Genomic DNA, 68,290 nt, shown 5'->3' with positions numbered 1-68,290 from the left:
ACACAGTCCCTCAATAAAATGGCACATTGACATTTAACTATCAATACACAGGTAAGGATCCAAGTTACAAATCAGATTTGCAAATGTGACTATTCAGCACTAATCTTTCTGATCCAGGATATTTTTGTTAAAGGAAGATATAGTTGTTAAGGGAGGAAACAAGGTTTTTCCAAAACGTTGGTGCTACAACGGCAAAGTCTTTGTCACCTTATTAAAATTCTTGTTCGAGGGATATTTTTGTTTTTATTGATTTGTTTTTGCAACACAGCAAGAGCCCGATAGAATGTACACCCTTCCTTGGACGGGCAAAAGGCTAGTCTCACGATAAGCTCTGTGGAAACCAGGACCACCTGGCTACGAACTACCGCTCTCTGCCTTTACACTCGTGGCATTAAATGTTGTTCCATGGGAGAGGCCAATGCTCCCTCCAGTTTTGCTAGAATGACCTACCCAGCCATACTGTCAATGTTCTGCAGTAGTGCATGCTGGCATTTTAACGAGACGTTTGGTTTCAGGGCCCACACGGTTACTTCGATTGTGGGGATGAGCTTAATGCCACATGCATTATTAAAGAGGTCCCTCGTATCCGAGCAAACCCACCGGGGATGTTGTCGCTGTCCATGGAGGTCGGATGAGGAGTCTTAAGCCGATCATAGCATTCTTGTCGGGGACAGATTTAGGCATCAAGGCATTTCCAAACTGCCCTGACTGGGACGCAATAACCAAGGTGCAAAAGGATGGACTGGGGAAGGCGTACAACCAAAGTCAACAAACTTGGGCCCCATACCGAGCCGGAGAATTAAAAAAAACCCTCTGTGGACTCCCGGCGAGATCAGAGTGCGGCACTCGAAGCCGGACCTGGATCGCTTACCGCAACAACCCTCAACAGGAGTGTGAGAGTGTGTCTGACGTGACCTCTCTCCAAGCCCTCGTCAAGCGGTCCTGGCCACCCGAGCTCTCAGCGCAATCACTGCTCAGCACAGTCAGCCGAAAACGTAGAACCGCCGACTCGTACTACAGACATTTTAATGTTTAACGCAACACAAATAAACACAACACCAAAACAATCACAAAGCAGTCAACTTACTCGTGTCACTCGAAAAATCACCCAACCGCACAATAGAGTATTGACTCTGGTGGCTCTTCCAAGCCGAGGACAGGAAAGGCTTGCAGCCTCAGGTACCTGGGCTGTGATGCAAGAGCAACTTGTCACCTGAGACCCCTGGAGCTAAACTCAGGAGCAGCGTGCAGCCTCAAACTCCCGTGCCCCGTACTCGACGGTACTATAATATTTCTAGTTTCAGAATATGTAAACTTCACGACACCATTGCTGTGAAGCAGAGGGTGGAAAGCAGAGGGTCACTGGGTGCGAAAAGCTGTAGATATTCTCTAATGAGCTGGAAGAATTGATTTATTTGCCAAATGTAAAAAAAACAACTTGGAGCATAAGCAGAGCCTGTGGACGACCGGGGGGGGGGGGGGCATCCAGGGGTAAGACGATCGCTGTTTGCTTCCGTCTACCACGTGATCTGCTGTTCGGCCTTTCAATCTCAACTTTTCAACAATACTTTTATGAGCTACATATAAATCAGTGAAACGCATACAGTTGTTCATTAATTCAATTTATTCAGGATGTCTAACAAGAGTATAACATATCTTATGTCGATCCATCGCTTTGTGGACATTTAAACAGTTGACACAGAGTTTAACACGTAGGCTTTCGCGACCAATATCATCCATAATATAGGTTTTTGGGTTGACACAAATATTGCAAAACCTCTCAATTATTCATCTCCACACACCACTGCCCAACGCCTAAGCGCAGATCGTTAAATAACACTGACAACGATTTGCCATAAGGATATTGCGCTGTGATTGCACATTTTTTCATTCATACACAATATGACGAGTTCTAGTGCATGCTTATCAGATACAAACAACAATATATCTTTAGGATATTATTTACCAGCATCAAAGTATGGCAATAAGACAGGTGTTAAGATGTTCAATCATCAAACAGATACCTTTTTAAAGGAATAAAGTCTGCATTAACCACACGTACTTGTGGCAACAGATGCAAACAAACACGCTCTGATAAATAAATGTATTGTCTTTGAGACAGCATTATTTAAGTCCTTGTCTCACCAGTGTCAGACCAGAGAACGCCGAAAGGCGAACAGTACAAATTCAAATTCCATTGTCAAGGTGTGCCTCTGCGGATGTGTATGCTTTAACTTAGCTATTTCAATGCTAAATTCTATGCTAATTCCTTTAACAAGGGGTGCCTCTGCGGATGTGTATGCTTTAACTTTTAACATAGCTATTCCTGTGACCAGTCACAAGCTAACCATTCAGCCATTTCAATGCTAAATTATATGCTAATTCCTTTGTCAAGGCGCTTTGTTCCTCTCACACAGCTTAAAGGCCGTGATCTGAACGTGGCTCTTTCACTCCAGCGCTGTCCTACCAGACAGTCTCGTCCCTTCACCTGATGAAGGCCGCTTGTGTTGTGGCCGAAACGTCGTGAGAATATTATTGTGTTATTTTATTTTATCAATTTATTATTTTATTCTCATTCTACGTGACTTTACCGAAAGAACCAAAGAAGAGTACAAATGTACTCTTTGGTTCTTCCGGTAAAATCACGTAGAAAGAAAAATGTAATTAATTTTTCTTTCTTTCTACGTGACTTTACCGAAAGAACCAAAGAGTAATTTCTGCAGTCACGGAAGCTCCAAATCAATACAAATGTAGTGACGTAAATGGAGTCGCTATGGCGGTTAATGCCAGCTACTGTCACAAGAGGGTAACGGTGCGTCTTAAGCCTCTCTGGCACCAGAGTAGGTATGGCATGGTTCTGGTGACAGTCAGAGAGAGGGCAAGTAGGGACGTGACAGTCTGGATGAACCCAAAAGTGCACGTGACCGGGACAGGGTATCGAGGGAGCCCAAATGGTGGCTTGAGGGACACGTGATGCTCAGTCGAGAACCGAAGGCAGAGCGAGGCCACGCTCGGGAGCATAAAAGCGAAGTCCCGAGAGCAATCGCGGCTGTCTTCTGGAATCAACCCGCCGGGCGACGTCTCTTCGATTTTCGGTCGTCACGTTCGGCATCGTGGGTCAGGCAGTATGTTACTGTATGTTACTGACTGACCCGGTTATGTAGTTACCCTGTTGGGGTCTAGTTAACCTTTTGTGGTGTTAAGTAGTGGCCATGTTAGGTTCGTGTAATAAATGTGTTGCCTCCAAGTTCAAGTTTGTGCCTCCGTGAAGAACACTACACAAAGAAAATGCAATTATCAGAGCACTTATAGCTTGGGTTAAGCAGATATATCATGGGACCAAAAGGTGTCTGTCTATTTGGTGTTTGAACATCTTAACACCTGTTATATTGTCAGAAACCTATTTTTTTCAATATTTCCCAGTGCCAGATGCCGGCCAGCGCGCATTATAATCATGATCATGTCGGCTTGTATTGCGAAGCAAAAAAAAGTACTCGGAACCATGCAAGCAGGAAGGCAGCAGCGACGAAATGAGCTGGTTCCAACAATTGGCCAATCTTTTGCGGTCCTCTATATATATATAAAAAAAACATGTTACAGGCAAATTCCTGAGTGTTTATGTGTCGGAGGAAACCAGAGTACCCAGAGAAAAACCACACGTGCAAGCGGAAACACTCTATTCCACCTCGACGCCCATGGAAAGGGGGTTCCACAACGTGCATGTGATCTGCCAACCGTCACTACTGCCTGCCTCCATAGTACTGGATTGCAGGCTACGTGCCACTACCGCCACCCGTGGCGTTCGAATTGGCTCCCTTGTTCCAAGTCTCTGGCCTATGTATCATTGTCTCACGTGCCATTGTCCCAGGTCCCATTGTCCCTACTTCCTTTGTTGTTAGTTTATTCGTGGATTGTTTTCTTTTATTTTCCACCTTTCCAGGCCTGTCTCTGAGCAGGTGAAGAACAGGCCTCTCTCCACGCTGCTAAGCTAGTACCTTGTATGTTGCCCCACGCCAGCAAGGCTTCTTCTCCAGCTGCAGAAAAAAGACAAAGATCCCCCATATCACCTTTAAAAGACTGTTGGGACAATTGCTTTTAGCGAGCACCTGTGAAAGCCAGCGTGACACATGGGGGGTGGGGGGTGTGCCAAGCACAACGCCTGACTGCCTTTGGCTCCCCAGTGTTCATGTTTTTCACATTTGCCCCGACTGGCAGCCTAAGGCCCACTTGCAGGCGAGTGCCGAGTCTCCTTGTGCCTCACAGTGAGGTGAGAAACAAGATCCTCATAGCCGAGCCGATGGTTGAGTGTCATGATGCATTATCTTGGGCTAATGGTAGCGTCTCGTTGGCAAGTGTAGTTAGGGTTGGTGTGTGGTTGGCTTTTGTGGTTGGTGGTAAGGATAGAGTCTGTTTGGCTTGTGTGGTTAGAGTGGCTAGTTTGTTATCATTCTGAGTAGCGCTATGGCCAGCGATTTGTTAACAGGCAGATTGGATGATATGAACACAGTAGCGGTGGTGAGATGTTAACTACCTTGCCTGGTATACATATCGTGGGTTCGATCCCGACCCTGACGCCCGTATATTTAGAGTTTGTATCTTCTCCCCTTGGTTGCGTGGATTTTTATCTCTGGTTTTCCCTCCACATTTAGAAACATGCGTTTTGAGTATTTGGTTGCTATACATTTCCACATAGGAGCACTCCCTTTAAGAGTGTGCTCCTAATCTCAGCTCGTTACCTGTTTAAAAGACACCTGGTAGCCAGAAATCTTTCTGATTGAGAGGGGGTCAAATACTTATTTCCCTAATTAAAATGCAAATCAATTTATAAAATTTTTGACATGCGTTTTTCTGGATTTTTGTTGTTATTCTGTCTCCCACTGTTCAAACAAACCTACCATTAAAATTATAGACTGATCATTTCTTTGTCAGTGGGCAAATGTACAAAATCAGCAGGGGATCAAATACTTTTTTCCCTCACTGTAAGGGACAGATGGAAAAATTGATTGTCAGAGCATTGTGAGGTATGCGGTGCTGTAATCTTTTTTTCTCACGCCAATGATGGCAAAAGCTCTAGAGCCCCTCTAGAGGGTATTTGTCGACTCCTCTACAATGGCCGACCGGGACATTTACACCTGCAGCATCTCCCTCCGATAGCCCCACCCACTACTCCAGTAACCCCACCCACTGCTAAGGTAGCTCCGCGCTTTTTCCACATCATGCCTCGGCCATAAGGCCAGGCCATTTTTAAAGAGGGACAAAAACTAGTGTTTCACAAGAGCTTTTTGTGAAACATCGGTCAGCCTTTCTGAAACCACTGGGAGTCCTGGCCAAACCAGGGCATTTTGTGGCTTTACCATAACTTCCCAACACTATATTCATATTCTTGGTTCTTTCGGTAAAGTCACGTTGAAAAGAAACAATAAAACAAAATTCTCACGATGTTTCGACTGCAACACAAGCAGTCATCATCAGGTGTGAAAACCAACGGCAAGAACATTTGAAAGAAGTGGCGGTTTGTATTTATTTATTTTTAAACGTTAGCACCACAGATAGCGATTTGACAGTTTGTTTAAATGGACGAGTCCATCTATGTTCGGAAAAGAGGAGGGGGGAGACGAAAAAATTAATGTATGCTGTCTGAAAGCCACCGTAAGCGTGAACAATCAATTAAGACCCGAAATGGTTTATCAACTCCTTCCAATGATTGCTAAGCCAGAATCCATCTTCTCGGTTGAAATTGTCTCTGTGTTTGTATATGTGGATAGCCTCATGAACGAATCTCTCATGGTAGCCAGATGGCTTGCAAAGAACCTCTGTCTTGGAGAAGTCAATGTCATGTGAGCCTATTGAATTATAACAGTGATCTGCCACGGCCGAGGTGTTGGTCCTACCGTGTTTAAGGTCTGCTTTGTGTTCACGAATGCGGTCCGAGACATGTCGTTTGGTTTCTCCAATGTAACTACTACCACAGAGGTAACTTAGTTTGTAGACACCAGGGTACTGTATGTCCAGAATCACATCTTTTACAGATGGAAGCAGATCACGAATTTTATGCAATGTGTTGAGACGGACCTGGATCTTGTGTTTATTCAAGATTTTGGAGATCTTTTTTGTGATCCCCGCAATGTAGGGTAAAGTGATGGTTTTGAAAGGCTCCTCAAGAGGGTCCTTCTTCATGGTTTGAGTGATAGCTTTGTGGATTGTATAGTCAGAGTAACCATTAGCCTTAAGAGCTTGGTGTACGTGCTTGAGTTCACTGCCTATGTGTTCCTGGTCGGATATGCAACACTAGTATGGTCCCAACTTTCAATTTTCTATTGACCAGTACTGGCCTGGCCTCCTTAACCAACCATAACACTAACGTACTTACACTATCACAAGCCCAGTCACCTTGCCAACCCAAAATTCTAACCCTGACTCTACCGCTCCCTTTCCGCTGGGGGGCGTAAAATCCATTCGAGTGCCACGACTCTCAGGAAAATGTGGAGCTGGCACAGCCCAATGCAAGTAGCGTGGAGCACAGTGAGTCAGGATTCTGCTCAAACCTGACAGGCACACACAACGGCCTTAGCACAACATTTTATTTCAGCTGTCAAATGCAATTTCGGATTGTCATCGTTTCCCCCAGTAGGTGGAGCGAAACGTGGGACATCGTGTTCAAACAATGCATGGCATGAGCCGAAAACGCACCAGAGAGATAGAGACAAACTATGAAACCCTACACGGCAGTATAACATTTTGCTTTCATGTTTTCTGTATTCCTCCCAATTGAATGCTGATTGTGCTGTCAGCACAAGATTGCCACCTAACCCAGACATGTTTCCCAGTCAGTCTACATCCATCAGAGTTGTGCACAGACTCTGTGCTAAATGTTAACAAATTGGCACAGGATCTCGCTACAAATTAATTCCTAGCTCCCAAACAGATTTTGCTTACACTTGTTTAGAAAGGAAGGCCCCATTGAGTCTCATGAGTTTTTTTTTTCAGGAGGGTCTCGCCAAGCTTTTGCAGTAGGGGTGATGATTGCTATGTATAATCCCAACTGAGCACTTTGCAGGCCATTTTTCACAACTGGAAAACTTTGACTATGACAGGGGCACTCAACGGGCTAGTCTTGCGAATGACGCCATGGTTTCTTTAACATCTACTGTTCTGCAGACGGCACGTGACATTTCTATGGTTAATGCAACTGTAGTAATGACCATGGCGGCCGTTGCAACCAAACTGTGAACCTCTGCATCAAACGGCGGAAGTGCAACTGCTAGGCCATGTTGATGCCAAACCAAGGCAGGCGGGAACCCAATATGAACAATGTGTGATGAGACGAAGGATCTCGCAAACCTCGCAGATAGAACCACCACCTGTCCTGGTTTTTTTTGTCAGTTGGGGGCCGTCCATAAATTACGTCACGCACCTAGGGGGAGAGGGGGGGTCAGACATTTGTGACGATGTGTGACGAGGGCGTTGGGGGGTGAGAAATGTGACGTCACATCAAAATGCGCAACTTTAAATAAATATAGACAACACGTTGTACTTAAATTTCGATTTAAAGCTTTCGTGACTGCAGGGATTCATATTCTTGGTTATTTCGGTAAAGTCATGTAGAAAGGAAATAATGATAATTTTATTGTTGAATTTTTATTATTTTATTATTTCCCTTCTATGTGACTTTACCGAAAGAACCAAGAATACGTTCTACTTTTTAAATAAATGTTTTCTTCTGCAACATGAGTGCAGCGGCACATTAAATACGCACTACAATGACAAGAGTTTAAAACGATTTGAAGCATGTTTTTTTTTGGGGGGGCAGAGCTTTGTGACGTCATATTTGAGCGGGGTCTGACTTTTTGTGACTCCGTGTGACGAGGGGGGGGGGGGTAAAAAATCGTCCAAAATCGCGTGACGTCATTTATGGACGGCCCCTTGTGCACGAGCTCAAGACACGGACAGACTGCCCTCTCATGGTGTCTGTTGAAAATGACAGACAGGGATGTCTGTGACGAGGTCTCTAGAAACCGGTAGACGTACCTCTGTGTTTTGTGAGGGGTTGCCTCTCGTCCATCGCAGTATTTTTTTCCAACGAAGGGGCGGAGGTGATGGTAGGGGTGGTGCCTGGAGCAGGGGTGGTGATAGGGGGAGGGGTGTTGGTAGGGGCAGGGGTGGTGGTAGGGGCACTGGTGGTGATAGCAGTGGGGGTGATGCTAGGAGGCTCATGAAGGACGCTGCGGGGCAATGGGTGGGGGTGGTATGCGCAGGAGTGGTGATCAGGTTTCAGAGGTGGTGGTGGGGGCACGGGTGGCGCTAGTGCTGAGGGTGGTGCTAGGGGCAAGGGTGGTGCCAGTGGTGCGGGTGGTGGCCTCTGTGGAGGAGGCTCGTGCAGGACGCTGCTGGGCAGTCGGAGGCAGTTGCCCTCCAACAACAACGGAGGGCAGAGGCACGACGCTCACAACAGCGAGTGGAGCGCCGGGCGACTAAAATACAGCAAGTTGGTACAGTAAGGGGCAGAGCTGGTGAATCTCCAAGTCATCTCAGTCAGCCAACGCATGGCACCTGCTGGGTCTGTTCCGTGACCTGCCAGGGAGCCTTCGACACTTCACGTGTCCTCAAAGTGTACCTGGCCTGGAACAGGCGCTGTGGTGACGTCACCGCCATTTAGTGGCGAATGGCACTTATTTTGTTGTTGTGGGTGGTGGTATGGGCGGGAGTGGTGGTAGGTATGGTAGTGGTACTATAGACGCGGGTGGTGGTAGGGGGGGAGTGGTACTAGGGGAACGAGTGGTGGTATGGGCAAGCGTGGTGCTATGGGCGAGAGTGGTGGTAGGGAGGGGAGCGGTTCTAGGGGCGTGGGCTGTGGTAGGTGTGGGAGTGGTACTAGTTTGCATGGGTGGTGGTAGGGACAGGAGTGGTACTAGGGGCGTGGGTGGTGGTAGGTGTATGAGTGGTACTAGGGGCATGGGTGGTAGGTGTGGGAGTGGTACTAGGGGTACGAGTGGTGGTAGGTGCGGGAGTGGTACTAAGGGTGTGGGTGGTGGTACGGGCGGGAGTGGTGCTAGGTGCGAGGGTGGTGGTAGATGTGGGAGTGGTACTAGGGGTACGAGTGGTGGTATGGGCGGTAGTGGTGCCAGGGGCAGGAGTGGTGGTAGGGACAGGAGTAGTACTAGGTGTGAGGGTGATGGTACGGGCGGGAGTGGTGCTAGGAGCATGGGTGGTAGTAGGGAGAGGAACGGTACTAGGGGTGTGGGTGGTTTTAGGTGTATGAGTGGTACTAGGGGCGTGAGTAGTGGTAGGTGCGGGAGTGGTGCTAGAGGCATGGGTGGTGGTAGGTGCCGGAGTGGTGCTAGGGGCGAGGGTGGTGGTAGGGTGAGGAACGATGCTAGGGGCGTGGGTGGTGGTACGGGCGGGAGTGGTGCTAGGGGTGTGGGTGGTGGTAGGTGTGTGAGTGGTGCTAGAGGCATGGGTGGTGGTAGGTGTGCGAGTGGTACTAGGGGTGTGAGTTGTGGTAAGTGCGGGAGTGGTGCTAGGGGCGTGGGTGGTGGCAGGTGTGGGAGTGGTGCTAGAGGCATGGGTGGTGGTAGGTGTGGGAGTGGTGCTATGGGCGAGGGTGATGGCAGGGAGAGGAATGGTACTAGGGGTGTGGGTGGTGGTAGGTGTGGGAGTGGTACTAGGGGCGTGGGTGGTGGTAGGTGCGGGAGTGGTGCTAGGGGCATGGGTGGTGGTAGGTGCGGGAGTGGTGCTCGAGGCATGGGTGGTGGTAGGTGCGGAAGTGGTGCTAGGGGCATGGGTGGTGGTACCGGCGCGAGTGGTGGTAGTGACAGGAGCGGTACTTGGGGCGTGGGTGGTGGTAGATGTGGAAGTGGTCCTAGGGGCATGGGTGGTGGTAGGGGCAGAGGTGGTGGTAGGTGTATGAGTAGTACTAAGGGCGTGGGTGGTGGCAGGTGTGGGAGTGGTACTAGGGGCGTAGGTGGTGGTATGGGGCGGTGGCAGGTGTGGGAGTGGTACTAGGGGTGTGGGTGGTGGTAGGGGCGGTGGTAGGTGTGGGAGTAGTGCTAGGGGCGTGGGTGGTGGTAGGTGTGGGAGCGGTACTAAGGGCGTAGGTGGTGGTAGAGGCGGAAGTGGTGGTTGGGGCGGGAGTAGTACTTGGGATGCGGGTGGTGGTACGGGCGAGATTGGTTCTAGGGGTGTGGGTAGCGGTCGGTGCGGGAGTGGTACTAGTGGTGTGGGTGGTGGTATGGGCGGAAGTGGTACTACCGGCACGGTTGGTGGTACGGTGGCGGGTGGTGGTAGGGAAGGGGGTGGAGGCTCTTGGTGGGGTGAGCAGGGCCGTCATGTTGGCGTGATGGACGGTGTTCTGAATTTTTTCCATCACCGTTTCTGCTGCGACTAAACACACACAACACCACAAAGAACAAATCACAACTCTCACCACCTTCACCAGTAATACGGCCTCATGAGCAGTGGCCCAACATCGCTGGCTTGGGCCCTTCCCCTCTATTCATAGACTGGGGCCTGGATCCTGTGGGTTCATGACCCTGGTGCAATTGAACCACCTGTGCACTCGAATCTATACCACTTCATACATCTGAACAATATAAAGGGTGCCCATCAAGGTGTAGAGGAGTAGTATGACGACGTGATGTGATGAGCGCTGTGAGGCGCGATGACGTCATGTCACGGGATATACTTAAGGGGGACCCCGTGACGAAAGGAGGGTCGTTGTGGGAGCCCGGGATGGAGAGCGTCTGAAATGAGGTCTCTCCTGCTCGTGACCGGACGGTGTTGGCTGATCCCCCATCCGGGTTCTACAAGTAAGAGAGCCGAAGAGATAGCCAGGGGTAGGGCTCTCAGAAGTCTGTAAGAGTCGGCTAAGGTTACGTGGGGTGCTGCTCTCCTCGGTCGGGCGGTGTTGGCTAAACCCCCGTCCTGACTCGAATGAGAGAGCCCAAGATATAGCCGAGGCTAGGAACAGATAGAGCCTGAGGACCCAGGAAAGGACCGAGTGTAGGGACACCTATTTCTGGTGTAAACCCTTATCACTTGTGTTAATAAACCGGCGCAAGCCCTTACTAAGAGTTCCGGCTTCGAGTCGTTCTGCACCACACAACAAAGAAAACAAGTGCAGGTAAAGGTGCAGCCTTGCAGTTTCAGTGTCTCGATCACACCACTGCTGGCCACTGCTGAGCTCTAGAGATCCCTCTATGGGCAACGGATGGCTATGTGGGAGTCATTCCTGTTTTCAGACCAGGTGCTGAGTCACCTTGTGACCACAGGGACAACTGCCCTTTCCAATGTTGAGATGGGATGTGAATCCAAGTGATCCGAGATGCTCTAGCATGTACGGAACTATTGCAAAATAAATAATTACCATTATTACCACTCTTGCAGATGTCTAGGAAGAGATGAGAGAACGCACATTTTACACACACGACCTGCCCAATGACTGTGGTGTAAACATCAAACTGCTGTTGTGCAGTCAAAAACGACCAGCGTACCGGAGGCTACCGAGGCCTTTATTAGTAATTTATCCTGCATAGTCTCCAGCTTGCAGCCTGTTCCTGCCCCAACCCGACCCCCACTCCCCTAAATGGTATGAGAAACACTGCCAAAACCCCTGACCCCTAACTCCTAAACCTCACATGCTCATAAAAAGCCACCAACCCATAACCCTAACACTTACACTAAACCAGATAACTCTTGCAAACCAAGCACTCTATCTCTATCTCCTAAGTTCATAACCTGGTTGAACAAAATATATTTTAAATATTAACCCTTAACTTTAACCCTAAGCTGCTATCCTGTGACCCTGTGGCAGGCTCGGACCTTGCAGGATGGCGGCTGTCTTGTTCTCGGCCAGCAGCTGCACACGTCTCCTTTCGGCGGGGTCGGTGAGGCCGGCGCCATTCAGCTGCCGCACGAGGAAGTCCCCACCCTGCTCCATCAAGCGGCTCAACGAGTCGGCAAACACCTCACCCAACACCGAGCGGGGCTACGGGGAGATGACAGGGAGAGTCAAGGAAAGAAAGATAGAGAGGGCGGTCAGGGGTCATCGTGAGCAAAGGCCTCTTCTCACAGGACAATATTGGGGTTGGGCCCTGTCTCGGTTTTCCCAGGTCAGTACTTGCATTGAGGTGGCCGTCCTCTTGTGTTTTAAAGTTTCCCCACAGAGGCTGAAAGCGTCAATGCATTGGCTCAAAAAATCCATCTGTCTGCAATGAGGTCACCATAACTCTCATAGAGATGATCCAATGTAAAGGACATTTTAATGTAAAGATGCGTTGCCTTGAGGAACTTGGTCAGAGAAACTGATCATACTGATCAAAAGGTGTCCCAAAACTCAGCGTATAAACCCAGTGCTAATGGAAACACCTTGCTGCTCCAGGAGACGATGTCATGACGTGCAACACCGTGAGATGACATCACAAGAACCCATATATGAATTTACCTCCTTGTTTTTGGTGCGTTTTGTAAAGGTGCCCTTATTGGGCACGCATTGCAAAAAGCCCAATGGCTTGTTTAGTTAAGGACATCTAACAGTCGCATTGGTCACGATACCAGCTAAGCTCACCACAGTTTCCCACAATAACTCCTTGATCCATTCGTGAAGGCACTTACCGCGGAGATGTCCTCTGGGCGCGCCATCTGCACCGACATTGGCAGTTTGGCCACTGGGTCGGGAAACTGCAGCGCCGATAAAAAGCCCAGAAAATCCATTATGGCCACGTCCACGTCATCTGGGCCCGACGAGGTGGTGGTGGTGGGGTTGATGGAGGTGGTGGGGGTGGTGGAGGTAGGGTTGGTAGGGATGGTGGAGGTGGTGGGGTTGGTGCGGATCGTGGAGTTGGTGGAGATGTTGGGGTTAGTGGGCATGGTGGAGGGGGTGGGGATGGTGGAGGTGGTGGAGATGGTGGGGTTGGTGGAGATTATGGGGTTGTTGGGCATGGTGGAGGTGGTAGGGATAGAGAAGGAAGGGTTGATAGGGATGGTGGAGGTGGTGGGGTTGGTCGGGTTAGTGGGGTTGGTGGAGATGGTGGGGTTGCTGGGCATGGTGGAGGTGGTGGGGATGGTGGGGATGGTGGAGGTGGTGGGGTTAGTGGGGTTGTCGGAGATGGTGTGGTTGGGAGGGATAGTGGAGATGGTGGGGTCGTCAGGGATAGTGAAGGTGCTGGGGTTAGTGGAGATCGTGGGGTTGGTGGGCATGGTGGAGGTGGTGGGGATGGTGAAGGTAGGGATGGTGGAGGTGGTGGGAATGGTGGGGATGGTGGGGTTGGTGTAGATGGGGTTGGTGGGTATGGTGGTAATGGAGATGGTGGGATTGGTGTGGTTGGTGGGGTTGGTGGGCATGGCTGAGGTGGTGGGGTTGGTGGGAATGTTGGGGTTGGTGGACGTGGTGGGGATGTTGGGGTTGGTGGGCATGGTGTAGGTGGCGGGTTTGGTGGAGGTGGTTGGGTTGGTGGGGATGGTTGGGTTGGTGGAGATGATGGGGTTTGTGGGCTTAGTGAGGGTGGTGGGGATGGTGGAGATAGTGGGGTTGGTGGGCATTGTGGGGATGGTGGGGTTGGTGGAGATGGTGGGGTTGATGGGCATGGTGGAGGTGGTGGTGTTGGTGGGCATGGTGGAAGTGGTAGGGATGGTGGGGTTGGTGGGGTTGGTGGGGTTGGTGGGGTTAGTGGGGTTGGTGGAGATAGTGGGGTTGGGAGGGATAGTGGAGGTGGTGATGATGGAGGTGGTGGGGTTGGTAGGGATGGTGGGGTTGGTGGAGATGGTGGGGTTGGTAGGGATGGTGGAGGTGGTGATGGTGGAGGTGGGGTTGGTAGGGATGGTGGAGGTGGTGGGGTTGGTAGGGATAGTGAAGGTGGTTGGGCTAGCAGAGATCGTGGGGTTGGTGGGCATGGTGGAGGTGGTGGGGATGGTGAAGGTAGGGATGGTGGAGGTGGTGGGATTGGTGGGGATGGTGAGGTCGGTGTTAATGGGGTTGGTGGGTATGGTGGTAGTGGAGATGGTGGGCTTGGTGGAGATGGTAGGGTTGGTGGGGATGGTGGAGGTGGTGGGGTTGGTGGGGATGATGTGGTTGGTGGGCATGGTGGACGTGGTAGGGTTGGTGGGGATGGTGGGGTTGGTGGTGATGGTGGAGGTGGTAGAGTTGGTTGAGGTGGTGCGGTTGGTGGGGATTGTGGGCTTGGTGGGTATGGTGGAGGTGGTGGGGTTGGTGGGGATGGTGTGGTTGGTGGGCATGGTGGACGTGGTAGGGTTTATGGGGATGGTGGGGTTGGTGGGCATGGTGAAGGTGGTAGAGTTGGTTGAGGTGGTGCGGTTGGTGGGGATTGTGGGCTTGGTGGAGATGGTGGGATTGGTGGGTATGGTGGAGGTGGTGGGGTTGGTGGGGATGGTGTGGTTGGTGGGCATGGTGGATGTGGTAGAGTTCGTGGGGATGGTGGGGTTGGTGAGCATGGTAGAGGTGGTGGGAATGGTGGGAATTGTAGAGGTGGTGGGAATGGTGAATGTGGTGGATATGGTGAGGTTGGTGGGCATGTTGGAGGTGGTGGGGATGTTGGAGGTAGGGTTGGTAGGGATGGTGGAGGTGGTAGGGTTGGTGGGGATGGTTGGGTTGGTAGGCATGGTGGAGGTTGTGGGGTTGGTGGGATAGGTGGGCATGGTGGAGGTGGTAGGGATGATGGAGGTGGTAGGGATGATATAGGTGGCGAGGTTGGTGGATGTGGTGGAGGATGTGGGGTTGGTGGGGACGGAGATTGAGGACATAGTTGACTTGGAGATGTCTCTGATGGCGGATACAATTCCTCCCCTTTCCTCCCGTCTTTCTCCTCTAAAAACTATCCTTTCTCTTCCAGACTTTGAGGGACACTTCACTCTCTGTGTGTGAGTAAGAATGCCAGTGAGTGTGTTAGTTGGTGCATGTGCACGTGTGTGTATATCCATGTTTGTTCGTTCGTGTGAAGTATGTACATGTATGAGTATGCATGTGTGTTTGTGTTGGGGAAGGGTGAGTGATGACAAGAAAGAGGAATTCACTTTGACAACACACACTCCAAGCTGAACAACTTGAACCCTCACTTTGTCTTTCACATGCTACAGCAAAAATGACCCTGCATCCATATTGATGTTTCTGTAACTTAACTTTAATTTTACTCAGAATGTTTTTTTTTAATTTGCCCAAGAAAACTATTGTAACCGGACATTCCGCACCTTCGATTAGCACGGTTGGCTACGTACCGTGTGAACGAAGTTCAACATATATACATACATTTCTTAAAATGTACATTATGTTTGTTCACTTATTCTGTCATGTGGTTATTTTTGCTCTAATTAATATATGCTTCATTGCTGTACTTGTTTGTCTGTTATTGCTTTTTTCATTGTGGTGACCCAGGTCAGGCTTGCAAATGAGACTATACTATCACTTGAGTTCTCACCTGGCTACACATCATCATGTTGAAGCTAACACTAATCCTTACCCTGCCTCTATCTCTGGTTGCCTTACCTTGCTGTTGTATTTTTCTCGTTGGCACCAGAAGGCGGCAAACTGGCAGAATTTGGGGAACACGAGAGACCCTGGGAGGTCTGTACAAATAGGACCTGTGCGACACATACACAATCCCCTGTTAGTGCTCAGTGACTGTTGGGCAGGTGCTGTTAGCGGCAGCGTAGCAGTTGGGGGGAGCGGTAGTGTAGCAGTTAATGTGCTGTGCTACGAACTCAGCAACCCGAGTTCGACTCCCGTTCACAGCCAACAACAGTGGCAATTATCTGAACTGGTCCTGGACCTCCCCTAGGTCGACTCTGCTTCAAATGAGTTCCTGATGCAGATGTAGAGGTGTTAACTACGCACTGTTGCGAAACTTGCATTGCCACCAGGGATTTACCTCTGGGTACAACGGTTGGGGTCAGTCGAGGTGAAACGGATCGTAGCCAGGGTTTGGTACGAACCAATCAGACGGTTCCACGTGGGAATGTATGATTGGTTCTACCTGGCCACGAAGGAGTGTAAGAAGGGTGACCCAACAGAGCTCGGGGAGTTCTCTCCCTACACGAAGACAGAAGACTGGGCTGAAGCCTAGCTAGGACCCTGGACCAGCCTTCCAGCCCTTCTAAGGGCTAAGGCTCGGCATACCCAGTGGTCAGGACCCACCGGGTCAGCGGTGGGTCAGATAGCCTCCCCTAGGTCCTAGCCGGAGGACTCTAGGCTAGGATAGCGGTAGACGTGTGAGTCCCGCCAAGTCTGGAGGCTGTACCTCCCTAGGGTATCGGGTGAGGGGACCGTATAAGCATTGTATGAGGAAATATTACCATAAACAGAGTGTGCCTCCTAAGAAGTCTGCTCGTCCTTACAACACTACACAGTGTATAAACATTTCCACTGGGCGTGGTGCTGGCCACGCACCCCCTCGTGTGCTGTGCTGGCATTCATAGGTGCTCACGACCAGAACATTGCCCAAAAGTCTGTTAAGGCTATACAGGGGATCTTTGTCTTTGTTAGTGAGAGCCTATTAAGGCCAACACGGTGCACGACGGAGTGTTGTAGCCAGCGTCACTCGTGTCCAACCACCTTTATTTCCCTAATCATGAATTATACGCTACGTGAGGTACTTATTTAAGGATGAGTTTGCGTGACTGGATGGGTGACTGGGTGTATGGGTGAATGGGTGGGTAGGTGAGTAGGTGAGTGGATGGGTCTGTAGATAAGTTGGTTGGTATGTGGGCTTGCAGAAGAATGGATGAATGGTGGGTGTGTGGATGAGTATTTGAGCATGTGAATAGGTAGGCAGCATATGTAAATAGATAGGTATGTGAATAGGTTGGTGAACATGTTTGTGAATAGGTAGGTGAGTGGGAGAGTAGATGAGTATGTGAGAAGGTGAGTGGACTGTGCCTCACCTCTCGGGATGATCCCCCTGTTCTCCCTCTGGTCATGCATGCGCACGCGGGGGTCCGTACACCCCCAGTCTGCGTGCTGTTGGCACAGGAACCGTGCCTGACTCCGCGGCCGGAGGACCCGCAGGAAGCGTGGGTACTCCCCGGGGGTGAGGGGCCGTGGCCAGTGGGGGCTCATGGGCCACAAAAAGGCAGCATAACCTGCGCTCACGAAGGAGAACACCAACATCATCGACAGCATCAGCAATAGCAGTAGAAGTAACAACAACAATAAGGTGGATCAAGTGAGGAGCTCTGAGACACTAGAGCTTATATACAGGTTAAGGGGGGGGAAGAGCCAGGATGGGGATGATGATGAGGTGCGGGGGCTAAGTAAATCCGTCTTTTGTTATGCTGCAGGGTTCGGGGGATGCGGTGGTTCACTGCACGAGGGCAATGGAAAAAAGGCTGTGCACTTATGAGGCAGCTAAAGTTTTGACTTGGTTTATTACATCTTTCCAGTGGTTGCTTAATTTAAAACCATCCTCTCGGTTGAAGTTGTGTCTATGTTTGTATATCTGGATGGCTTCATGGACAAATCTTTGGTAATAACCGGGAGGTTTGCATAGTACTTTGGTATCGGAGAAAATAATGTCATGAGAACCCGCTGTGTTGAAACAATGGTCAGCTACGGCCGAAGAATTCGTTCTGCCGTGTTTCAAATCTGATTTGTGTTCGCGAATTCGGTCAGAAATATGTCGTTTCGTCTCCCCAATATAGCAGTCACCGCAGATATAACTCAATTTGTAAACACCGGGGCACTGTAAGTCAGGAATGACATCCTTTACGGATGGGATCAGATCACGGATTTTGTGTACTGTATTGAACCGAACCTGGATCTTGTGTTTGTTTAGAATTTTGGAAATCTTATTGGTAACGCCTGATATGTATGGCAGTGTGATGATTTTGATCGGAGTATCAAGTGGTTGTTTCTGTATGGTGGGAGAAACAGCTTGGCGGATGATACGGTCAGAGTAACCGTTCATCTTGAGGGCTAGATGTACATGTTTTAATTCACTGGTCAGGTGGTGTTGGTCAGAAATGCAATGAGCTCTATGGTATAATGTTTTGATGAGATAATTCTTTTGAGCCGGGTGGTGGTGGGAATCAGGCTTCCAGTAGGAATCTGTGTGGGTGGACTTCCTGTAAACAGAATGTCCCAAGGAGCCATCAGTCCTCCTCTCAAACAGACCATCCAAGAATGGCAGCTTGCCATCTTTCTCCACTTCCATGGTGAATTTGATGGATGCGTGTCTGAAATTGATGTGGTCTAGGAAATGGTTCAAAGCTGGGAGGCCATTTTACTAAATGACGAAAGTGTCATCCACATATCTCTTCCACAGGGAAGGACGAAGGGTGGATGTCTGGATGGCGTCTGATTCAAATTTATCCATGAAAACATTGGCTATCACTGGTGAAAAGGGGGAACCCATAGGGGTACCCGAATTTTGTTTGTAGAAGGTACCATTCCAGGTAAAGTAAGTGTTGGTGAGGCAGTGCCTAACCAGCGCAGGTACCTCAGGGTTCAGTCCATGTTGGACCAAATCTTTAATTATTGTTATGGTATCAGGTACTGGGACCTTGGTCAACAGAGAGACCACATCAAAGCTGACGAGGATATTGTCAGGAGATAGTACAATGTCCTTGACCATAGAAACCAATTGGGTTGAGTTAAGTACTGCTGAGGTGGTCTTGCCAGTGAAGGGAAGCAGAGTATCCGACATAAAACGGGCTAGCTTGTAGGTAGGGGAGTTGATCGTGGACACGATGGGTCATAGTGGGGTACCTTCTTTATGGATCTTGGGAAGACCATAGAATCTGGGAGGTCTTGCAGCGGAGGGTTTTAGGGAGGGACGTTCGATTAGGAAAGTCGAACTAGTGATGATCTTAAAGTATTAAAGCTTTCGTGACTGCATAAAATTACTCATTGTTTTTTTCGGTAAAGTCACGTATGTAGAAATACAATAAAATTATATTAAAACAAAACAATCATGACGTTTCAATCACAACACAAGCGATCTTCATCAGGTGTCAAGAACAAATCATGGAGGTAAATACATATTTTTTGTTGTATTTACCTCCATGATTTGTTCTTGACACCTGATGAAGATCGCTTGTGTTGTGATCGAAACGTCGTGATTGTTTTGTTTTAATATAATTTTATTGTATTTCTACATACGTGACTTTACCGAAAAAAACAATGAGTAGTGATGATCTTGTTGGTTTTTATCCTTAGGCTGTTAGTAGGATCACTTTTAATTTTTGAGTAACTCCCATCATTGAGTAGGTCCTGGATTTTGTTGTTGTACGAGTTTTTGTCCATAATAACCAAAGAGTACGAATCCTTGCAGTCACGAAAGCTTCAAATCTAGAAACAATAAGGTGGTGAGGCAAAGGCACAGTTCATATCTCACTCACCACTGAAGTTGGCTATGGCCAGGAATTGAACTGAACTCGCCGTTCGTCCTTGATACGGACGCGAGTAACACCGGAATTGGCGCTGTGCTGTCTCAAGTTGTCAATGGTGGAGAGCGTTGTCGCATATGGCAGCATAGTGCTGTCGCCGGCCGAGCAGTGATACTCAGTCACACGCCGGGAACTCCTCGCGATAGTTTTTTTCGTGCAACAGTATAGCCCCTACTTGTATGGCAGACGCTTTATGGTACGCTCCGACCATGCAGCTATATAGTGTGCGTTGCGCATTGAACAGCCATCAGGCCAACTTTTGCGTTGGTTGGAGGTCCTCCAGGACTACTCCTTTACGGTTTCCTATCGGAAAGGCACCCAGCATACGAACACGGATGCCCTGTCGCGATTGCCATCGAGCGACAGGTGCGTGTTTTTTTTCCGGCCGACCGAGAACTCGCCCCCCACCCCTTGCGGCGGCGGCGGCTGAGGTGGACACCTCCGATGGAGCCGATGGTCCCGTGGCGCGTGACGCCGTCCTTGGCATAGCCCTCGCGGAGTGGGGGCACTTCCAGGTTGAACACGCCTCCCTGGTTAAGCTGTGCCGCCGCGTCAAGGGAACGGATGGGGGTGGGGTTCGTTGCGGTGTAGCCTCCGTTGTCCTGCGGGATGGGCTGTTGATGTGGTGAGATGGAGGCTTGCGCCGTTACAATATTGTTGTGCCCACCGCCCTACGGGGTAAGATTGTTTGGGCAGTACACGAGCGGCTGTAGCACTTGGGTGTGCACAAAACTCTTGCCACGCTCCAGCTTCACTTCTTCTGGCCGGGCATGGCAGAGGATGTCGCTGATTTGCTGAAGGGATGCGTGCAAGTGTGCGTGGCAGAAAATCCCAGCCAGGCCCTGTTGTCTGCCGTTGCAATCAATTCAGGTCCCCCGCATTAATGAGTTGGTCGCTCTAGATGTCCTTGGTTTGTTTCCCACCACCCCGCGGAGGAATAAATATTTGTTAGTCGGTGTCGAATATTTTTCACGCTGGCTGATGGCCTGGCCACTCTCCAATCAATCAGCGGCGGCCATCACCGATGCGTTCTTTAATGGATACGTATTGGACAAGGGTGCCCCTGAGCGTCTTTTAACCAACCAGGGCAATAATTTCTCCTCCAAATTGCTGCGGGAGGTGTGCGACTTATTGGGAACTGAGAAAATGTGCATGTCTCCATACCACCCCCTGGCGGATGGAATGGTGGAGACTCTGACTTCAATGCTGAGCCACGCGGTCAGCGAGTCACAGCTTGACTGGAACTTGCATGTTCCCGGGGTCCTGGCTGCCTACAGAATGGCTCCACACGCATCCACCGGCTAATTGCCGTTTTTTTTTATGTACGGCAGAGACCGTGACCCCCCAATTGATGTCCAACTATTGGTCGTGCCAAACGAGGCTAAGTCAAAAATCTCGGATGCCATGCGCCTTACCCTTCAAAAGCTTTCAAAAGCGCGCGACGCTGCCAGAGAAAATTCGACATCACGCCAATTGGCTAATGAGTGGCTAAGGGGTCTCCATACTTCCGCCTATGAATGGGTTGCAGGTGACAGAGCCTGGCCACACTGTCCACAGGTGCCGGCGGGGACGTCGTCCAAAATTGGTTAAACCCTGGAGGGGACCGGTAGATGTGATTCGGGTTGTCCGACCGCAGCGTGTTCAGATTCAGTTCGGCTGGTGGAGCTGGTTTGTGCATCCCTCGTGCTTAAAACCCTTCAATCGCCCCGCGTGTATTCATCCCATCTCCACAACGCGGGGGCCAAGTGTCAGATGTGTTGGATAAGCGGGGCTCGGCGAGTGCTGACTGACAGCGACGGCTGGCACCACGCGCTGCATGCTGTGGCAGCCCCTGGAGGATGGGGTGCGAGGGTGCCGGGCACGGAACGGGGATTAAAGGGGGCCATGGCACTCTGGTTTTACTCCGGAGGACACGTAACCGGAGGTATCGACCGGGGGAGCCCCTAAGGGGGGCTGAGGTGAGGTGAAGATCCTCACTCTTTGGTTCTTTCGGTAAAGTCACGTAGGTATAAAATAAAATAAATCACGTTTCGATCGCAACACAAGCAGTCGTCCTCAGGCAGAAAAAAATATAATCCAGCAGTGGAACTCCGACCAGCACCACCTAGCTAGTGAGTTAGAGCTCGTACACCAAGCCCTCAGGATGAACGGATACTCGGACCGTACAATCTGCAAAGCTGCCTCCCCAGCCATGGGGAGACAACCTTCTGAGGATCCAACCACAACCATCACTTTGCCATACATAGCAGGGGTTACGAAGAAGATTTCCAAAATCTTAAACAAACACGTGACTTTACCGAAAGAACCAAAGAGTATGGATTCCTGCAGTCACGAAAGCTTCAAATCAAGAGTGAAGATGCTAATTGAGGTTTGGAGAAGGTGGGCGTGGCTAGGGGCGGAGCGAGCCCCGCCACACAGGCTCTCACCCGGAGGAGCCCTGAGCGGCACCGGCTGCTGTTGTTATCCTGAAGACTCCACGTCCACGTTCCACGTTCTACAGAGTCTCCAGTACGGGGACTCGGACCCGAGTTGGGGTCCGGTTCGCTGTAGCTAGTTACGCGTGGTAGCCTAGATAGCCTGGTGGTCCACCACCATAGCTTACTATCTGGTGAAGGGCCAGTTACCCCTTTGTATTACGTGTTAATGTTAATATCACGTGTTGTCTCCAACTCAATGGCGGAGCCAGGATTTTCAGGTAGGGGGGGCAACCCCTCCAGCAATGAAAAATGATAGAGGAGTTGTTAGTAAGGACTTGTCCCTTGCTTTTTATTGGACGCGTGTGCGGCGATGGCGCAGCCATCGATCGAGGGTCGATTTCGAACCGCGTTGTGTGATCGCCATCGCGCTCGCTGAAGGTGAATGCCTTCAGGGAAGTCGTGGACTGTATACGCGACTGCGCACAATTCTGTGAGTCACTTATAACTTTGCCGTTACTTATTGCCAATTATGGACTCAGACTATGGTCCTATCATCTCATAAAGTCCCTAGCACATAATATACTACACAGTGGGGATCGCAAAATGCCGATGTATTACTAATAAACCCAAATGATCCGATCGAAATTAGGGATTTCGATCGAATCATTGGGGGGGAACGTGCCCCCCCCCCCCCCCCCCCCACTGGCTCTGACAGTGCCTACAAGAGTACGTCTGAGTCTCCGTTTGAGCCCACTACACATATATCACTCGAACCCTTTAATGTTATTTAATAGTGTTTTTGTTTACATTGTTAATATCTTTTGTTCCCTCTCAACCAAACTGATGATTGAGAGGGAACAGTCACTGATCAATCTACTGCTGGATGGAGGCCGGCCCGACACCGTGTCTGTCATGGATAGTTTGACCAAACTTCACCACGTTGGTTAGTGATGTTCAAATCACCTCCATCGACCCACCATCATCATCATCATTACCCGGCCCTGTGGCTCAGCAGGAGAGAGAGCGGCTCACAATCGGAAGGTTGGGAGTTCAAATCCTGGTCAGGGGGTTGTCTCAGCCCATCCTCCCTCCCTCCCTCTGGGGTTGACAAAACGAGAGCCACTTCGTGGGGAGGTCATCAGTGGCTGTGCTCTGGAGACTCGAACCCGCCCACCTGCCTGCCCGCCACCGGCTGAGGACAGTGAGCACCGCCTCAGCTGGCTCTTCTTGAGCGGGGAAATCACTTTGGCTCGACCAGTAGCACTCACACGCGGTTGGGACGAGCAGCAGCAGTGGGAGAGCACGGAAGAAGGGGTGGATAGACGGCATTTCGTCTCTGTGCGCGCATCCGCGTCCTCTACGCCTTCAGCGCGAGACGTAACGGCTGCGCCAAAGTAACGGCTGCTCGCTGTCGTCGTCACGTGCCCTGGGGGCTCCGCTGGAGGAACTCGTTCCACGCTCCCTGCCCACACAGCTGCCTCTCCCCACAAAACACTGCACCATTGCTGCCGATGGGATGCGTAGAATTGTATACAGCTTGTATTGTTCACGTGTGCAGGGACAGATAAATGACGTGGAGGCAATTGCCTGTTTAAATATTTTGTACTGTCCCAACACGACGCGAATGGTTTTAATTTGCGACAGAGAACCGCGTAACCCGTGGCACACGACGGGCAGGGAAAAGTCGTTGCTTGCGATAAAGGGCAGAACAAGATGAGGGGGAAAGCGCAGGGAAGCCGGGACGGAATTCTCCAGGAGGGCATGGCTCAAAACGAGCAGCAGGAAGAAATGAGCACCGTGAAGGGAAGGAATGACTGGGCCGAGCTGTCAGGGATGAGAGGGTGATGAAGAAAATGAGAGGGAGTTCTACGGAGAGAGCAGAAGGGAGCTGCACGGATAAGCGGCGTGTTTTTTTTTCTCCATTGGGGGTGGTTGTGGGGATTCCGAATGGGAGGCTTGAGCCGATTTAGTTTCGATTCCGAGAGGACGTAGAAACCTACATTAAAAGGACAAGAATACGACACCATCCTTTCCCAGTCTGACCCACACCACTCAAAAACATTCACACCAAGACGCGGCCAAAAATTTCAGACGTTTTATGCCACTGCTGGATGGTCCCACGTACGGTGTCGGTCATGGGGGTTATTTGGACATATGTCATCGGGCCGTTATGTGTGGATTGGTGTAGGTGGGGGGGCTCAAAACCGCTTCAGCTGTCACTCAGCCGTGTCAGTCACGGTTGGAGCGGTGAGCGCACTGCGTGACGAACTCGACCACCTTAGTTATGTTCCTGGTTAAGGTGAACATCAAGGAGCGAGTGATATCTGGAACCGGTTCTGGGCCGACCCCACCTTCAAAAACCCGGGCTAAGCAGCGTGTTGAAGTACGGTCTAACAAACCGCATGACCTACACGGCATGGGGGGGGGGGGGGGGGCTCATCCAGCAGTGGATTAAAGGGCTGAACAGGCAAAAAGTGAATCGGCAAAGTACGACGCAGAAGGAATCGGGAGGCACCGGCGGTTCAGCCACCTTTTTTTTATTTGCACAAGCTGCCACGCAACGCTCGTTTAAATGACGCGCGGGGAAAAAGCCCACGAGGTGCAGCATCTCTTATCCCTCCACGGGGCGACCGGGAGACACCGAGGCGCACTGAAAAGGGGCGGCAGGCAGTCGAGGAACACAATACAAAAAAAATCCAAACCCAAAAAACAGCAACAACCACCACCGCCGCCGCCGCCGCCGCCACCACCTCTCACGACCGCCACTCCCCTCTTGCCAGTAGCACCCACACGTGTGGCGCCAGCTGAGTCGGCACAACCCTCGCAAAAGGAAAGCAATGGTCAGGGTTTGGCACCGCGTGTAGTTTCGACAGTGTGTAGCATTCCTCAAGGGAAGGGGGTAGGGTTTTGGGCCGATAAAATCGGCGCGAAATCTGGACCATCGTGCTGTGCCAATCGGTATCGTGCCATCCGCAATAGGGTCACACGAGCTCTCCCACTGCAGCCCAAACACGCCTATATTCTCAGCCTGGGCATATCAAAACTGTGCAGTAAACTGTCATGAAACCATCAATACTGGCCACAGATCTCAGCACAAGTCAATTCCTGCCACCCGCACACAGATACCAGTCCCGGGATGTCCGTATCAAACCTGGACAGGTAGCAACTCCAGGGACAAATTCAATGTAATGTGGAACCTTTACACGCAACACAATACCTCAATGCACGATGATCGAATTTTCACCACCACGCACCGAATCTCGATACCCTGTGCCAAATCTCACGGGTTTGCACCGAATCCCAGCACTGTGCCGAAGTTCACCACACAGGGTGAATCTCAATGTATTGTCTCCCTCCCAGGATCCCAGAAAGGTGGGAGCAATCGGTGGGGAGGTGGTGGCAAGACTTAAGCCACAAGTTGTTCAGCTCTTTGCGGCGCCATCGGCAGAGAGCATGCGATTCTCCACTCAGTAGTGATGGGAGCTGGTAGTGCAGGGTGCTGGCAGGGGTAGTAGTGCTGGATGGTGGTAGTGGTGGTAGTAGTACTGGGTGAAGGTAGTGCTCGGTGATGGTAGAGGTGGTATTGCAGGGTGGTGGTAGTGCTGGGTGGTGGTCGTGGTGGCGGTGTTGGGTGGGGGTAGTGGTGGCGGTGCTGGGTGGTGGTTGTGCCGGGTGGTGGTAGTGCTAGGCAGGGGTACTGCTGGGTGGGGTAGTGCCGGGAAGTGGTAGTGTTGGGTAGGGGTAGTGCTGGGGGTGGTAGTGGTGGTCCAGTGGTAGCGGTGGTAGTGCTGGTGTCACATTCACACTTCCGGCACCAGGATAAGCGGCGTCTGGCTCATGCCATAACTCGGTATTGCCGGCGATTCACCGTTCACCTCCCTGCTGCCGTGATCCACACAGGCAAACACCCGGGCATTGACAAGACCTTTATATTGCTTAAGTGAGTGACGCCTGCGATGCCGAGAGCCACAGTCTGTTGCATCACAGGTAATAGCTCACCACTTCCTCTAGCTCATCACTTTCCATAGCTCACCACCCCTCCTAGCTCACCACTCCCTCAATCTCACCACTCCCCCTGCCCTAGCTTGCCACACGCTCGTAGAAGTAGATGTATCCAAGGTCTTTAGGAGGCTTCTCAGAAGCCGCCACCTTCTGGTCGTTGAAGATCACCCAGCTGTGGGGTCAGGCGTGACAGGGGAGAGAGCGAGATGGGAGGTTAGGGTTTGGTCACCTATTATGAGGGTTTATCGATGTTTTTGTTCATGTAAAGATACGATGAATCCACTTAGAACCCTCAAAGTGCAATGTAACCCCATGTAAGAGAATGGTTCTTGGACGTGCATATGACAGCATTAATTTTTAGTTCCCCTTTAAATTATGTCTTATCCATGCTAGCAGGGACAATTTTCCCTCCTGCCCTGGATAAAGGAATGTTCGTCACACCATCTGTAAGTGTAGCTAGGAGAGCAGAGCTGTGTGTGACGAATAGCGGCTGGAAGCATAGCTGCTGGAGAAGAGCCAAATTATGTTGGTATCACAGATTCCTTCACTACTGCTCGTCTCGCCACACGAGGGCAAGCAATGGGAATTCCACGAGCGGAAGGAGCACGCTTCCACTGCCGTTGCTACTGCTGCTGAACGTGGCATGCGGACGTTTCAAATGCCGCCCAAAGCAGCTCGTGCCGAGATTGTGGTGCTCTGCCACAAGCCACCCACAACGCTCACTGTTCGAATCCAGCTGCCGCCCTGATTAATAATTAATGCGGGGTCTATTAACCATAAATACATAAATATTCCATGGTATCTGGTAAGAATAGGCCATTATGTGCTGGCATCATGATCCAAATTTTAAAAACTACACCGCATATTGATAAACTGGGATTATACATAGCAAGTATCCCCCTACTCGACTGGCAGACCAGAGCTTGGGCAATTGTTGGTGGCAGTTTCTGGTTGCCTTCCAGCTTGTCTGTGGGACCTCTCTGATGTTGTGTTCACTCACCGGCCCTCCTTGCGGATGTGGCACACGTAGTGGCCGCACATGGTGGAAGTGCCCATGTGGCTGATGAAGGCGAACAGGCGGTAGCCTGTACACGTACACACACAATGAGTGAATGAATGAACAAATTAGTGAATGGCTGAGTGAGTAAATGAATGAGTCAATGGATGAATTAATATTGAATAATATTGGTCGCGAAAGCCTACGTGTTAAACGGATGAATTAATAAATGGGTGAATGGTATACATGAATGAGTGGATGCAAGAATGCAGGAACAAATAATTGAATGAGTAAGTAAATTTGTGAACAGATAAGTGAGAGGGTGAAAGCGAGGCAGTGCGCGTACGCCCGGGTCCGTCGCGCACGCGAGGCCCGGCCGGCGTGTGAGCCTCGCTCGCTGGGTCGCCACGGGAACCACCCTCCGATGTCTCCATGGCGACTGCATCCAGGTCGTCAGCGTGGCTGAATATCCAGTCAGCTGCACGCTCGAGGTTGTTACTCTGGAGAGGGGGAGGTGGGGAGGGACCAAGGAAGAGGTGACGGCACAGCAATGGAATTTCTACCGCATGGTGTGCGCGTGTGTGCACCGAACCTGGCACAAGTGACATGATATTGACACTGCCACTTAGTGGGAAATTTCATTTGTTCTAAGTGTGTAATTACATGTTCATGTGTAAATGTGAATTAAGGTACAAGGTCCTGATCTGGTCCTGGGCCTCTCCTAGGTTGAGTCAGCCCTAAATGAGTTCTTGGTGCAGTGTGCATGAAACATCAGCACTGGGAACACAAAGATGGCCAGACGTGGTGTTAACCACACCACGCTCTCATAGGTGTGCCGTACCGGTCTTAATCGGTGCCCGCCAATAGCACTTGCCGTACAAATCTGTGGTGTGCGTGTGCAGGGTGTAGGGAGCGTGCGGTGCGTGGTGCACGCAGGTTGCTCACCGTGGCTCGGAGTGCCCTCACCGCCTGCTCGCGAGTGAACCCCATCGACACAATCATGGCTACACTCTCTTCATCTGGGGGGGGCGGTTCCTGGGGGGTGCGGGCCCCCCCCGACGGCGTTGCCGCCCCCGAGCTGCCCAGCATCAGCGGCTCCGCGAAATCTAATGACGGTGGGGGGAGGAGCGCATGAGAGAACCGAATGTGAGCAGCATCGGGGGGGGGGGGGGGGGAAGAGGAGTGGAGTGAGCGATAGAAGCGGAGGGAAGTGCACAGAAGCAAGAGAAGCGGGGAGAAGCGAGAGGGAAAAGCAGGCAAGAAAAGCGGAGGGACGCAAGCGAGTGAAGCAAGAAAGAAACAGGAGGGAGGAGTGGAGGGAAACGGAGGCAAGCGAAGGGAAGCGAGAGGAAGAAGCGGAAGGGAAGAGAGAGAAAGACATGGAGGGAAGCGGAGGGAAGCGAGACAGAAACGAGAGGGAGAAGTGGAGGGAAGCAAGAGTGAGCAGCGCCGCCTACCTGGGTCCTCCATGTGCGTGATGACCCAGTTCATGGCGGGCTCCACGCCGGCGTTCCCCGTGAAGTAGACGGCCTTGCGGCAGGCGTCCGCGGGGAAGCCCATCTCACACAGCTGGCTTACCACAGCCTCATCCAGCTCGGGTGCTACACATACACACACACACAGAGAAACGCAAAAATCAAAGACAAAGTTCCCCCGTATAACCTTAACAAACTGCTGGCGCAAGTGCTGTTAGCGAGTAGGCCTACAAAGGCTGGCACGGCACCCAAGCGGAGGGGGGGGGAGGGTGGCCCGCACCATGCCCAGCTTTGAGAAGGGAGGGAATAACCATGGCCGAGAAGAGCTGAAGCTTCATGTGGAACAACCAAGTAGCTTCCACACAGCATTGCGCAGCTGACGAAAATATAATGCTGCTCGACTGATTCAGAGCAAGACCTCTGTTGCCGAACCGGAGTTGGTCATAAGCACGCTGCCCAACTACGCCCAATCATTCCATGGGGACTTGAGGGGGTGTATTATTGGATGAAACAAAATACCCAGGCAGGTGCTGGGTTTTGGTAAGACCTCCACCTTATAATAGTAAGGCGCCACCTCTTAATGGCATGCTCCAGGTTCAGCAGCAACAAAGCAGATATGTAGGTCCCGTTGCAATTTCCTACAACACTGCTGTACCAGATCGACAGAGAATATGCCGTCTGTACAGGGCCACCCCAGTCTGAAACCACATTGAGAGTTTGCAAAGCCTCTCTTCAGCGTGCCTGGCAAGCCGATGTTAAATAATCCTTTCCAGGACCATTCCCGGCACACTGAAGAGGGAAATGCCCTGGTCGTTAGTATAATTAGTACAATCCCCCTTCTTAAAACACACACACACCTATGCAGGCTGGTAGAGCACACAATTGTGTGGTGTGGCTAGTCCTACGCATGGTCACCTTTGTCTCCCCAGTGCTAATGTTTACACATCACACCAGGCACTCATTTAAGGTTGAGTGAAATTATGGGAGGCCAGGCACAGTTCAGATATCCGTCACCTAAGTTGCCCAAAATTGTGAATCTAACTTGGACCGCCGGGTTTGTAGCACAGTGCGTGAACTACTACACTTTATACTCTTTGGTTTTTTCGGTAAAGTCACGTAGGTAAAATAAAATAAATGAAAACAACTAAATTAAATCACGACGTTTCGGTGGCAACACAAGCTTTTGTCTTCAGGTGGAACAGACACAGCAAAATTAGCTGTATCAAGTGAACAGCTCTGGGACACACAAGATAATATACAGGTTAAGGGGGGGGAGGAGCCAGGTAGAGACGTGGGTGGGGAGGGGGGGGGCTAAGTTAAGCCGCCTTTTGTTATTCTGCAGGGGTTTTGGGGGGAGGGTGATGGCGTGCTGCACGAGAGCGAGTACAATCCTGGTAGAAACGGAAATGGCTGTATAATTATAAGCCAGCTAAAGTTTAACTTGGTTGATGACATCTTTCCAAAAGTTGCTCAATTTAAAACCATCCTCTCGGTTGAAGTTGTGTCTATGTTTGTATATCTGGATGGCTTCATGGACAAATCTCTGGTAATAACCGGGAGGTTTGCATAGTACTTTGGTATCGGAGAAAATAATGTCATGAGAACCCACTGTTGAAACAATGATCAGCCACGGCCGAAGAATTGGTTTTGCCGTGTTTCAAATCTGATTTGTGCACGCGAATTCGGTCAGAAATGTCGTTTCGTCTCCCCGATATAGCAGTCACCACAGGTACAACTCAATTTGTAAACACCGGGGAACTGTAAGTCAGGAATGACATCCTTTAAAGATGGGATCAGATCACGGATTTGATGGCTCTTTGGGACATTCTGTTTACAGGAAGTCCACCCACACAGATTCATACTTGAAGCCTGATTAGATTCATACTTGAAGCCTGATTTCCACCACCACCCGGCTCAAAAGAATTATACCATAGGGCTCATTGCATTTCTGACCAACACCACCTGGCCAGTGAATTAAAACATGTACATCTGGCCCTCAAGATGAACGGATACGCTGACCATACTATCCGCCAAGCTGTTTCTCCCACCATACAGAAACAACCACCTGATACTCCGATAAAAACCATCACACTGCCATACATAGCAGGCATTACCAAAAAGATTTCCAAAATTCTAAACAAACACAAGATCCAGGTCCGGTTCAATACAGTACACAAAATCCGTGATCTGATCCCATCCGTAAAGGATGTCATTCCTGACTTACAGTACCCCGGTGTTTACAAATTGAGTTGTACCTGTGGTGACTGCTATATCGGGGAGACGAAACGACATTTCTGACCGAATTCGCGAGCACAAATCATTGACACACGGCAGAACCAATTCTTCGGCCGTGGCTGATCATTGTTTCAACACAGCGGGTTCTCATGACATTATTTTCTCCGATACCAAAGTACTCTGCAAACCTCCCGGTTATTACCAGAGATATGTCCATGAAGCCATCCAGATATACAAACATATACACAACTTCAACCGAGAGGATGGTTTTAAATTGAGCAACTTTTGGAAAGATGTCATCAACCAAGTCAAACTTTAGCTGGCTTATAATTATACAGCCATTTTCGTTTCTACCAGGATTGTACTCGCTCTCGTGCAGCACGCCATCACCCTCCCCCCGAACCCCCTGCAGCGTAACAAAAGGTGGTTTTACGTGCAAGTACACCACCGCTTCCCCCAGAACCCCCTGCAGAATAACAAAAGGCGGCTTAACTTAGCCGCCCCCCTCCCCACCCACGTCCCTTCCTGGCTCCTCCCCCCCCTTAACCTGTATATAATCTCATGTGTCCCAGAGCTGCTCACTTGATACAGCTAATTTTGCTGTGTCTGTTCCACCTGAAGACGGAAGCTTCTTTTGCCTCCGAAACATCGTGATTTATTTTAGTTGTTTTCATTTATTTTATTTTACCTACGTGACTTTACCGAAAAAACCAAAGAGTATGAATCCTTGCAGTCATGAAAGCTTCAAATCTAGAACTACTACAATTTGTTTTGATACATACAAATACACAGACAGAAACAAGCACATGCATGCACATGCACAGACGAATACACACATGCATGCACATACGAATACACACACATGCATGCACATGCACACACGAATACACACACATGCACACACGAATACACACACATGCATGCACTTGCACAGACGAATACACACATGCATGCACATACGAATACACACACACATGTATGCACATGCACAGACGAATACACACACACGTCCATGGGCACGCACACACAAACATGAACGAGGTGTTTGATTAACGACAGACGCGAGCCACACGACACGTGCATTAACAAAAAAAAAAGTCTTTATAGGTTCTAGCTAAGAATATCCTGAGGCCACTCGAGTGATGTCACCGCGGTGCGTTTCCACACATTAATGCAGTGACAACCACGTGACGGCTATAACTGTGGACCTGGGCTGACTTCCACGTCTTGTTTTTCTCATTCACGAAGCTTTACACACAGCAGGGACAGCTCGCGTGGCACATGGCTGAGGTGCGCAGCTAAAAGGTAAGAGCCATTATTATGAGTTTTGGGATAAACAATCGAGGAGACATTCTTGAGAGACGTTTTAGAGTTGGGCTCCATCAGATGGTCAGAAACTCCTTCCTTTCTGTGCATGTTGATCGCAGTTGCTGAGCACAGGCCCAAAAGGCCAACAACAAAGTGGCCTGCAAGAGACCAGCAGTTGAGGTCTTACATCTTTCTTGAATTGAAGAAAGTTATCGGATCTTGGAAAATGAGACGAGAGAAGGGAATCCAAAGCTGAACAGTTTTGAGGACAGAAGATAAATTATTTGTCCCGCAATATGGTGATCGGTCACAGAGCGAGAGAAAAAAGTTAAATCAAGAGAATGACCATGGTAAACACGATAAAAGAGTAACAACGAAGTGACGGAACTAATCAGTCCGAATCACCAGCTTTGTTAAGGGCTGAAGAAGGGGAAGATGAACTACTTCTAAGCTTTCTCAACCAAATCAACTTCAGGTCGCAGCTATTAATAGTCTAGCAGTATAGAACGTGTTTATTTTTTTGTGGAGAGATTTCCTGGTAATACAAGGTGTTGTAGACTTGGGCTGTCAGGTGGCCAGGAGATGTAAGGTGAGCAATTGTTCCATCTGTAAAAGATGCTGTTCCAGACATACAGTACCCGGGCGTTTACAAACTAAAGTGCCTCTGTGGTAGTAGCTACATTGGAGAAACCAAACGACATATCTCGGACCGCATCCGCGAACATAAAGCAGACTTGAAACACGGTAGAACGAACTCCTCCGCCGTGGCAGATCACTGTTATAATTCAGTGGGCTCACATGACATTGACTTCTCCAAGACGGAGTTTCTTTGCAAGCCAACCGGCTACCATTAGAGATTCGTTCATGAGGCTATCCACATATACAAGCACAGAGACAATTTCAACCGAGAAGATGGATTCTGGCTTAGTAACCATTGGAAAGATGTTTTAAACCATTTCGGTTCTTAATTAATGGTGACCTTCAGACCACAGCTCTTTCGCTGGCATTGACTCTTAATACTTCTCACACCACGGTTCATGGTATGGTTTATAACATGATTATAACAGCGCCTCGCAGCTGTTTCTCTCCTCTGTTCCGACCATGATGGACTCGTCCATCTGAACGGGGCTCGTAGCGGTCCGTGGTGCTGATGTGGAGGGTGAGAATCCACCCATTTTTTCGCCATATAGCATCGTGATATATAACGACTTATTGTTGGTAGCTCAGCTGATTGGAGAATATATAGAGTTTATTGATAACATTGAGGTAGTTTATATTTTAGTTTTTTATCTGTTTACTATATGGTATTCATTATATAGTGTAGTGTATACCCAGTTGCTGTTAATAGCTCTGCTTATTGAAGAATATATTGAGTACATTTATTATATTGATGTAATTTAGACTTAGGTTTTTTTTCACATCGGTTTACTGTATGATAGTTGAGTTGTTGCAGCCCCTTTGTCGTCCATGTACGAGGTGCTTCTGTGGATGTGTAGGCTTTGATTTTAACATAGCTATTTCTGTGACCAGTCACAAGCTAATCTCTCAACTGTTTCAATGCTAAATTCTCCTGTTTGATATGTAAACCCCTTTGTCAAGGTGCCTCACTTCTCTCAACCGGCTTAAAAGACGCTGCGAATATTAGCAGCGTTCATTGTAGCTCTGTCGTCCCGACAGGTTTGTTCCTTTCACCTGAAGAAGGCCACTTGTGTTGTGGCCAAAATGTTGTGAGAATTTTATTGTTTTATTTTATTATTTTATTCTCATTCTACGTGACTTTACCGAAAGAACCAAAGAAGATACATGGGTTTGCTCCAGATTCTCCACCTTCCTATCAGATGTCAAACAACACATTGTTTAGTTAATGTACAAGCCTGACTTGGGTAGAAATAGATTATTGATTCCTTCCATGTGTGGGTTTTCTCCAGGTATTCCGGTCTCCTCCCATACACCACACTCGTTAAAGGAACTGCCAAAACGTCCCAGTGCAGGACCCTCATAAAACAGAGCCCAAGACTCAGTAGGGCCTCCGTGAGTAAGAAAAAGGCATAATTTATGTTATTATTTTAATCATGCCTAAAGACAACCGTTCGTCTCTCAAGAATCTATTTTCAGTTTGCGTGCCAATTCTCAAAAACGAGAGCCATAGATATCTCTGAGCTGCGTCTTCCTTTACACTGGACTTGCACGCAAAACGAGAGGGAAATGGAAGCAGGTAAAGCAGGAAACACAGGGGTGAGTAGGAAGAAATAAGATTCCATGGCGAGTGCGAGAAGCAGTGGGAGGGAAAGCGAAGAAGGAAGAGGCTACTAACTAGACGGCATGGTGTCGGGGGACAGGAGGGCGCCCCTCTCTCCAATCCCGATACCTTTCGGGGGCTCATCCGGGGTGGCCAGGGGAGGCGGGGCCATGTCCGGGAGCTCCGCCTCCCCTGGCTGGAGCCCCGCCCCCCGCAGGTGCGACAGATCCAGCTCCTCAGGCATGTCGATGGAGACGTCTTGACCGAGCGGAGGAGATGAGACAACGCATCGGGCACACAGGAGAAGAGGGCAACCGTTAGGGTTAATGGCAAGGGTCGGGAGCCAGAGGGTTAAACCTTAAGTTTGTGTAACCAGGTGAAAACTCGAGACAAGGGGAGTCTCCATTATACAGGTTTTTTGGGTTAAATCACGTAAATATATAAATGTGTTGTTAATTCCTGCCACCACCTGACACAGCCAATTAGTAAGGTTTATCACGTAAACAGAACATGCCAATTCGTTACAAGTACAGCACGCCGGTGTGTTGGAGAGCCAAGCCACAACATTCATAATCTGAACTCTTTGGTTCTTTCGGCAAAGTCACGCAGGTAGAAAAATAAAACAAAATAAAAATAATATATCACGCCGTTTCGATCGCAACACAAGCGGTCATTCGCAGGCGGGAAAAATAATCCAGCAGTGGAACTGCTGAACCAGCGAGAGAGCTGTTACAACAAGCGGTTATTTATGTGGCGATAGGCAAGCAAGCGGGGTCTGAGCTGGAAAGGAATTCCATCCATGGACGTAAGCACGTCACTTGTGTTAATGGGGGAAATTAGGGAGAGATTAGCATGAATGAGCTTCCGTCGCCGCATAAGAATATCATCCCCGCATATGCACACAACAGCAGTGTTAATGAGAGATTAGCACCATGAGAGTGCAATCCAAAGGGCATGTGAGCATGAGAGTGCAATCCAAAGGACATGTGAGCATGAGAGTGCAATCCAAAGGGCAAGTGAGCATGAGAGTGCAATCCAAAGGACATGTGAGCATGAGAGTGCAATCCAAAGGACATGTGAGCATGAGAGTGCAATCCAAAGGACATGTGAGCATGAGAGTGCAATCCAAAGGACATGTGAGCATGAGAGTGCAATCCAAAGGACATGTGAGAGATCTAAGAGAGAGGCATAGAGAGAGAGACACACAGAGAGTCGGAAATAACAGCCGACATAGGCAGGTAGGATGGAAAATCAGTCAGTTAAGACTTTACCTGGTTAATAACGTCCTTCCAATGATTGCTCAGTTTGTACCAAACTTGTCAGTTGAAGTTGTGTCTGTGTTTATATATTTGGAATGCTTCATGAAGAAATTTCTGAAGGTAGCCGGTGGGTTTGCAGAGTACCTCCGTCTTGGAAAAATCAATTTCGTGTGAACCCACAGCGTTAAAACAATGATCATCAACGGCAGAGGTATTGGTCCTACCATGTTTCAGATCTGCCTTGTGTTCACGAACGCGGTCTGAGACATGTCGTTTCGTTTCCCCAATGTAACTGCTGCCACAACCACAACTCAGTTTGTAGACACCAGGGTATTGCATGTCAGGAATCATATCCTTTCAGATGGGATCAAATCATGGATTTTGTGTACTGTGTTGAAACGAACCTGGATCTTGTGTTTGTTTACCCCTGCTATGTATGGTAAAGTGATGGTTTTGGTTGGATCCTCAGAAGGTTGTCTCCCCATCGCTGGGGAGACAGCTTTGCAGATTGTACGGTCAGAGTATCCGTTCATCCTGAGGGCTTGTGTATGTGCTCCAACGCACTGGCTAGGTGGTGCTGGTCGGAGACGCAACGGGCCCTATGGTGTAGTGTATTGATGAGGGAATTCTTCTGGGCTGGATGGTGGTGGGAGTCAGGCTTTAGAGAGGCATCCGTGTGGGTGGCTTTCCTGTAGACAGAGTGTCATCAGGTCTCTTCTCGATTAAAACATCCAGGAATGGTAGCTTGCCATCCTTTTCCACTTCCATGGTGAATTTGATAGACGGGTGTATGGAATTGATGTGGTTGAGAAATTGGTTAAGTGCTGGCAGACCATGTGGCCAGATGACGAACGTGTCATCTACGTATCTCTTCCACAAGGAAGGACGTAGGGTGGATGTCTAGATGGAATCTGTCTCAAATTTCTCCATGAACACATTCGCTACCACTGGCGATAAGGGAGAACCCATTGGGGTACCCTCATTATGTTTGTAGAATGTACCATTCCAGGTGAAGTAAGTGTTGGTAAGGCAGTGCCTTACCAAAGTTGGTACATCTGGATTCAGTCCTTGTTGGACCAAGTCTTCAATGATTGCAATGGTGTCAGGTACAGGTACCTTGGTGAACAGGGAGATGACATCGAAACTGACAAGCAAATCATCTGGAGACAGTGAGATGTCCTTGATTACAGAAACCAAGTGAGCCGAGTTAAATACAGATGAGCTGGGTCTTGCCCGTGAAAGGAAGCAGTGTCTCAGACAAACTGAGTTGTGGTTGTGGCAGCAGTTACATTGGGAAAACGAAACGACATGTCTCGGACCGCGTTCGTGAACACAAGGCAGATCTGAAACACGGTAGGACCAATACCTCTGCCGTTGCTGATCATTGTTTTAACGCTGTGGGTTCACACGAAATTGATTTTTCCAAGACGAAGGTACTCTGCAAATCCACCGGCTACGTTCAGAGATTTCGATTTAAAGCTTTCGTGACTGCAAGGATTCATCTTCTTTGGTTCTTTCGGTAAAGTCACGTAGAATGAGAATAAAATAATAAATTAATAAAATAACACAATAAAATAAAAATAAAGTTCAGAGATTTGTTTATGAAGCCATCCAGATATATAAACACAGACACAACTTCAACCGAGAAGATGGGTACGAACTGAGTAATCATTGTAGGACGTTATTAGCCGGGTAAAGTCTTAACTGACTGTGATGTTTCCATCCTACCTGCCTATGTCAGCTGTTATTTCCGACTCTGTGTCTCTCTTATCTGTGCCTCTCTCTTAGATCTCTCACATGCCCTTTGGAAGGCACTCTCATGCTCACATGTCCTTTGGATTGCACTCTCATGCTCACATGTCCTTTGGATTGCACTCTTATGCTCACATGTCCTTTGTATTGCACTCTCATGGTGCTAATCTCTCATTAACACTGCTGTTGTGCACATATGCGGGGATGATACTCTTATGCGGCGACGGAAGCTCATTCATGCTAATCTCTCTCCCTAATCTCTCTCTCCCTAATCTCCCAATGAACACAACTGACGTGCTTACGTCCATGGATGGAATACCTTTCCAGCTCAGACCCCGCTTGCTTGCCTATCGCCACATAAATAACCGCTTGTTGTAACAGCTCTCTCGCTGGTTCAGCAGTTCCACTGCTGGATTATTTTTTCTGCCTGAGGACGACCGCTTGTGTTGTGATCGAAATGTCGTGATATATTATTTTGATTTTGTTTTATTTTTCTACCTACGTGACTTTACCGAAAGAAGCAAAGAGTATGGATTCCTGCAGTCACGAAAGCTTCAAATCAAGATTCATAATCTGAGTACAACGTTTTGCCAGTAATTATAACTAGCTTCATCAGGCGACAAAAGTCCTCCTGTTTCGTTCCTTAAATAGAGGGGTTGATGTGAAGAGGGGGGGGGGATTAATGAATGCATATAAATGACTATGGGTATCCATTGTCGTATGGGTTATTTAGATGGTAATTAACGTACATTATGCATGCACATTATGTCGGGTGGTGGCGGGTTTAACGACACATTTATATATTTACGCGATCTAACCCAAAAAACAGGTATTATGGATATTGGTCATGAAAGCCTACATGTTAAAGGGGAGTGACCTAAGCCATCAAAGCACTACAGCAATAAGTACTTAACTGGGATGGTGGCTCAACGGTAGAGCAAGCAGGGCACAATAGCAAGTGTTTTAGTTCAAATCCTGGTTGAGAGTTAACTCGGTCCATCGTCCTTCCAGAGTTGACAACATGCGTACCCACTTTATGGGATATCCTCACCCCTGGCATTGGAATGTGCATGTTTCACCACTGGCTCCGGGCTGGAATTCCCCATCAGCATATGAGCACTGTCTCAATGCTCATTTGAGAAAGAAAATCGTTGACTTTGATAACATCCAAACAAGTCTAATAGAGAAGAAAACAGAATTAGAACAAAAACAATCGAACAGAGAGGACGGGCGGCGCGTTACCCAGTTTCTTGGGGACCCAGTCGAGGCCGAACGTGAATTTCTTGACCTGGATCACGAGGAAGTCGGGGAAGGAGGCGAAACGGGTCGTCCTGAACGTGGGACACGCACAAGGGTTGGGGGATAAAACGCATATTCTTACTTACACGCACACGGAACACCACTATCACACAACCATGGCGCCGGGTTCTCGTGGGACGAACAACCCTGGAGCTCACACAGTGAGCAAGTTCATCACTCTGCAAGATGATATGATGCAACTGCACACGATACTCCCACAGCCATTGATGTACACGAGGGGCACACCTATTATACACCCTGCTAAGAGCAGTTGTTACATATCAATCACAGAACACTTTCCTTTAGAAAAATAAGCATTATGACCCACTTCTTCCCTCACACTGCTCCGCTTTGGAATTCCCTCCCATCACCGTTCTTTTCCAAAGCTCTCACAATAATAACCTTGCTTAATTCAATAAAGGTTTTACATGTGTAGCGGTATAGCGCTGGCTGCTGTTGGAAAAGGGTAAGTGCGGTGTACAGCAGTACTCACGTCAGCAGGCTACGATATATACGTGGGGGGGGACATCTCGGGGAAAGGTCACAGAATGGGCCCAATGGGAAGATGAAGGTTGAACAGCCCTGCTTCTCTGTTCACGCCCCACTTATAACCGCTGCGGCGTGGCCGGCTCTGCCCCAGGCCACGCCCCCCTTCTCGATCCTTCGAGAAGGTCCGGGCCCCCAACCACGTGACCCCCAAGCTCCCTCCTGGAGCCCCTAGCCCCCTTTATCGGGTCACGTGTCCTGTTGGGTTCACGCAGAGTGCCACGGCCTGACACGACCCCCGTGACACCCGCCTACAGCACCCATACCGAGCCAACACAGTAGTGATTCATGTTCCTACGCTCGTACAGTCCCGACACAGTAGTGACGTCGTATGTCACTACACAGTCATTGGTGACCGGGCTGGGACCATCCCACTCACTACACTTGAGAAGCCGGTTGAATGATGGGTTGTTTACGACCCAGACTCAAACCCAGGATCTGTGCCACTGAGCCTGCCTCTGTGCGCATGTATATGCATACATGCATGTGCGAGGTTGTAATTGCGTAGCAACGTGTGATATCCGTCTTTGTCTCGATGTGAGCAAGACTCGCTGGATGCCATGGCTCTGTGCCTCTGTGAGTGTGTCTCTATAGGCGCAAGTGAGACTTACTTGATGGCGTGGCTCTTGGCCTGTAGGGCGCTGCTCCAGAAGTCGTCGAGGCTCTCCGTTTCAGAGAATGCGCGCAAGCACTCGGAAAAGGGCACGTGTGCACGTACCAGCTCGGGCGCCGGGCAGCCCGACGCCTCGGACTCGCGGCGCCGGCATTCGTACTCCTCCAGCTCACCTTGGACAGGGGCGCAACGTCACGACGTTGCGTCACTGGAGAACGTCGCGTTGCTAGAGGACGTCGCAAATTTGCATCGCTAGAGTGAGTGTCACAAGACAAGAGGTGCAAGGCGAGCCACCCCTTCACACTGCCCTTTCCAGCTGCTCTCAACCTCACCCATCGCCACACACTGGCCACCACCAACTCGCCCCGTCAACTACCGTGCCTCTTCTCTCACACCCGCCCCCAACACCCCCCCCTAACATTCTACCCCCGTGTGCGCTCACCCTTGTTGGCAGCCGCCTCCATAGGAACGGGCAACTGCACAATGTAGTCGACGCGCTGTGTGTACTTGACACGCTGTGAACGCTGACACTGGATGCGCTCCTCCACCAGGAAGCGGAACGCCTCTGTCGGGTTCTCCGCTCCCCGGCTGTTGCGCTACAGTCAGCACATGTGTGTATGCGTGAGTGGATGTGTGCACATGTACGCACAATCATTCATGTGTGCTTATGTATGTATATAAAAGGGAAATTTGCGAATGTGTGTCTGTTCAAAATGTTTAACGTACTTCCCGACATGCAACAATGTGGGTACTTTCCAGACTGTACACCATGCAAAAATTATACAAATTTAATTTAGGATGTTTTTTGGGGGGGGGTGGGGGGTGTGCAATAATACATATATTTTGCATGCAAGTGAGCGGTGATGTCACATCTCTGTCATGTCACCCGCATGTGGCGCGTAGGCCGTGTATCCCGCACAAATGCGCGGTTGGGGGGGGCGGGAAATAGGTAACAAACTTTTAATTTGCCATGTGGCTAGCTACCATACTGTACACAATGTAAAACGTATAAAAATGTATTTTTGTATTTTGGGGGGTGGGGGGAAATGACCATGAAGCGTGTGGCGAGAATCGATATCTGGTGAGCGTTTGTGGTATCGATTAAACGGGAATAGGCCGATTCTGAAGAAATCTACAACCTTCGATTCCTTTGCGCGATCTAAAGAATCGAATCTTGGCGCGGGAGCGTACTTTTTTTCCACCGTGCATTGGGTTTTATCTAAAAATGTTAATGATGTAATGATCAAAGTTTTTTTTCTTTCATTTTTATATGTTATGTTTTTCAGTTTTGAGAAGCTTTTCAATATATTATTCCCCCGGGCAACGCCGGGTGCTTCCCGCTAGTGTATGCATATAGAGGTGTGCAAATGGAATACATGTAAAGGCAAAGGCACCAATGAAAATGATTGTCATTATAAAATAGTTTACAAATCGACGTAACGCATCTCAAATAAAGGCACACGCACGCACAGCCCTTTTGCAGCTACACAACTATGTCGGTGTCTCTTAATGCGCACATACACACATATTCATCCACACACAGACTTACTCTCACCCACGCAAACTCATACATTCATCCATACAAGTGCATAATAAGACTCATTAACACTCCTACAATATACACACACTGACAATCACACACATACACTCACATGCATCACCACCACCATACCCCCCCCCCCCCGACTCGTGTTTCCCCACCTCGATGAGGTTGATGAAGTGGAGGAAGAGTTCTTGTGCATCTTGTTGCCGATTAGTTGAGAACTCCGGGTGTCCTCGGCCAATCAGAGTCTTTAGCATGCGTGGAGAAACTCCCTTCTGCTCCACCTAGTGCACATGTGCACACATGCGGTGTTAGAGATGGTAGCGATGGTGGTGGTGCTGATGGTAGATTTAGTGATGGTGCTGGTGATAATGTTGCTGGTGGTTGTTTGATGTACCTGCTCAGTGCTGTTTGTGTCAGCGGGTGGCTGCGAGTAGATGCCAGAGAGGAGACCATGGCCAAGTTTCGCTCTGTGATGACAAATACACACACATACACACAACAGCCGTCATTCGCTACTAAATGGCAGTGACATCATCATGGCGCTTGTGCCAGGCTAGGTGCACTTTAAGGCCACGTGAAGTGTGGAAAGCTTGCTGGCAAGAGGTCATGGAACACTCAGATGGATATGACTGGCAGATGGCACCACTTGTGCTCCCCACTGTCCCAATTTGTTGCGTTTCATCCACTTGGCGCTCCACTCGTTGTTGTGAATGTTGCTCCCTCCACCCTCCGCTGTTGTTGCCGGGCACTGCCTCAAACTGTCGAGTAGCATCCTTCACAAGTCACCTCCACAGGGGCCGATTTTGACATTGCTGGTACCAGTCATTGGTAAGTCCAATCAGCTCCACATCTTTCTGGACTGCATCAGTCAACTCCTCTTCAGTCCGTGCCACATTCGGTTAGCCCCCTCTATTCACCTAAACAGAAACTGCTTTGGCATGTGGGCTACATGACCCAGCCTTGCCTGATAGAGAAGCTTACTGATGGGAATGTGTCCAGATCTTTCAAGGATTTGTGAGCATCTCGCACAATGCAGCCTGTTTAAACCCAAGATAGACCGTAGGCAGGTCAGCCCAAATGTTTCAAACCGGCAAAGATGTTCCTTAAGAGGAGTCCACATTTTAAAAGCACATGGAAGGGAAGGCATGACCGTAGCCGAGAAGACTAAGCTTCATGTGGAGCGACAGGCCAGGTAGCTTCCACACAGCGTCACGCCGCAGCCGATTAAAATATAATGCCGCGTAATTCATTTGGAGTGAGACCTCTGCTGCCAAATTGGAGCTGATCATAAGCACACTGGCCAGTTTTGGAAACTTCTCCATTCTCTCCACAATTGCTCCATCACTTATGGGGAGTGGAGAGAGGCGAACATTCAACATAAAATACCCAGGCAGGTCCGTTGTTTTAGTGGGGCTGAGGGTAAGGCTCCATCTCTCAGTGGCATACTCCAGGTTCACTAGTAGCATCTACAACTCCTTCTTAGAGTGGGTAGTAATTACTAGATCATCCTTATAGATAACATGTTTGATCAATAGGGAGCTATTCCTTGACTGCACACAGCATCGATTAGCCTTCCATTGTATCTATACCAGATAGAACAAAAATTCCACCGGTACATCTGTAGTGACATGGAATGGGTCACTATGGAGCATAGCGCTGGTTGCTGGCAGAGAAGGGGATCTGCAGTTGCAGCAGCCCTGTGTCAGCAGGTAACGTGTTAAGCCAGAGAGAGGGATGTAGGGCAAAGGTGATAGAGGGGGCACGAGAGGTAAGCCCGGGAACCCGCGAGTAGGTTCTAGAAGGGGGGCGTGGCCTGGAGCGGAGCAAGGCCAAGCTAGGAAGATAAAAAGGGGCCCGAGCGAAGGCACGGGGCTGTTGCTTGGAGTGGAATCCCATCGGGCTGCTGGAGTCTTAGTTACAGTATTCACCATCTCGGCGTTGTCAGTCAGGCAGTCTCTGTTAGTTGTCCTGACTGTAAGTGTAGTTACCCTCTTCTTCTTTGGTTCTTTCGGTAAAGTCACGTAGAATGAGAATAAAATAATACATTGATAAAATAAAATAACACAATAAAATTCTCACGACGTTTCGGCCACAACACAAGCGGCCTTCATCAGGTGAAGGGACGAGACTGTCTGGAGGACAGCGCTAGAGCGAACACAGCCAAGCTCAGACCGCGACCTTTAAGCTTTTGTGAGAAGAAACAAAGCGCCTTGACAAAGGAATTAGCATAGGATTTTGCATTGAAATAGCTGAGTGATTAGCTTGTGACTGGTCACAGAAATAGCTATGTTAAAGTCAGAGCATACACATTCACAGAGGCACCTAGTACAAATCAAACAGGAGAATTTAGCATTGAAATAACTAGGAGAATTTAGCATGGAAATAACTGGGTGATTAGCTTGTGACTGGTCACAGAAATGGCTATGTTGAAGTCAAAGCCTACACATCTGAGCTATTCACAGTAACTGGGTATACACTACACTATATAATGAATACTACATAGTGAACCAATAAAAAACTAAAATATAAATTACCTCAATGTTATCAATAAACTCTATATATTCTCCAATCAGCTAAGCTACCAACAATAAGTCGTTATATATCACAATACTATATGGCGAAAAAATGGGTGGATTCTTACCCTCAACTTTAGCACCACGGATAGCTACGGGCCCCGTTTAGACGGACGAGTTCATCCATGGTCGGAACGGAGGAGGGGGAGAGAGACAGCTGCGAGGCGCTGTTATACTCCATGGTGTAAACCATACCATTAACCGTGGTGTGAGAGGTATTAAGAGTCAATGCCAGTGAAAGAGCTGTGGTATGAAGGTCATCGTAAAATACAATTAATTAAGAACGGAAATTATGAGACCTCCTTTGCCAGAAACAAGATATAGGAATAGGTTTTACCCTTTTAACTGGCACAAAACTGACACCTTTATTCAAGGCATCATGTTTGCAATGACCACAACACAAGCAGTCAAAATGCAAACAAAAAAGACAACTCTGATAATAATATGCACTGTCCTTGAATTTGATTGGTCCACACCCGAGACAGCTTTTCTTAGAGCCTAGTCTCCATTGGTGTTGGACCAGAAGACGCCAAAAGGCGTACAACTCAAAAACAGCGCACTATCAGACTATTGAGGGCTCGGGGTGAGCATTAACATTATGAGACCTCCTTTGCCAGAAACAAGAATTTGACTGCTTGTGTTGTGGTCATTGCAAACATGATGCCTTGAATAAAGGTGTCAGTTTTGTGCCAGTTAAAAGGGTAAAACCTATTTCTATATCTTGTTTCTGGCAAAGGAGGTCTCATAATGTTAATGCTCACCCCGAGCCCTCAATAGTCTGATAGTGCGCTGTTTTTGAGTTGTACGCCTTTTGGCGTCTTCTGGTCCAACACCAATGGAGACTAGGCTCTAAGAAAAGCTGTCTCGGGTGTGGACCAATCAAATTCAAGGACAGTGCATATTATTATCAGAGTTGTCTTTTTTGTTTGCATTTTGACTGCTTGTGTTGTGGTCATTGCAAACATGATGCCTTGAATAAAGGTGTCAGTTTTGTGCCAGTTAAAAGGGTAAAACCTATTCCTAAGAACGGAAATGGTTTAAAACATCTTTCCAATGGTTACTAAGCCAGAATCCATCTTCTTGGTTGAAGTTGTCTCTGTGCTTGTACATGTGAATGGCCTCATGAACGAATCTCTCATGGTAGCCGGTTGGTTTGCAAAGAACCTCCGTCTTGGAGAAGTCAATGTCATGTGAAGGCTATAATAGTGCCTCCTACTCTTTGTGTCTCTGAGTATATCACTACACATCCATGGGAAGCTTCTCAAACTACGTGGTAAAAGAAGATGTTTAATGGTGTAGGGGCCAGATAACATCCCTGTCATACCCCAAGGTGAACAGAAAATTGATTCAACTCCCAGCCATACAGTTTTACCCAGGCCTGTTCACCACCATGAAGATCCTTAATGACTGTGAGCAGTGCGTCTGGGACTCCGAAAGCATGAACAATAACCCAGAGCGCTGGCCTATTGATGGTATCATAGGCATTGACTAGGTGAATAAAGCAGATGTAAGTCCTGTTGAAATTCTCTACAGCTTTTCTGTAGCTGACGCACAAAGAATATGGCGTCTCTGCAGGATCGCCCCTGTTTGAAACCACATTGGGACTCCGCAAGCCTCTCCTCAGCATGTCTGGCAAGGCAATGTTGAATAACCCTTGCGAGGACCTTTTCTGTCGCACGGAGGGAGATGACCCGGTAGTTGTTGCAATTAGTGGAGCCCTTGCATAAAAAAGGGACCACAGTAATTTTTAAAGGAGACCACCAGGGCATCCTTCCAATCCTGCAGAACCCATCCTAGTGGCCAGACAGTTTTAATGATGTCACATCGAGCAGTCTGCACACAAATGCCACCCTCCCTCAGCAGTTCGCTTGAGTGCTCCTCGCTACTCCAATACATGTGTAGAGGAGTACTGTGAGCAGCCAATGAGAGATGAGCGTAAGGAAGTGCGAGTTGCTGGAGAGTTATGCGAGGCCAAAGATGACGTAACGTCACGGGTTACGTAGGGGGACTTTCGGAAAGCACTTTCGGGAAAGCGGGTGGGCCGAGCTGGGGGGAAGAGCTACTGAGAGGGTTCTTAAGGGGGACCACGTGACGGACACGTGATTGTCGTCGGGGAGCCAGGATAAGGATCGGTTGGAAGAGGTCTCTCTCTCTCCTCGTCGCGGGGTGGTGTTGGCTGATCCCCCGCCCCAGGCAGACGGGTGAGAGAGCCTAGGGGTAGCCGAAGTAGGACCAACGTATATAGTTATCCCAGGTCCAAGTGAAGGATGGAGAATAGAGTGCACCTACACTGGTGTGAGTGTAGGATGCAGTGTGAGAACGTGTCTTAATAAACGGCAACCAGCCCTTATAGTATTCCTCGTCTCCGCATAGTTGGGCTGCACTACACATGGAACAAAAACACGCAGACACGCCCAGACATATATAACAGCGGCCATTCAGTGCTAAGTGTTGGTTATGTCACCACACCATTTTCAAAGGCTAGGCATACTTTAAGGCTATCGCATGAAGTGTGGAAGGCTCACTGACAGGAGGTTACGGGGACAGGTGTTACGACTGACTGAGATGGCAGATTCACCACATGCGATCCCCAGTTTGCTAACACACACACAACTACGTGGCTATATTGTCAGCACCACATCCAGACACCTTTGTTTTCGCAGTGATAGAGTGGAGCTTGTGGGCTGTGTGCTTAGCGATAGGACTCACACTTGTGTGTTGAAGTCCTGGGCTGGGTCCATGGGGCTCTCCTCAAAGATCCGTGACAACCCATCCACATACCTACAAATAGACAGCAGTGACTATCCAACGCGAACATAACCCATCCACATACCTACAGAAAGTAGTGACTATTCAACACACATACAATCCACACACACACAGAAACACATGCGCGCACACTCACTTTTACACGCACATGCACTAATTCCCAGCGCAAGGTTGACTCATTACATGTCGAGGAGGATAACCCCGCTGAACAAAATAGTTTTGCCAAAATAGTCTGTCTTTTAAGACGATGTTAAAAAAAATTCGAGGAAGATGGTTTGTCGGTGACGAAGTTCGTAAGTCAAGGACTGCCTGTACAATCCATCCACATACCTACACAGACAGCAGTTACTATTCAACACACACACATTACCTATCCACATAGCGAGACAGACATCAACAAAAACAACCACCATTCGTCACAAAGTGGCAGTGATATCACCACAGCGCTTGTGCCAGGCTACTGGCACTTTAAGGCCAAGTAAATTGTTGAAGGATCGCTCTGGCAGGAGGTCAAGGGACAGACCTAAGTGCAATGGGTTGACTTAGATGACTAGCAGATGCACCACCTGTGTCCGCTGTCCCAACTGTCTGTTTTAGATGCCCGGCACTCCGCTTGTTGTTGTGACATCACTCCCCTGCCCTCCACTGTTGTTGGAGGGTGACTGCCTCCAACTGCCTAGTAGCGTCCTTCATGAGCCTTCGCCACAGAGGCCGATCTTGACACCGTTGGTACCACATCAGTCCCTCTCTTCTCGAGTCCATGCTCCGCAAATTTAGCCCTGTCTATCTGGCCAAACAAAAGTTGTTTTGACTTGCGGGCGACATGCCCCAGCCAATGCAGCCTTGCCTGCCAGAGCTCACTGATGGTATCGTCCAAACCTTTCAAGGATTCGTGAGCTCCAAATACCATCCATACTGGTTAAACCCAGGATGGATCACTGGCAGGAAAGCCTGGCTGTTTCAAACTGGCACGGATGTTCCATTGGGGAGTCCATGTTTCGCAAGCAAAGAGAAGGAAGGGAATGACTGTAGCTAAAAATACCCACACCTTTGTGTGGATCCACATACCACGTAGCTTCCACACAGCGTTACGCAGCCAATGAAAAGATGCTACTCGGCTGATTCGGAGTAAGATCTCTGCTGTCTGATGACACAAAATACCTCGGTAGGTGCTTAGTTCTGATGGGGCTAATGGAAGCCCCCACCTCTTAGTAAAACGCTTCAGGTTCAGCAGCAATGACTAACTCCTTCCCTGAGTGAGCAGCAATCACCAGAACATCACCATACCAATAGTGAGCCATCCCTTGACCGCACCTGGGTATCGATCAGCCTCCCGTTATAACTGTACCACTACGTGGTTGAAAAAAATGGTTAAATAATGTAGGAGCCAGAGGAAATCTCTGTCGCACCTCCAGGTGAACAGGGAATGACTCTGACTCCCAGCCACGTAGAGTTACTTGGGCCTGCCCACCATCATGAAGTACTTGATGATTGTGAGCAGAGAGTCAGGGATTCAAAAACCATGAAAAACAACCAGCCCAGGCCTATTGACAAAATCATAGGCCTTGACCAGGTAAATAAAACAGACATGTAGGTCTTGTTGCGATTCCCTACAACTATGCTGCAGCAGACGGACAGAGAATATGGCGTCTGCGCAGGACCGCCTTAGCCTGAAACCACATTGGGGTTCCGCAAGGCTCACCTCAGCATGCAAGGTAAGGCGATGTTAAATAATCCTTGCCAAGACCTTTCCGGGCACAATGAGGGAGATGCCCCTGTAGTTGCAGTCCCCCTTTTCTTTAAGGTACTCAAGAAGGGGGACCACACAATTCACAACCCATCTACATACCTATACACAGAGACAGCAGTGATTATCCAACACACACACACACAACCCATCCACATACTTATACACAGACAGTAGTGACTATCCCACAAAAACCCCAACAGCCTTAACAGACTGTTGGGGCAAGTGCTGTTAGCGAGCACCTATGAAGGCCGGCACGGTACGAGGGGGTGAGTGACCAGCACCATGCTCGACCGACCTTTGTCTTCGCAGTGGAGCCTGTGATTCTGTCCTCATCTTGTAAGATCTCAACTGGCTCACAGATTTTTTTGTTGTTGATATTTTTTAGATGTAATTGTTACTACAAACCATGATAATCGAATCGTGGGAGGAACGGGGTCAAAGCATGCTTCGCTCTCATTGGCCGAGCGAATGATTGGGCGGGTACGCTTCTCGGCCAGAACTGCATGTTCTTACTTGCAAGCGCTTTTTATATCTTTGTATTTTATTTAAACATTTTTTTACAAAAAAATGTCTACAGGACATAGAGCTGCAATGAATCAGCGTTCTGCTAGGTCTGCCTGTATTCAACAAAGATCCCACAAAGATGTTGGGGCAAGTGATGTTAGCGAGTCGCTTTGAAGACCAACTCGACACGTGAGGGGCTGGTGTGGCCGACACCACTCGCCCTGGCACTTTTGTCTCCATAGTGGTGATGAATGATACACCACACAAGGTACTCAAAGTTGTTCTTTACAAAATGTTTTCAGGAGTAATTGAGAGGGCATAGCATATGGCGTAATCATTTACTGCGGCCTTTGGCTCCCCAGTGCTGATATTTTACCCAATGCACCAAGTACAATTTTTTAAGGCTAAGTTGACCTAGGGAGAGGCCCAGGTCTGGTTCAGATATTTGCCACTATTGCTAGCCATGAGAGGGAATCGTTCTCGGGTGACAGGGTTCATGGTGCAGTGCGCTATCCGCTGTGCCACTGCTCCACACACACACATGCAGGAACACAACTACGTGCACACCAACACGACTGCGTACTTGCTGCGGAAGTCAGGCACGCTGAAGAGCACTTGCATGACGGAGTTGAGGTAGCAGGAGTTCCCCAAGTTGGCCATCCCCGTGTAGCCCGGGCCATAGAGTGGCGTGAGCTGCGTCCCTGACTCCTGAAGCGCCTCCCACTCGCCCACGCGCTGATTTGCGTCGATCTCCAACTCCGTCATTGTCTTGTCCGTCTGCCAGTCGGGAGGGACATGGAGACACGGGACATGGAGGCACGGGACATGGTCACGCGCATGCATGTGTATGCGTAATGAGAACACGTTTGTGTATGCACGTGTGTGTACCACACCTTGTGCATCGCCATCATGTCGATGCCGAAATGCGCCAGGTGATCGGACAGACTCGGGTCGAGAACCATCTCATCCTCCGCGTACGAAAACACATCTGCGTGGGGTCACGGGGTCACAATGTGAGAGAGTTACACAATGACCGGAGTCAGGGCATCGCAAGTACGGACCGTAGTCTCCTACAGACTTCTCCTCCCATGTGGACAAGAGGTCAGTGCAAGGAATCTCAGGAGTCGTGTTATTTTTTTTTATCAATGAAGCCCCTGGCCGACCTTCACTTAGAGGGAGGTCGACCCATTTCCCCTCTGCTACCCCAGGGGTCCGGAACTCGCCGTGCGCTTGCCCGGCATTGAGACATGCGCAGCTGGTGCTGTGGGGCTGGCCACTCACCGGCGCCGTCAGGCGTAACGGTGCCGAGCTTGACGGCGAGCGGGAAGCCAGTCTCGCGAAAGTGCTCCAGTGCGTGGCCATTGCCCCCAGTGCCGTCGAAGTAGCGGCGCCCGCACAGCACCGTGCCGTCCGTCAGATTCGCCCACAGGTTCTCACGCATGTCGCAGCGCGAGCACTTCCACCCGCTGCCCGGACACGGGAAGAGAGAGGTTTGTTTCGCGCTTCATCAAATCGTTTGTCAATAAAACAATTTTAACGCTTTTTATACAAGTTACGAGAAACTTGTTACATAGAAAAAGTGCATGCAGGCTGAAAACAAGTGAGTCTCGGGTGTGAGTGAGGGTGCGAGTTAAGACTGATTATAATCAGCTTTCTCTTCATGGCGTGTTCACAGCTGCCACAGCGGCCAAAGGGGGCTCTGGACGAGTACAAGGGGCTGGTAATGCCTCCACCTTCAATTAAATTACCAAAATACGACAAATAAAATAACATAAGCTTGTGCGAAAGGCCTCAAAGGGACAGGCGGCTGTGACGTCTCCTGGAAAACCCCAATTGGTGGATCCAGGAGACTGAAATCCCTCCCCGCTGGGGTCTCTGCAGAAACTGTGGGATACCACAGCGGGTGGCCACGTGGAATTATTTAACACTCAATGTGGAGGAGAGGCTATTATTCCTTTGTCATGAGCTGGACTGGTAACGTCTGAACCTCTGTGGAATACTGGAGGTCCAGTGGACTGGTTCTAGATCCAGTAACTATGAGGGCTGGACAATCCTCTATTCAGAACAGGAAACTGTGATACAAAGGTATTCTGCACAAATTAATGAAGGAGGCGTGGGAGCAAGGCACGGAGGTGTGGGAAGTGGATAATCCCAGACTATTGTGGGCACGCCTCCCTATGGTGGTGGCTTAAGTCTCCACCGAAGATGAAAAGTAGTGGAGGGATGCAAGCAAAGCTGGCAAGTCAAATGCCTAATATGACCTCTTCTACCAGGAAATACTTGTCGGGTATTATTGTCCACAGTTATGCACTCCCTTCTCTATGGTTGCTAAAACGTGGAGCCCCTTAAAGCAATATCTGTGTTGGTTTCAAATATTCAGGCTGGCCGGCCTATGATCCATCCTCAGTATAATCAGACTGGATAACAAGTGTGAGGAGCTCAAAGATCTCTGAAAGATTGAACCATTTCTATTGATGAACTTCTCCGCCAGGAAAGGAACAATTGGCTGGGTCCTGTAACCCACATGCCCAGCCACCGCATGCCCAAGCAGATTATGTTTGGCCTGATCAAGGGGATTTAAATGGAACTGCATGGGCAAGGTAACAGATGGGCTGATGCGGTACAGGATATGGAGCTGAGTGGACTTGCAGATGACTGGCACCAGCAGTGTTAAGATCAGCCTCCGTGGAGGAGGCTCGTGAAGGACGCTGCTAGGAAGTTGGAGGTAGTTGCCCTCCAACAACAGCGGAAGGCAGAGGAGTGACGCTCACAACGAGAGGAGCATTGGGCAGCTAAAACGCAGCAAGTTGGCACAGTATGGTGCACAGGTGCTCCATCTACCAGTAATTCTAGCAAGTCAACCCTATGGTAGCTGGATCTGTCATCTCGCCCGGCACAAGAACTGTGTTGTGACGGCATTGGCACTGTGTGACCAATGGTGGCTGTTTTTGTTAATGTGCGAGGGAGCGAGTGAGGAATCTTACCTGGGAGGAATACGCACGCCGTTGTCGAGCTGCTGCAGGCCAAGCGCGTGGGGGGAGACGTTCCTGACCTCCCCGTCCCACGCCTCCACTTCCTGGCGCCGCGACGCCGAGTCGGCCGCCAGCACCGCAGTGCATGCCTGGTTCACCTGGGGGCACGGTGCACGGGCGGCGGGCAGCGTGATGCGGTGTGACGTGGTGCGATTCGGTGTGCTAAATGGTAAGGTGTGGTGCGGTGCGTCACGCACGCGCTCGCGGGCGATGGCCGGAAGCTGCTCGAGCTCGGGGAGACTCAGGCGCAGATACTCGGGGAACACCACCAGTCTCACGACCTCATCATACTCGGCCCGGTCAGCCTCCACCGAGAACCCGCCCTCCACTCCTACGCGCCATCATTGACATCATCAATACCATCAATATGACCATCAGAAACATCATCATCAACAACAACACCACCGTCACCAACACGCCTGCCATCAGCACCACCAAGTGTGTGGGCAAGTTGCAGTGAGTGTGTGGGCGAGTTCTGAGAATAATTGACGGCGGGAAGGATACAGTGAATTAGGAGTGAGCAAGCGGTATGTGTTTGTGGTGATTAGTGATTGGTATGGTGGGGAGAAGTAGTGATTAGATATAAGTACTTGTGAGTAATGGTTATTGTATGTGTTTGAAGCCTTCAATAGCTGTACCGGGGGAATCTCCATATGGTACAGATATAATGGGAGGCTGATCGATGCCCGGGTACGGTCAAGGGATGGCTCCCTATTGCTCAACCACGTTATGTATGCCGATGATTTTGTAATAGCTGCTCATTCAGAGGAGGCGTTGGAGACGCTGCTGCTGAGATTGGAGCGTGCCACTAAGAGATGGGGCCTTACCATCAGCCCCACCAAAACTAAGCACCTGCCTGGGTATTTTGTACCATTGGACACTCCACCCCCACAACTCCCAATCGGTGATGGGGCAGTTGTGGAGAGAGTGGAGAGTTTCCCATACCTGGGCAGTGTGCTTATGACCGGCTCCAGTTTAACAGCAGAGGTCTCACTCCGAATCAGTCGAGCGGCAATATCTTTTCATCGGTTGCGTAACGCTGTGTGGAAGCTACCTGGTCTGTCGCTCCGCACTAAGCTTCAGGTCTTCCCGGCCACGGTCATTCCCTCCCTTCTCTACGCTTGCAAAACGTGGACCCCCCTAATGGAACACCTTCGCCGGTTAGAAACATTTAGGCTGGCCTGCCTACGATCCATCCTGGGTTTAACCAGGCTGGATTGTGTGAGGAGCTCACAAATCCTTGAAAGATCTGGGTATGGTTCCATCGGTGAGCTCCTCCGGCAGGCAAGGCTGCGTTGGCTGGGTCATGTAGCCCGCATGCCCAGCCACCGCATGCCTAAACAGCTTTTGTTCGGCCGGATCGAGGGGGCTAAACGGGCGCGGCACGGGCTAGAGAAGAGATGGAGTGATGTGGTACAGGAGGACGTGGAGCTGAGTGGACTTGCCGATGACTGGTACCAGCGGTGTCAAGATCGGCCTCTGTGGAGGAGGCTCGTGAAGGACGCTACTGGGCAGTTGGAGGCAGTCGCCCTCCAACAACAACGGAGGGCGGAGGAGCGACGCTCACAACGAGCGGAGCGCCGGGTGGCTAAAGTATAGCAGGTTGGCACAGTAGGGGGCACAGGTGGTGCACCAGCCAGTCATCTCAGTCAGTCGAACTGTGGCACCTGGGTCTGCCCCGTGACCTCCTGCCAGCGGGGCCTCAAGGTGCACATGGCCTGGCACAAGCGTCGTGGTGACGTCACCGCCACTTAGTGGCGAATGGCGGTTGTTGTTGTTGTATGTGTGTTGCGAGAAGTAGTGAGTTACCGATGGCGAGCCGCGTGGGTTTCTTGCGAGGGGGGTCCTCGTCTCGGGCTGCACTTGTATCCTCCTCCTGCCCATAGCACATGGGAGGTGAGCATTCACCTCTCACCCACCCGCCTCTCACTCACTCATCCGCCTCTCACTCACTGACCCACCCACCCACCTCTAACCCACCCAGCCGCCTCTCCCTCATTCACCCACCCACCCGCCTCTCACTCACCCACCCGCCTCTCACTCACTCACCCACCCGCCTCTCACTCGCCCACCCACCCCTCCCTCACCCACCCACGCACAAGCCACTCACCCACCCACCCGCCACTCACCCACCCACCAGCCACTCACTCACCCACCCGCCTCTCACTCACCCACCCGCCTCTCAGTCACTCACTCACCCACCCACCCACACGCTCTCACTCACTCACCCACCTCTCACTAACTCATCCGCCTCTCACTCACCCACCCGCCTCTCACTCACTCACCCGCCTCTCACTCACTCACCCACCCCTCCCTCACTCACCCACCCACCCACCAGCCGCTCACTCACCCAACCACCCACCCGCCACTCACTCACCCACCCACCCGCCACTCACTCACCCACCCGCCTCTCCCTCATTTACCCGCCCGCCTCTCACTCACTCACCCGCTCGCCCTTCACTCACGCACCCACCCACCCGCCTCTCACTCACTCACCCACCTCTCACTCACTCACCCACCCCTCCCTCACTCACCCACCCACCCACCAGCCGCTCACTCACCCAACCACCCACCCGCCACTCACTCACCCACCCACCCGCCACTCACTCACCCACCCACCCGCCTCTCCCTCATTTACCCGCTTGCCTCTCACTCACTCACCCGCTCGCCCCTCACTCACCCACCCACCCGCCTCTCCCTCATTTACCCGCCCACCTCTCACTCACTCACCCGCTCGCCCCTCACTCACCCGCCCGCCCGCCCCTCACTCACTCACTCACCCACCTGCCTCTCACTCACTCACTCACCCACCCGCCTCTCACTCACTCACTCACCCGCCTCTTACTCACTCACCCGCCTCTCACTCACTCACCCGCCTCACACTCGCTCAACCGCCCCTCACTCACTCGCCTCTCACTCACTCACCCGCCTCTCACTCACTCACTCACCCGCCTCTCACTCACCCACCCGCCTCTCACTCGCCCACCCACCCCTCCCTCACTCACCCACCCACCCACCTCTCCCTCACTCACTCACCCGCCCGCCAGCCTCTCACTCACCCACTCGCCTGTCACTTACTCACTCACCCACCCACCCGTTTCTCACTCACCCGCCTCTCACTCAGTCACCCGCCTCTCACTCGCTCACACACCCGCCTCTCACTCGCCCACCCACCCGCTCTCACTCGCCCACCCACCCACCCGCCTCTCACTCACCCACCCACCCGCCTCTCCCTCACTCACCCGCCCACCTCTCAGTCACCCACCCGCCTCTCACTCACCCGCCCACCAGCCTCTCACTCACTCACCCACTCGCCTCTCACTCACTCACCCACCCGCCTCTCACTCACTCAATCGCCTCTCACTCACTCACACACCCGCCTCTCACTCGCCTACCCACCCGCCTCTCACTCGCCCACCCACCCGCTTTCACTCGCCCACCCACCCCGCCCTCACTCACTCACTCACCCGCCCACCAGCCTCTCACTCACTCACCCACTCGCCTCTCACTCACTCACTCACCCACCCGCCTCTCACTCACTCACTCGCCTCTCACTCACTTACACACCCGCCTCTCCCTCACTCACTCACCCGCCTGCCAGCCTCTCACTCACTCACCCACTCGCCTCTCACTCACTCACCCACCCACCTGCTACTCACCCACCCACCCGCTTCTCACTCACCAGCCTCTCACTCATTCACCCGCCCCTCACTCACTCACCCACCCGCCCGCCTCTCCCTCACTCACCCGCCCGCCTCTCACTCACTCACCCGCCCGCCTCTCACTCACCCACCCACCCACCCGCCTCTCACTCACCCGACTCTCACTCATTCACCCGCCTCTCACTCACTCACTCACCTGCCCGCCTCTCACTCACTCACCTGCCCGCCTCTCACTCACCCGCCTCTCACTCACTTACCCACCTCTCTGCCTCTCACTCCCTCACCCACCTGTCTCTCACTCACTCACGTGCCTCTCACTCACTCACCCACCCGCCTCTCACTCACCCACGCGCCTCTCACTCACTCACCCACCCACCTCTCACCCACCTCTCACCCGCCTCTCACCCGCCTCTAACCCGCCTCTCACCCACCTCTCACCCACCTCTCACCCACCTCTCACCCACCTCTCACTCACCTCTCACTCACTCATGTTTCTGTGCATGTACACGTGTGTTTGCCCATACACGTTTGTACGAGTATGTATAGAAGATTTCCCTAAGAGTCTAGTGAAGGCTTTATGGGAAGTCTTTGTTTCTTGTGTGTGGAGACGAATACGTATGTGAGCAGGCAGGTATGTATACGAGGGGAGAGAAAGTGTAGCGGTTAGCGCGACGTGCCACGAACCTGGCGACCCGAGTTCGATTCCCGCTCATGGCCAAAACCAGTGACGATTATCTGAACCGGTCCTAGGCCTCCCCTAGGTCGACTCAGCCTCAAATGAGTACCTGGTGTGGTGTATAGTAAACATCGCCACGAGTGAGACAAAGGCATCCGGGCGTGGTGCTGGCCACCCACCCCCTCTTGTGCCATACTGGCATTAATAGGTGGTCACTAACAGCACTTGCGCCAACAGTCTGTGTAGGCTATACAGGGATATTTGTGCATGGTGTGTGTACACGTGCCTGCTTGCGTGTGCGTTGGATGTGTAGGTAGAGGCGCTGCCCCGTTCTGCGGTAGTGCCGCTCCACGTGCTCGCGGCCGAACCCCAAGAAGGAGTTGAGACACAAGTAGAGGCCACCCTCCATCTCCTACAGCATGGGGGAGAGGGGGCAGTCACGCGAAGTCATAGCAGGAGTCGTCAATGAAACGAACCTAATATTAAGTCTAGAATACTCCCAGAAATCCCCAATAACTTCAACAGGGAATCCTGGATCTCCATTAAAAGGAATAGGAAATCAAGTCGCTATTTTGACGACGGAATTGTACAGCACGCTTGGGAATCCTACAATCCACAAGGGGCCGTCCATAAATGACGTCACATGGCGTCACAAAGTCAGACCCCCCCCCCTCAAATATGATGTCACAAAGCTCTGCCCCTCCCCCCCAAAAAAATGCTTCAAACTATTGTCATTGTCGTGCGTACTTAATGTGCCACTGCACTCTGATGTTGTAGGAGAAAACATTTTTTAAAAAGTCTATTTAATTAAGTAGGACGTGTTGTCTATATTTAAAGTTGCGCATTTTGATCTGACGTCACATTTCTCAAACCCCCCCGCCCCCCGTCACACATCGTCACAAATGTCTGACCCTCGCCTAGGTGAATGACGTCATTTATGGATGGCCCCCAATGCCATACACCTGGTTAGAAATCCTAATCTATGGGTCGTGGGGTAGTGGGGACCACTACTGGTCAACCATGTAATGTATGCTGATGTTCTACTGATTGCTGCTCACTCAGAGGAGGAGTTGGAGGTGCTGCTGCTGAACCTGGAGTGTGCCATTAAGAGGTGGGGTCTTACCATCAGCCCCACCAAAACTAAGTACCTGCCTGAGTATTTTTTTGCCATCAAACACCCCACCCCCTCAACTCCCCATTGGTGATGGAGCAGTTGTGGAATGGAGAGTTTTCCATACCTGGGCAGCATGGTTATGACCAGCTCTGGTTCGAGCAGAGGTCTCACTCCGAATCAGTCAGGTGGCATTATCTTTCCATTGGTTGTGTAACACCGTGTGAGAGCCACCTGGTCTGTCGCTCCACAAGGAGCTTCGGGTCTTCTCGGCCAGTCATGTCCTCCCTTTTCTATACTTGTGAAACGTGGACCCCCTTAATGGAACATCTTCGCCGGTTAAAAACATTCAGGAGGGCCTGCCTACGATCCATCCTGAGTTTAACCAGGTTAAATTATTAGCTCACAAATCCTTGAAAGATCTGGACACATTCCTATTGGCGAGTTCCTCCGGCAGGCAAGGCTGCGTTGGCCAGGTCATGTAACCTGCTTGCCTAACTACTGCATGCACAAACAGCTTCGGTTTGGCCAGATAGAGGGGGTTAAACGGGCGTGTCACAGGCTGCAGAAGAGATGGATTGATGTGGTATGGAAGGATGTGGAGCTGAGTGGACTTTCTGAAGACTGGTACCAGCGGTGACAAGATCAGCCTCTATAGAGGCGGCTCGTGAAGGACGCTCCTGGTCAGTTGGAGGCAAATCGCCTTCCAACAAACAACTAAGAGCTGAGGAGCGACGTTCACAACGAGCAGAGCGCTGGGCGGCTAAAATGGAACACGTTGGCACAGTAAGGGGCAGCTTGTGCATCTGCTAGTCATGTCAGTCAGTCAGCCCATGACCTCCTGTCAGCGAGCCTTCGACACTTCGCATGGCTTCAAAGTGCACCTGGCCTGGCACAGGTGCAGTGGTGACGTCACTGTCAATTTGTGGCAAATGGCGGGTATCGTTGGTATTAATGTGATGCAGCATCGAGTTACTCCACTGCATACTCCCACCCATCGCTCCCCGTCTTCCTTCGTCTCTATCACTCCAACTCCCTTTTTTCTCTCCATCCATCTCCCCCATGTCCCTTCCACCAAATTAACCTTTTTCGCTCCCATAAGTCTTCCATTTACAGGGAGAAAGAGGCCTCGCTTATACATTCGTGACGATGTTGATCGCTTTGATGAGACGGGACTTTTTGCTCAATAATTACGGCGACATCCATCACTCCCCCCTCACCCCTGCGTCACTCCCCCCTGCGTCCCCCCCCCTCACCCCTGCGTCACTCCCCCCTCACCCCTGCGTCACTCCCCCCTCACCCCTGCGTCACTCCCCCCTCACCCCTGCGTCACTCCCCCCTCACCCCTGCGTCACTCCCCCCTCACCCCTGCGTCACTCCCCCCTCACCCCTGCGTCACTCCCCCCTGCGTCACTCCCCCCTGACCCCTGCGTCACTCCCCCCTCACCCCTGCGTCACTCCCCCCTGACCCCTGCGTCACTCACCCCTCACCCCTGCGTCACTCCCCCCTCACCCCTGCGTCACTCCCCCCTGACCCCTGCGTCGTCACTCCCTCCCCCTCCGACCACACCTCACTTGCATCGTAGCCCACGCGTCACTCGCCCCCACCCCTCGCCCGCGTCACTCCCCCACCCACGACGCGGTCGCGGGCTCGCCACTCACGGGACGAGGCGACTCGACGCCGGTGACAGCGATTGATGATGATGATTGTGGTGGTGATGATGTTGACAAGGTGATGATACCCCTGTTATGCTGACACATTGACGTAGCGAATGAGCGCTTCCTCGGGTGGATATGAGCACGTGTCACCGCGCGGCTCAAAGCGGCTTGATGAAGGCGACTGATGGGGAGGACGCAGTTGACAATGGTTAAAGATGGGGAGCAGCGCGCGGCTTCTCGCTCTCCGCGCCCTCTCCTCCCCCGCCGCCACTCACGGGGCTATGGAAGGAGTAGACGCACTCGTCCTTGTAGACGCGGTCCCCGGGGCGCGGGACGCGCACCGACGCCACCGCCGCTGCCACCAACTCCACCACGCGAGGGGGCGACGCCGCCATCGCCGCTGCTGCTGCTGCTGCCGCCGCCGCTCACAGGGAACCGGATCCTCGTGAATGAGGATCCGGTTCCATATGTGAGCTGGGATCCGGATCCCCCCCGACTGCCCCACACCCCTCCAACCCCCCACCCACTACATCGATCGAGACTCGCTGCGTCGCCTCGCGACACGGGAGCCAGAATCACCGCCGAGGCATTCGATTCGTGAACATCCCTCTGAACATACATACCTCTGAACATCCCTCTGAACATACATCCCTCTGAACATACATACCTCTGAACATCCCTCTGAACATACATCCCTCTGAACATCCCTCTGAACATACATCCCTCTGAACATCCCTCTGAACATACATCCCTCTGAACATCCCTCTGAACATACATCCCTCTGAACATCCCTCTGAATATACCTCTGAACATCCCTCTGAACATACCTCTGAACATCCCTCTGAACATACATCCCTCTGAACATCCCTCTGAACATACATCCCTCTGAACATCCCTCTGAATATACCTCTGAACATCCCTCTGAACATACCTTTGAACATCCCTCTGAACATCCCTTTGAACATACATACCTCTGAACATCCCTCTGAACATACATCCCTCTGAACATCCCTCTGAACATACATACCTCTGAACATCCCTCTGAATATACCTCTGAACATCCCTCTGAACATACCTCTGAACATCCCTCTGAACATCCCTTTGAACATACATACCTCTGAACATCCCTCTGAACATACATCCCTCTGAACATCCCTCTGAACATACATCCCTCTGAACATAAATACCTCTGAACATCCCTCTGAACATCCCTCTGAACATACATACCTCTGAACATCCCTCTGAACATCCCTCAGAACATACCTCTAAACATCCCTCTGAACATACATACCTCTGAACATCCCTCTGAACATCCCTCTGAACATACATCCCTCTGAACATCCCTCTGAACATCCCTCTGAACATACATACCTCTGAACATACATACCTCTGAACATACCTCTGAACATACCTCTGAACATCCCTCTGAACATACCTCTGAACATACCTCTGAATATACCTCTGAACATCCCTCTGAACATACATACCTCTGAACATCCCTCTGAACATACATACCTCTGAACATACATCCCTCTGAACATACATACCTCTGATCATACCTCTGAACATCCCTCTGCAAATCCAAGCGCCTCGTAGTACCAATGGCACGAGGCTGCCGATAGGCGGCAACGATGTCTGTAATGTGCCCAGACTGAGAGATGCGATGGTCCGTCTCACTGCTGTATCCTTCTCCTCTCACCGTGATCACTGTGATAATTGACGCTCTCTCAAACCGCGTACGGCGACGCACGCTTGGTAAGGCCGCAGCCAGAACCGGCGTTAACAATTATTGCCCAAACCTCTGTGGTCCTTGCGACGGAGGTGTAAGTCTCATCCACATCCACTCACGCGGTCTCTCCGGTTCTCAAAATACAGAGAATAAACTCAGCCGCAAAAATACATTTATCACCAAAACAACAACTAATTCCTAATTCTTAATGCCAAGATGTACACGGGCAGTACTCGACGAATGAACACCCGACTTACGAACACCCGCACTTACGAACCATCTTCCATTAATTATATATATTTGTAAACATTGCCTTAAAACGCGAATTTGCACCTTGCAAACTGAACCGTTGGAGCGATCGATCATCCTCCGAGATGGAATGAGTCAGCGTCGCGCGTGCAGTGAGTTTGTCCGCAAGTGTGAGAGAAGCTGAGTGAGTAGTGTGTGCGGGGAGCGGTAGAGTAGCGGTTAGCGAGCTGCGCTACAAACCCAGTGGAACCCGAGCTCGATTCCTGTTCACGGCCAACACCAGTCACAATTATCTGGATCGCTCCTCGGCCTCTTCCTAGGTCGATTCATTCTCAAATGAGTACCTGGTGCGGTGCGTAAAACATCGCCACAATTGAGGCGGGGGCGTGATGCTGCTGGCCACCCACACCCTTATGTTCCGACTTACGAACGGGTCCCACGAACTAATTGTGATCGTAAGTCGAGGACTTCCCTATATTTGTATTTCGTGACTTGCTTACCCTTTTCTTAATTTTGCACTCCTATTGTGTTTTTGTATTGTTTGTTATTTTAACTTGCTCACCCGCCCCAACTGGACATCTGTAAAAAAAAACAGCATCATAGTTCATTGTATTATTCCAATATTGATTTGAAGCTTTCGTGACTGCAGGAATCCATACTCTTTGGTTCTTTCGGTTAAGTCACGTAGATAGAAAAATAACATAATAGACCACGACGTTTCGATCGCAACACAAGCAATCGTCTTCAGGTGAAAAAATAGAGCAGGTGGACTGCTGAGGCAGGAAGAAATGTAGCGAGAGAGCTACTGCAACCAAAGGTTATAAAGGTTTGAGGTGGGTACAACCCAAGGGTAAGTGGTCAGGGCTAGAGATGGAATTTGCAAGTAAATGTAAGATCGCAGAGCCAGGCAAACCTCGGCAAATCCGAGGGTGGGGAAGGGCTGCCGTAATGGGTGAGATGGTGGGGGTGAAATTCAGAGAGCAGTCTGCCTGCTCTATTTGTTCACCTGAAGACGATTGCTTGTGTTGCGATCGAAACGTATGGATTCTTCCAGTCTGGATTCTTCCAGTCAAAATAAAGATCCTGATTCTGTATCAGGGCCACAAAGAAAATACGAAAAGAGCAATGTCTCACAACGTCCACCCTCCACGCCAGTCCACAGAGTTTCCGCTCTCGGTCCTTGTGGTTCCTTGTTCTGAAGAACACGAGTTTCTAGGGCACAGCTCATGCAGAAGAGGCCCTGAGTCCACGACAAACTCCACGCTGCGGCGAGGGCAAGGAACGCACCTTGTTACCAGCACACACGACTGAGAACCACCGGGTATTTATGCAGGTGGCTAAGAGCGCCTGACAACCTGAATCACCCATGAATATTCCCGGCCTGCCGTCTACCGTTACACCGAACATGTAAGCAAGCGATGAGTCACTTTATATTTATATTACTGAGACGCACCTTGTCCCCTGGTTCAAGGTAAATTGAGTTCAACTTGAAATCCTGGGGGCTCACGAAGCATTGTCCTCTGTGACGCCCTTACCATTTACCAGGATCACTGTCACTCTGACTCCCTATTTGTATGTCTCCGTGTGTCTCTATGTCTCTCTCTCTGTGCGTCTCATGCTTGATCCCTATCACTCTGTCTTTGTCTACACCAAGGCCGTAATTACAATATATTGGGGGGGGGGCATCCCCCCCCCCCCCCCCCCAATATTCAAATATGCTCAAAATGTCCCCCGCAATATATTGCTATAAAATAGATTTCTGTTTATATGATTGTGGTTATAGTTGTACGTTATGAATCCCTAATCTCTGCCATTACAAGCAATGAAGCAAGAAAAGGTAAAAAGAAAAAAAACAGAGCAATGTAATACAATACACTATTAGACATTATTGTAAAAAATACATAAAAAGTCCATCTTATGTGTTAGTTATTTTTATATTTTAGGCAGGAAATTCGTTTTCAAATGTAGATATTTTTCTGGGGGGGGACCAGACCCCCTGGAAGATTTGGTCCCCCCCAATGTTGACTCCATGGCTACGGCCTTGGTCTATACGGCGCTGTATATCACAATGTGTGTCACACTGTTTATCTGTGTCTGTCTCACTCTGTCCCTAAATATCTCTGTTTCTCACTATCTCCCTGTGTCTCTGTACGTGTCCGCCTGTCTCACTCGAACTTTGTATCTGTGTCAATGTCTCTTTCACTTGTTCTATTTTCTCTGGTCGTCGGTGAAGTTCGCTGACTCACTACTCTGGCGAGGAGTCCCACTGTGTTCGTACTCAGGTTCTTCCAGACTCTCCTTCCCCCGAGCCGCAGGAACATCCCTCTGAACATACATACCTCTGAACATACATACCTCTGAACATCCCTCTGAACATACCTCTGAACATACATACCTCTGAACATCCCTCTGAACATACATACCTCTGAACATCCCTCTGAACATCTCTCTGAACATACGTACCTCTGAACATCCCTCTGAACATCCCTCTGAACATACATACCTCTGAACATCCCTCTGAACATCCCTCTGAACATACATACCTCTGAACATACATACCTCTGAACATCCCTCTGAACATACATACTTTTGAACATCCCTCTGAATATACCTCTGGGTGGAAGGGGAGGTCAGGGGGCAGCGGAAGGACTAGCGGCCTATATTGGAATGTATGTGGGAGGAAACCGCAAACCCCGGAGAAAACCCAGGCGTGCGAGGGGTAACACTCAATCCCCGTGCAGATAGAGATGAACCCATCTCAACGTGGCTACGAGCCGGTTGATGGCAACCCAAGCCCACGTGTAAGGAGTGCGTGTGTGATCCATCACACGTGAAGGCGGTGCCTCCGCATCAGGGTGATATTGCATTGTCTCAGGCGGTCGTCCGCCTCTTCGCCACTCCCATGGTTACTGTTCCCGTGAACTTCACTCGTTGATTCCTCCACCCGCGTTGAGGCCTCGGTCTCTACCACATACAGTTTCATCTCATCCACGCTGCAGACCACCTCATGTATATGCTGCCTGCTTCCTCGCTCGTACTGCTCTACGTTGGAATTCCCTCCGGTCATCGCCCCTTTCCCCAAGTTCAGATAATGACGGTTCTCAACACAGGGAACGCGTTTACACACTTTATGCTACAACTTTGACGGTTTTGTTTGTTGCTGGCCTTTGACGTTCTCATTTTGTGGCCTGTGCTCATCAATTGAGTACTGTACAAACAAAATCGGGGCCAACATCGATGATTATCTCATTAACAGATCCCAACTGTCTCTACTCCACTCTCTGTGGGCGCCCCTGATGAACGATGGCCTCGATCCCACATTCACCACCCATCTGTGTGGGTGACTCCCAAGTGTTGCAGGGGCAGGGGCCCTCCCTGCAGGGCAGTTCACCAGCACGGCGCCAAGCCTGACTGCTGATGAGACACTGAATGTCGAAACCAGGCCAGAGTTTTGGTTGCGCTGAACCAACGCCGGCTACCAAGATTAGGCGCTCGCAGGAGGAGGCCGTGCGTGGCCGCTAGGTTGCAAAACAAAAAAAATCTTTCAAATGTTCCACGTGGTTGTGGACTCGCAGGGAACCTCTTGCCAACTCCACGAATCGATGTATTTAATGACTTACTAATGCTACGCGTTAAGCCCATCATTATTTCCGTTGCACCACACAAGGATCCGGATCCTGACCGCCACGCAATTGGGATCCGGTTCCCCCCACTGCGGCAAACCTCCCGGTTCTGCCGCTGCAGCGGGAATCGGCGTTCCCGGGACTATTTTTTTTACCTCATCGCGGAGGCCGTCTCACTTGCCGCCGCCTCTCACACGTGCAGCGTCACAAAACCGCTTCACCACTCCTACCCCCGCCCCGCCCCCCACAACTTCCCGTGGTTAATCCGTTGCCGCCTCTTGCGCCCCAAAACGAGTGACGAAAGCTTCCGGCCGCCATGTTGCTACGGGGAACAATGGGCGTGACGTCTCGCGCGGCCCATATCCCTGGACAAGATGGCCGCCGGAAACTGACGTAAAGGTGACATCATAATAACGATTGGGCGAATGGAGGAGGCCAAGCGACGCAGCAATCGTGCCCATTGCTTGCGAAACTCAGCCCCCCCCCGAAAGGAGGAACGTTGGTACTCCGGTCGACGTTTCGAGCAATGGCTCTTTCATAGCAGATTCTACGTATGATGGCCATGCGTTCAAGTGCAATGTCGAGGTCTGCTGGCCACGACTAGAGGGTTTCAGGCTTATACACTGACGTACAATGGCGATCGTGGTCCTGACACGTGGCGGCATGTGTAGCAGCGTGTGAGTTCTGCCTGAGTGTAAACTATGCGTGAGAATGTGTGAGAATGTGAGAATGAGCTGTGTGTGAGCTGCTGTTGGATATGAGCCTTTTCCAAAATTTATATTAACAATAATATCTGCCGAAATATATAATATATTTGTTAATAATAAAGATAAATAATGCATAAAACACACAAACCCAAAAGCACGCAAACACAGATGGAAATCGTAAAAAGGCCATAAAATATATAAATAATGATACACTCCCGGGCCAAAGAGAGGTTACGTTATCTGCGAATCACCAGATGGCCAGGGGACGATTTCACAAACAAACCGGTTCGATGGATACAGCCTTCCAGGGTCACCAAGAGGGGAGGGGAAGTTTACTCAAAAGCAGCCAGAGATAGAGGTACTCCCGGCCGCCTTTGTATCTCCCGCAGAGCGCGAGGAAGGAATTTCACGCCAGAGCAAAAAGATCGTTATCGCAAAAGCCATCTGCACATCCGACGCAGGCTTAATAATGGCCCCACCCCACAACCACGCCAGCGTAAGCCAGGCAAACGAGTTTTAAGTTAAAAGAAAATCGCAATACATCTATATGGTGATAAGACACACAGAATGACGAAAATAAATAAACTAAGAGCCAAGGTAACGGGGTGGATCAAACTAGTTGAATATAAAATCGAAATGATATTTGAGCGATGTCAACTCAAAGTATAGAGAGATAGAAACCCCGACCACCTTTGTCTCTCCCCGCAGCACGTGATAAGAACATGCATACTCGAGAGAACATCTTCACTTGGAAATAAATCAAATACTATGAATCACAAGCAGGATCATAACTGTGTATGATAAGATACCAACTGTGATGTGAAATGTTAAACTTTAAAAATCTTAACCATTTCTTTGTGCGTTGGAAACGTGTACGAAAAGGGGGGGGGGGAACCCGGGGGAACCCGCCCCTCTCTCTGGATGAACAGCGTCGACAGACGGACGCCTTCGAGATGAATCGAAGCATCTGTTTCCTTGATGGTTTATGGCTTGAGGAAGACCCGAACAGAACCATGTCATAAATGCCACACACACGCACACACACACACACAGACCACGCCCCCCCCCCCCCTTCACTGCACAGAGATAAGAATGTCTTTGAATATAACGATGTATATAACGATGTATCAACGAGCGTAGTTCAGAGTGAAAGGCAAAGTATCGATCGAAACTTTATTCCTACATCAAGTGCCAGCCATCCAGCAGCGGCATAGCGAAACGTCCAGCGCCAACAAACAAAGAGTCAACCAACCATCGGCCAAGCGTTGTGCCGACTCAGTCATCCAGCAGCGGAGAAAGAGCGCGGCCAGCAACGCCAAGCAAGAGCGTGCAGCAGCTCAGCCAGCAGTGGAGAGAAACTGCTGTCAGCGAACCAGCACGGGCGCGTTCGCGCATCTTCAAGGAGAGGGAACGCGCGCCACCAGCGTGCCATCAGCACCAGCATCAGCACCAGCGCGTGCCAACAGCGCGCCACCAGCGTGCCATCAGCACCAGCATCAGCACCAGCGCGTGCCACCAGCGTGCCAACAGCGTGCCACCAGCGCGCAACTTCGCGTCACCAGGGCTGAGAGGGAAGCGGCCCCGCACTCAACACCCATCGGCGCGACGACGGCGAGCGTCGTGCTGACTCATCCAGCCAGCGGTGGACAGAAACTGGCAGTCGTTCGTATGGCCTCCCCCCACACTCTCCCCCCTCCTCACTCCCCCACCGCTACACAACGAACAAACATTTTTTTTGACAAGGAATTTCAACCTAGGTGTTTGCTCAACGCAAGAAATCAACAACACTCCCATTAAACATACAAGACTCATGATAAATGCGTCAACTATTAGCTGATAACGAAAAACATTGCCACCCATTGAGTTGTGTTGATAAGATAATTAGAAGTATTTCAGTCGAACGCTTTAATTGCATAATCGTTTATGAATCAATGAACGAACATCGCCGTGGTACTGTGCTGAAGATTTCAAGCATAATAATTTCGCATATCAGAATGTGTTAAGGATTGGATACGAATTAAAGACCGAGTGCCGTGTTGTGTAACAATTCAAGTATACGAATCTGCATATTATAAGGTTAAGGTTTTGATAGAATAGTTTGCATGTTTTTAATCTCTCTCTCAACAACCGATCGATTGCGTTACGCGTCGGGAATTAACCACAGGTGCCGTTATCAAAGTGAAACAATGCAATCGTGATGGTCACCGCGTCAATGTTGTGTTAAAATCCCGAGATTGAGTTTTCATATTCTCCAAAAATTAAAGTTTAGCTAGAAAATAAAATTGATTAAAGCAGGTTTGTGTGTGATTCTACCTGAAATTCTGCATAATATTGTTCTGCGAATGAGATCTGAATCCTGGGAACCTATCATAAGCACACTAATCCATAACACACATAATTCATAATGTTCAATCGAGAGTAATCGTATCCTTATCGATAATACGGAATTAAATAACAAGTCGAGTTGACTCTCTCTCATGCACGCTCACAATACCTACACAACTGCATACGATTAATTGCGTTGTTCCAATTAATAACCAACCTTCGTCACCGAGGCTGGACCTAATTATCATAACGACCTGCATTATCATAACCATGCCCACGCGCATAAATTAAATCGATTATCCCTCTAATCAGCATAATTTATGCAGATAAATTATGCAAATTAATAATTTCATTCAATTTTAATTATTTTCATCAAATTTTCATAACCTACACATACAACACTGCGTGTGAGTGTGAGGGTGAGCCGTGTGTGAAGGTGAGCCGTGTGTGAGGGTGAGCCATGTGAGAGAGAGGTGATTATAATGCTTGTGTGTTGTAAGGGCCATTGTTAGTGGGTGGTATTTTTGTGGTTGCAGCAAATTGATTATCCAGTAGTGATTTGCTACTGTGGTGTAATGGTGTCGCTTATTTTGTGTTTTGGTGGTTGTGAGCATTTTCCCGGCGGGCGTAACTAGGTAAGGCCGTAGGCTTTCAGTTACCGAAACGGCCTCGTGCTTTACCGGGTAAGGTGAGCTTTACCCGGCGGGAAAAACTAGGTAAGACCGTAGGCTTGCAGTTACTGTAGCGGCCTAGTGCGTGTTCCGTCCACTGCTGCCCTGAGGGAGAGCCGCGCTCTCTCAACTGCTGCCCTGAGGGAGAGCCGTGCTCCGTCCACTGCTGCCCT

At 50.2% G+C, this 68,290-nt stretch overlaps 2 protein-coding genes across 3 annotated transcripts; both read right to left on the bottom strand.

The window, feature by feature from the left end:
- Nucleotides 1-8,786: 8,786 nt before the first annotated feature.
- On the bottom strand, nucleotides 8,787-21,207 carry LOC142930437 (uncharacterized). The gene is made up of 8 exons (XM_076072785.1): nucleotides 21,181-21,207; nucleotides 20,106-20,183; nucleotides 19,829-20,003; nucleotides 16,888-17,085; nucleotides 15,494-15,588; nucleotides 12,610-12,675; nucleotides 11,818-11,983; nucleotides 8,787-10,301 (listed from the first exon to the last, which is right to left on the bottom strand). Exons 1-8 carry the CDS (start codon nucleotides 21,205-21,207, stop codon nucleotides 8,872-8,874), a joined length of 2,235 nt encoding a protein of 744 aa, XP_075928900.1. The 3' UTR covers nucleotides 8,787-8,871.
- A 3,120-nt stretch (nucleotides 21,208-24,327) lies between these two features.
- LOC116950568 (ubiquitin carboxyl-terminal hydrolase 5-like) lies at nucleotides 24,328-59,266 on the bottom strand. 2 transcript variants are annotated; one of them, XM_032968459.2, is made up of 20 exons: nucleotides 59,089-59,266; nucleotides 56,330-56,455; nucleotides 53,515-53,581; nucleotides 51,903-52,036; nucleotides 51,658-51,803; nucleotides 49,955-50,139; nucleotides 49,567-49,661; nucleotides 49,257-49,450; nucleotides 46,360-46,431; nucleotides 41,472-41,544; nucleotides 41,233-41,358; nucleotides 39,974-40,127; nucleotides 39,530-39,704; nucleotides 38,316-38,404; nucleotides 34,138-34,320; nucleotides 28,263-28,406; nucleotides 27,751-27,911; nucleotides 27,152-27,305; nucleotides 26,809-26,893; nucleotides 24,328-25,980 (listed from the first exon to the last, which is right to left on the bottom strand). In XM_032968459.2, exons 1-20 carry the CDS (start codon nucleotides 59,206-59,208, stop codon nucleotides 25,887-25,889), a joined length of 2,577 nt encoding a protein of 858 aa, XP_032824350.1. In that variant the 5' UTR covers nucleotides 59,209-59,266; the 3' UTR covers nucleotides 24,328-25,886. The 2 variants fall into 2 exon arrangements, with proteins under 2 accessions (XP_032824350.1, XP_032824351.1); XM_032968460.2 differs by having other exon boundaries at nucleotides 34,192-34,320.
- Nucleotides 59,267-68,290: the final 9,024 nt, after the last annotated feature.

This window comes from Petromyzon marinus, chromosome 39 (genome assembly GCF_048934315.1).
Source record: "Petromyzon marinus isolate PM22_M1 ecotype Great Lakes invasive population chromosome 39, UKy_Petmar_22M1.pri1.0, whole genome shotgun sequence".
Classification (NCBI taxonomy): domain Eukaryota; kingdom Metazoa; phylum Chordata; class Hyperoartia; order Petromyzontiformes; family Petromyzontidae; genus Petromyzon; species Petromyzon marinus.
The sequence above is the reverse complement of the archived record's forward strand: the minus strand, read 5'-3'. Positions and strand labels throughout refer to the sequence as shown.

What these genes read in the sequence shown, in the direction of transcription:
- LOC142930437 (XM_076072785.1), bottom strand. Translation starts at nt 21,207, where the DNA reads ATGCAGCGCGTGGTGCCAGCCGTCGCT. An exon ending in CAGGGGGATCATCCCGAGAG is followed by an intron (nt 15,589 to 16,887) that starts GTGAGGCACAGT and finishes TGTGTCGCACAG; the next exon opens with GTCCTATTTGTACAGACCTC. An exon ending in GAGAAAAATACAACAGCAAG is followed by an intron (nt 12,676 to 15,493) that starts GTAAGGCAACCA and finishes TCGGCGCTGCAG; the next exon opens with TTTCCCGACCCAGTGGCCAA.
- LOC116950568 (XM_032968459.2), bottom strand. Translation starts at nt 59,208, where the DNA reads ATGGCGGCGTCGCCCCCTCGCGTGGTGGAGTTGGTGGCAGCGGCGGTG. An exon ending in TCCAACGCACACGCAAGCAG is followed by an intron (nt 53,582 to 56,329) that starts GCACGTGTACAC and finishes TGCTATGGGCAG; the next exon opens with GAGGAGGATACAAGTGCAGC. An exon ending in TGAGGGCACTCCGAGCCACG is followed by an intron (nt 27,306 to 27,750) that starts GTGAGCAACCTG and finishes CCCCCTCTCCAG; the next exon opens with AGTAACAACCTCGAGCGTGC.